The sequence below is a fragment of the Lithobates pipiens genome, unplaced genomic scaffold, assembly GCF_037356315.1.
Source record: "Lithobates pipiens isolate NorthernLeopardFrog02 unplaced genomic scaffold, aLitPip1_a1.2 Scaffold_13, whole genome shotgun sequence".
Taxonomy (NCBI): Eukaryota; Metazoa; Chordata; class Amphibia; order Anura; family Ranidae; genus Lithobates; species Lithobates pipiens.
In genome coordinates this window covers 246,797,343-246,858,217 of record NW_027507718.1, presented here as the reverse complement: position 1 = coordinate 246,858,217, position 60,875 = coordinate 246,797,343, and the positions used below count along the sequence as shown (strand labels likewise).

The 60,875-nt window shown below is 41.3% G+C and overlaps 1 protein-coding gene and 1 long non-coding RNA gene across 3 annotated transcripts; one reads left to right on the top strand and one right to left on the bottom strand.

Annotated features, from left to right (window-relative positions):
• Positions 1–1,687: 1,687 nt before the first annotated feature.
• Positions 1,688–56,917, bottom strand: YTHDC1 (YTH N6-methyladenosine RNA binding protein C1). Of its 2 annotated transcripts, XM_077476464.1 has the most exons (17): positions 56,579–56,917; positions 51,123–51,224; positions 48,047–48,369; positions 41,615–41,963; positions 33,130–33,219; positions 32,505–32,558; positions 24,788–24,882; positions 23,941–24,049; positions 23,722–23,839; positions 23,522–23,606; positions 15,672–15,838; positions 12,392–12,474; positions 5,906–5,942; positions 5,784–5,823; positions 4,282–4,344; positions 3,458–3,592; positions 1,688–2,757 (listed from the first exon to the last, which is right to left on the bottom strand). In XM_077476464.1, the coding sequence occupies exons 1-17, from the start codon at positions 56,607–56,609 to the stop codon at positions 2,545–2,547; spliced, it is 2,094 nt and encodes a 697-aa protein (XP_077332590.1). In that variant the 5' UTR covers positions 56,610–56,917; the 3' UTR covers positions 1,688–2,544. The 2 variants fall into 2 exon arrangements, with proteins under 2 accessions (XP_077332590.1, XP_077332591.1); XM_077476465.1 differs by lacking the exon at positions 33,130–33,219 and having other exon boundaries at positions 56,579–56,914.
• Positions 56,918–56,955: 38 nt separating this feature from the next.
• LOC143974756 (uncharacterized) lies at positions 56,956–59,740 on the top strand. Its single transcript, XR_013272276.1, has 2 exons — positions 56,956–58,044; positions 59,245–59,740. It is a non-coding gene; the product is annotated as an uncharacterized LOC143974756 (long non-coding RNA).
• Positions 59,741–60,875: the final 1,135 nt, after the last annotated feature.

Genomic DNA, 60,875 nt, shown 5'->3' with positions numbered 1-60,875 from the left:
TCTAGGGCATATATAAAATAAACGCAACCCCTGCTGACACAGCAAAATTATTTTCAGTAATAATCATGAAATTAAACAGAAAAACAGACTAAGAATTGTGGCATTCCCTAACATTGACGGTCAGCTGCATCCTTGCATAAGTGGTCAATGTAGGTGGAAGATCAGTTTGCCACTGTAAGGAAACAGAAACTAGTAACCCTAGTTTAGAAAGGCTGCTCTAATAGATATAACCATAGAGGTTGGGGACATACATGCACAATAGTAGTAGCCCTTTATTCATTTTGTACAACTCGTTAGCAATTCAAGCTGTTCTGAAGGCTATGACTTCCAATAGAATTTTAATGTGCAGAAATTAGCTTTTCCTTATCCAAGTATGAGGATTTTTTTTTCCAACTTGACACCATTTATAAATTAGCATTTTTCAGACCTGGTTCCCAAGCTTTTTGTGCCATTTCCTGTCCCATTATTTTACTTGAGTGCAAAAATGTATTGTGAATTATGTTGTCAATATTAGCAATATAACCACCTTAAAGTGGAACTGAGCGAACTGCCCCTTCAGTAGTGTGAAGAGCAAGTTTAGCAGAAATGATCTGCATGCCACAGTTGTTACACGTTTTATATAACTCACCGATTTGGATCCCACGACTACCATTTACCAAATTACATTCCCTCTCCAGGCATCTCATCTGGAAGCAATCAACCCAGAAACCTTACAACTACCAAAGGACTGGGCGGTCTTGTGATCCCAAATGCCAGAATTTATTTCATTGTGGCCAAACTTCAACATGGGGGGTTGGGGTACTTTAAATATGCAAGATTCGAATCAACAATTTCTTACCAGCTGTCTCCCACAATACCCGCTTATATACCTTCTAGAAGCTGAACAACTTCACTCACAATAATTCTTCCCACTTTTTCTTATTCATAAAGTTTGGATGGCTACCCAGGCAAATACGGAGCACAATGGGTTCATTCAGCCTGGGTTCACACTAGATGCAGTGATGCGAACTGGCTGTGGATTCCGCATCAAAACCACAACCCGTTTATGCAAACCGATTACAGAGTGTATGTTAATGACAACCCGAATTGGTTTGCAAAACGCAATGCAATTTGTGGAATTGGATCACATGGTGTGAAGACCCATGTAATCTGATTCTGGTGCAGACAAAAAAAGGGTCTTGCATGAGTTTGGTGTGAACGCGATGCAATTTGAGACATACAAATCCATGGCTCAAACTGCATGTAATTCACACATAAATGTGCTGCGATACTGCTGCAAATTACATGTGGTGTCCAACACCACATCAGTGTGAACCTGGGCTCAATATTACCCACTATGGAACAACCTGGCCTTTCCTGAGTGAGCCTAATAAATGGGGCTCGATACTTGAAGACAAGCTGGCATCCTCTTTTGCCTCATCCAATCTTAGCTCTGCTGTACAAAAGGAATGGCAAAGGTGATCCGAAGTTCAGGTACTTGCACTTGTATTTTAAGAGATAAACAAAGTGAAAAAAAAAACAACAAAAAAAAAAAAAACAACAAAAAAAAAAAACACATACAGATGTATTAATGAAAACAAAGCTGCATTATATCTCTGCCTGGTGTTCAGCTTAAACTACAGCAGTACAAAATAAAGAGCAATAGAGATGAGGACGCAAGGGATCCACTGGAGCAAAGATCCAAATGTAATATTTCCACAGTGGTTTTATTATAAAAAAAATGGCACAGTATAATGCATAATGGTATAAGACTACACAAAATAACATGTGGGGCAACAAAAGGAAGATTAGCCAAACAGCTTCTATCAAATGGCATATGAAACCACTGCAGTTACAAATTAAGTTACAAGTTATAAATTTAATACAAAAAATGAGAGAAAAGCCAACATGGTCATACAACCAACATACAGTCTCTACTCCGCATTTGAGAGTCTGAAAATCAGACATGAAAGATGGAGCACTAATCAAAAACCAAGTGAACAAAATTATTAAAAATGCAATAGAGTAAAAAGTATTGCTTTCATAATCTTGTAATGAGTGGGAAACATCAGATCCACTTGTATTATGTTCATTTAGTTTAGCCTTCAAAAAATTGCATACTTTATAGCAGCATTGTTTTCACAGAATCAACTGTAGGCAAGTTGGGGATGCAAAAGGGACAAAAAAACAAAACACTAAACGGCAGTTTGTAATGTGCCAATTACCTTTCATTACTTTTTAAATAAAGTGTTTATGGTTTTATGCACAGCTCAGTGAATATGGAGAGAAGAAACTTATTTTAAGAAAATATACAGAAACATTTACACAGGTATGTATAATTTTCCCTCTGAAAAGGATCCCTCCAATAGATCAATGTGCACTGTCTGCCATAAGCTTAATCCAGTTAATACAGTACGTGCACGAACATAGGATTAAAGCCAAAAAACTTGCTAATTGTAACTCTTTAAATTAAAATGCATTAACAGAAATGTTGCTACTTTGTAAACACACAAGAGACCAGGAAAAAAGCAAATATTCCATGTGCACATAACAAATTCGCTGAAATCATCTTCGGTATCTGCCTCTGTCTCCTCGATCTCTATCACGCATTCTCTCTCTGTCTCTGTCTCTATCACGTTCACGTCCTCTGTCTCTCCTGTTGTCCCGGGGCCTTTCTCGTTCACGTTCTCGCTCCCGCTCTCTAGGGCGGCTTCTTCGACCACTGACAACAGCCTGTGTACGTCTCAGAAAATCATCCACCCGCATGTCATAGTCATGCTGATAAAGAGTAAACAGTGGAAAATTAATTCTCACAATACAGTGGTACAGATAATGTTAGGAAAAGCAGTTAGAACTCAGTGATGCAGTAACAAATCTTGTGACCATTTCAGCAGGCTTTAAACACTGCAGAAATTAAACGTAAATATCAGACAGATATTTAAAGAACAAATGCAACCCTTTGAAATAGTTACATTTCAGCAGTGCTTTATATCCACAGACTACAGGTTATCTTGACAGTCCTTGGCATTCTTAAAAGTAATACGTACATGTATGTACTAGCATATATTATATAGAAAATTGCAAAACTTGTTTAAAAACTTAATGCAAGATCAAAAACATTTACATTTTTAGCTCTCAGTAAGTTAAAACGGTTTGAGAAAGGCTTTTTATATTCGCAGATACGTCACATTTGCCTCCCTGTGGAGATGACTACTCCGGAAGGAAATGTCTTCTTAAAAGAAACCTGTAGCAATTAAAAATTACAGCTGCTGAGGGACCGGAATACTGAAGCCATTGACAGCCAAGCAACTAATATTCTTCCAAGGAGGCCATCAGTAGCAAATCCAATATCTGCATCAGTTTCATGTGAAGAATAGATTGGGTGAAGGGCAGCATAAAGGCTCCCTATACAATAGGTGGCTAACATCTGTTAACTGCAATTCAAAAAATATATTTAACCTTAACACTGATAACTTACAACCCGTTTGTCCCGATATCGAGTGTCATGTTGACCTGGATGGTGACCTGAAAACTGTGGATGAGCTTGAGGAGGAGGAGCATGGTGCTGATAATATGGATGGTGAGGAGGCTGTTCCATGGCAGGGTATGGCGGCTAAGGAAGGAAAAAAAAAAACTGGTCAAGAAAAAATAAAATAAAAATAAAAGCACAATGAAAAGCTAATACACTGGGTACAAGACATGCGGGGGGGTGTAATTTGGCAGGTTCAGCAGCGATCTACTGATCAACTTCTGTACAACCAGCTTGATGTATCAAAACTACAGGCTATAGCTGGAAGCACTGATCAGTGTATTCTGATGGCAGGAAGCCTCTCCACAGCCAGACTACAACTGGTGAGGAATCCCCCCCCCCCCATTCAACCAGCAAAAAAAAAAAGACCAATTTATAGGCTGCTTTATAAACTAAATGAATGTTTAACACATAAGTAATAATTAGACATCTGTAGCTTCTGAGCTCAAGTGAGGTTTGCAAAGACCACATTATAAAGCAAATATCAAGTTGTGTACTGTATATGACATGAACACAAGCAGATGTGTAATCAACCTTGTTCCATTTAAAGCACCTCATTGAAGTATTAAATAGGAGGGCTAATAGCACAATCAGGCACATTATATCTCTCTCTTTATATGTCTATACAGCACAAGGTGTAACTGAAATACTTTATAAACTTTAAATTGTATTAAGGATACTGAGCCACAGTTGCTCTGCAGGGCTTGTGATTCTGTTTTGTGTACCAATTACTTAAAAGTTTTAATTATTCAAATAGCAAGAACTGTACAAACCATTCCTTGCCATGGAGCAGGTGGTCCCATGTTATGAAATTCTCTCACATAATCGTTGTAGGACTGTAAAAGGTAAAAAGGTTGCAAAGAAATTAAAATCACATTACTGAAAGTATGAAGACTTGCACAAAAAATGTTCCGAATAATCCTGTTGACAAAATTTAAAGCCCAACTCCAGAAACAGGGGGGGAAACACCACACTGCAAGATGTAAATGCTTGTTAGGTCTAGACATGAAGAAACAAGGTGTAATACAAACCTCATTCCTTGCTATAGCAGGCTCACTTTATCTGTGCAACAAGTCCGCCAAAGCATTTTTTCGAAGGCACTCGCATGATCTGACATGACACACTCATTGCACTCGCATGACAAGGGTCACGATTACCTCCTCACATTCAATGCAAGACTAATGGTTCTGCATCATACAGATTGATGCTGAGGGATCACCCAAAACCTGGGTGTCAGTGCTGCCAATTCCAAACTAATGTGATGGGGAGTTTAACAGGCACACATGAAAATCAAGAAGCAAGATTCACTCCATCCTGCTAGTCTTTGTTCCACAGGCTGGCATAACATTCTAAGGGAAGGGGTCTTAAGGAACAGGGTTCCACCAGACCTGTAAAACACTGCAGCCACCTCACACGTACACAGGTACCTAGGTGACCATCTTCAGAAGAGTCCAGTGCCAAAGGACATATTACGGCTGGCCCCGCTGCTCTTCAGCAGTCCCGGATATGGCTTGTTTTGTCAATTTAAAGGATCAGCTGATTCAAAAAAGCTGCAAAATGAGCACCCCGACACTGTAGCAACAGAAACTTGCTAGATAAAAGAATCTACATAAAATTTTGAGAAAAAAAAAAATATATGTTTTTCCTTCACTCAGGAGGCAAGACAACATCCATTCTAAAGACTAGCAAAAAAAAAACACTGAGGCAAGCGGCTATATGGGGCAGACCTTACAGCTTTGATTTGCCGTACATTTTCCTGAAGGCAACATAAGCCAGTGTACCTGAATACCTCATCCTGTGCCCCTTAAGAAACGGAAAAAAAAAAAAAAAAAAAACATTTAGCAGTTTCTAATGGGATCAGATTCAACAGTAGCTGAAGGGATCTTAAAAATATTGCCAACCACAGGATAAATCAGCCATTGGCAGCAACTCTCAAAAATTGAGAGTTTTTTTTTTTTTAAATCGCTGGTAAAGCCTCCTGAAATAATTACACTGCCTAACTGGTCCACCACCTTCCTTCTTGAGATTCCTAAGGGAATGATCTGCCTCTAACACACCTATTCAGCTAGCTACACACTACTAAAGATTATTAGGACTCCTGTATTCGTGCAAAGCAATAAGATGAAATCAATAATACTGTTCTTACAAGTTTAGCATTCAAAACCCATAAAAGTTATTTCTATACCACCACATTTTTTTAATCCACCAATCAATTGGACAGGGCCCAAAAAAGCAGAAAGTGGTAAACAGGAAAAACAAAATTTTAACAACTTACGCCATTTAAAAATACATCCCTGCGAACTCCTGTAAATCTTCTGTGAAGGAAGAAAAAAAATATAAATAAACCAGATTTTTTTGAGTGCAATTAAAAAACGAGCATACAAAAGCAAAGCCTACCTGTCTACTTCTGGGAAACGAGGATCCTTAACAAACCCTGTTTAGATAAAAATCATGACATTAGCAGTGATGGTGCATAGCGTTAGTTCATCATCCATGTCTATTTTAACTATGTCGTATCTCTCACTCCTGATTCTGCACCGTAGGAAGTATACAAGAATGTGTAGAAGTAGCAATGCAAAGTAGCCTATGTATTTGAAATGTTTTTTCCTGTACACGACCGCTCTTAGCATGGGTACACACTATAGCGAACACAGACATCGCATGCGATTCGCACCCACACTGCTGTGCCCATCACGTGCAAAGTCTGTGCAATGCAAGTTCAGCCATATAGATTTGCATTAAAAAAACAAAACAAAAAAAAAAAAAAGGTGCAGGGACTCCCACTGGAATCAGATCACATGCGATCGGATTCCGTGTCTCAATCCACAGTTCGCACTGTGAACCGATCTGGGGGTGTCATTAACATTGTATTTACACCTGCAGCGGTTCGCAGAGGGCAGTGTGAATTGCCTGCGGGAGAGATGCGATTTGGAAACCGGCCCTGGATTCACAATGGTCGGCAAGTGGTTTAAGGGATTGATTTTCTCCCTCTGTTCAGTTAGTGAGCTGGTCGATAATACACCTGTATTTGAATGCCCCACTCTGGATTAAGGAGCACAGTGGGCACTTTTAGATAGCAGCATTGACAATCTGCTAGATCTAAATACACAAATTTAAACCAAACTGCAGCTCACACTTTATAAGCAGTTATAGTAAACAATGTTTTCCTTTTGGGATAAAAGGTTTTATATAAATAAAATCTGATCATTGTAACCATTAATGTCAGTGGTAAACAGTTTGCATCTCTGTAAACTGCTACATTTTGAAGAAAGCTTGTTCTTTTGAAAAACAAAAAAACTTAAGAAAACAAATGCAGCCATGGAAGAATTGATAAGCTGCAAAGAAATAACAGTTTGCTTTGGGGTTTTATACTGCTTTTTTATTAAACAGCAGTTACACAAGAAATCAGATAGTGCCTCATAACTCAATGTAAATGCATAACACCCAGTACACAGAATTAGATCTACCGAAAGAAAATACGTGGACGCATTTGAATGCTCACAAACAACTTATTAAGGAATGAAGGAAGGAATTTGATGTATATAACCAAAACGTTTTTTGGCATTATAAATACAGAATGATAAAACCCTTTCCAAATATTTTTTTTTCTTTGTCATCTGTGAATCATTGAGGAAATTACCTTTAACTTCCTATCTGTGATGTAACAAGAAGTTAAATCTCCCAAAGACAGTTGTCCCCAGAACAGTAATTTCCAATAAAAGATTTCATGTCAACTCTTGTTCTGAGAACAACTTTACATTTTTGGATCTCCGCTTCCTTTATTGGCGACAATGGTCAGCAGGACAAAAAAAGTTGGCACATCTCCACAACTGGGACATAGACAGCAATGGAAATTTGACAGAGGGTTGACTGCTCCTCTACTCCATTCTATTTTTTCTCCTAGGAGGCACAGTTCAAACTTGTAAACAGTGTGGTGCTTCAGAGCAAAGTCAGATGAGCTAGTAGTTGACCCTGAATTTCTTAAAGCAGAACTTTACACATAACCAAATAAAATTGTGTACTTTAGCTAGGTACATTCCACATGCGATCAAAATTTGTGTGCTGTAAATTGCTGCCAGCATTTCTCCTGTTTTTTTTCTTGCTGGAGGCTGCCTTTTGTTGAAGACCTGAGCAGTCACTTCCTTACCAAGACCTCTCCCTCTCTCCTTAATCTCAAAAACCGTATGTTACTTTTGCCAATTAATGTGTCAATTTCTAGCCTTGATTTTATGTCTTGGCTCAGCTGCAGGGGAAGGCTGCAGTACCTGACAGTGCTCAGGTTCACAGATACTGATACCAAAAAGGTAGAAAGGTGAGAATATTAGGGAGTTAAGACAAGACAACATCCTTTTAAGGGTCAACGCTTGGCAGAAGACTGTGCCCTATCACTTCTGCTTTTCTTTTCTCCCTCCCCAGTGCGTCATTCCTGTGGCTTCCTTTCCCTTAGCAGTAAATCTTGAGGCCATCAGCTAATCAGCCTCTGGTGACTTACTGATGTTAGGCATAGTGCAGTGCCTAGAATACAGGACAACCGAGGCTGTACAGAGCTTAACCAGTTCCCGACCGGCGTACGACGATTTAAGTCGGCAGAATGGCACGGGCAGGCAAACTGGCATACAGGTAAGTCCAGTTGAAATTGCCACCCTGCCATCGCGTGCACGCCAGTCGGGACCCCCCCTGAATGCGGTCACGGGTCCCGCAGACTCGATCGCCGCAGGGATACCCACGATCGTCTCACAGGGAGGCTGAACGGGGAGATGCATCTGCCTAGTAACAAGTGACACTGATCTCTGCTCCCTGTGATTGCAGCAGAGATCAGTGTTCACTAACACACAGCCCAGACCGCCCCCCCCCCCCCAGTTAGTAACACGCCCCCTAGGACACACTTAACCCCTACACTGCCACCCCCTGGTTAACCCCTTCACTGCCAGTGTCATTTACACAGGAATCAGTGCATTTGTATAGCAGTGATTGCTGTATAAATGACAATGGTCCCAAAAATGTCCGATGTGTTCGCCATAATGTCGCAGTCACAATAAAAATCAATGATCACCGCCATTACTAGCAAAAAATAAAAAAAAATGATAAAAATGCCATAAAACTATGCCCTATTTTGTAAACGCTATAAATTTTGCGCAAACCAATCGCTCATTGTGATTTTTTTTTTTTTACCAAAAATACGTAGACTACATATCGGCCTAAACTTTTATATATTTATTATAGCAAAAAGTAAAAGATAATGCTTTTTTTCAAAATTGTCGCTTTTGTTTATAGCGCAAATAAAAACCGCAGGGGTGATCAAATACCACCAAAAGAAAGCTCTATTTGTGGGAAAAAAGGACATCAATTTTGTTTGGGAGTCACACTGCACGACCGCGCAATTGTCAGTTAAAGTGATGCAGTGCTGAATAGAAAAAAAGTGGTCTGGTCTTAAGCCAGCAAAATGGTCCGGTCTGAAAGTGGTTAATGAGACATTACTGGATTTTAAACTATATACTTTAAATGTTTTACATATGGTAGCTATGCCTGCAAAAGTTCCACTTTAAAGTGAAGAAAAACAGATAACTGCACAATGGGAAAGATAATCTCCATAGATATATCTATTGATGGATAATTACAAGAGGCTGAAAAACCAGTCAAATGCAGGCATTTATCCTAAAGTGGTTTTAAACCTCAGGCATGAAATCTGAACATAGCACATGCAGTATCTCACAAAAGTGAGTACACCCCTCTCATTTTTGTAAATATATTATATCTTTTCATGTGACAACACTGAAGAAATGATTTGCTGTCCCCTCAAAATAACACAGACATTGATGTCTAAACCGCTGGCAACAAAAGTATGCCACTAAGTGAAAATGTCCAAAGCGTCAATATTGTGTGACCATCATTTCTTTCCAGCACTGCTTTAACCCTCTTGGACATGGAGTTCACCAGAGCTTCACAGGTTTCCACTGGAGCCCTCTACCACTCCATGACATCACGGAGCTGGTGGATGTTAGAGACCTTGCGCTCCTCCGTCTTCCATTTGAGGATGCCCCTCAGATGCTCAATAGGGTTTAGGTCTGGAGCCAAGCTTGGCCAGTCCATCGCCCTTTACCCTCGGCTTCTTTAGCAAGGCAGTGGTCATCTTGGAGGTGCGTTTGGGGTCATTATGTTGCAATAGTGCCCTGCAGTTCGGTCTCCAAAGGGAGAGGCTCATGCTCGGCTTCAGTATGTCACAGTACAGGTTGGCATTCATGGTTCCCTCAATGAACTGTAGCTCGCCAGTGACTGCAGCACTCATATAGCCCCAGACCATGACACTCCCACCTTCATGCTTGACTGTAGGCAAGCCACACTTGTCTTAGTATTCCTCACCTGGTAACCGCCAAACACGCTTGACACCATCTGAACCAAATAAGTTTATCTTATTGTCATCAGACCACAGGACATGGTTCCAGTAATCCATGTCCTTAGTTTGCTTGTATTCAAACTGTTTAAGGGCTTTTTTGTGCATCGTCTTTAGAAGAGGCTTCAGTCTGGGAAGACAACCATGCTCACCAATTTGATGCAGTGTGCGGCATATGGTCTGAGCACCGACAGATTGAACCCCCCCGAAGCAATGCTGGCAGCACTCATCTTCCCAAAGATAACCCCTGGACACCAAGCACGAGGAATCAACTTCTTCTGTCGACCATGGCGAGGCCTGTTCGAGTGGAACCTGTCCTGTTAAACTGCTCTATGGTCTTGGTCACCGTGCTGCAGCTCAGTTTCAGGGCCTTGGCAATCTTCATATAGCCTAGGCCATCTTTATGTAGAGCAACAATTCTTTTTTTCATATCCTCAGAGTTCTTTACCATGAGGTGCCATGTTGAACTTCCACTGACCAGCATGAGAGATTGATTGTGATAACACCAAATATAACACACCTGCTCCCCATTCACACCTGAGACCTTGTAACATTAACGAGTCACGACACCGAAGGGAAAATGGCTAATTGAGCCCAATTTGGACATTTTCACTTAGTGTTGTCACATGAAAAGAAAAAATATTTACAAATATGTGAGGGGTGTACTCACTTTTGTGAGATACTGTATCTGTAGCATTTACTTGTCTCGCTCCAAAGCTGTCATTTCTCTCTGGTGCTTCATTACTCAGTTATCAGCATACCACTTCTGAGAAGTTTTCCCAATACATGTGATAAAATTTGTGTTGGGGAGGAGAGCTCAGCACACAACTTGTATTCAGATCACAGTTCTACTGTATGTGAGGGGAGGGGGTTCCTTTCATCCAATCAGCTCTCACAGTACGTCTCAGACCGGTGCAGTAAATTTAACACAGCATACAGAGTTCACAGGCAGCACCAACTGTCAAACATGGCCATTCAAGTTAATAGGGTGTCGTGTCGCAAACCAAACACTTGGTTCGTGGTTGTGGTGCATTAGCCTCATTATACGTTACCATTTCAGAAAGAAAAAAAAATCCACCATGGACTGCTTGCCAGAGTGTAAGCTAGTAGGAACCTAGCCTAAGGCTCGATTCACATCTATGCATGTTGCTTTTGAGCGTTTTTGCAGTGCTTTTTGCGGTGCTTGCCACGTTTTTCCGCGATTTTGCAGTTTTCTTTTTTTTACACTGTGGTTGCTTAGCAACCAGATATACACAGTGGGAAAAAAATGGAAAAAAACGCTAAAAGCAAATCGCGGCAAAAACGTGGTACTTGCGTTTTTGATGCAGGTCCATTGACTTCTATTACATGCAAAACGCTGCATTTTGCATGAAAAAAAGTCCCCGACCCTTTCCAAAAAAAAAAAAAAAAAGAAGCGAGATTCACTGGGTGTGTCCAGAGAAACTAATGCCACCACATCTTAGGACTTGTAAACTGCAATATATTATACTTTTTATTTATTTTTAGGAGTTGAAGGGCAGGGAGCATGTTCTAGCTAAGATAATCTCCTTTTGAATACCGAAGGGAGCTAGCCCTCTCACCTGAAGCCTATGAAATATGGCAGCACTCACAATGGTTCCCTGAAGCAAAGACTAGAGACTATAAGCCACGAAAGTGGTCCATCCAAAAGCACACAAGGTGAATTATTAGATTCTAGATTTACACCAGACTAAGGCCCAATACCTGGGAATGGAATTTTCAAAGATGAATCGTTTAAAGTGGTTATAAAATCTAAACATTTTATTTACCTTACGTTAAGGTAAAAAAAAAAAAAAAAAAAAATAATAATATATCTATAGGCAACATTATCCCCCTCACCCCCTTTTACTTACCTGAGCCCTCATTCAATCCAGCGCTGTACCTGTGTCTGCAGCGTCTCTCTCCTCTCACTTCCTGGCCCTTCAGGCTTTGCTGAGGCAATGAAAGGAAGCAGGGGGTGAGGTTTAGGAGTGTGCTCTCACAGAAAGTAGCTTCCTTTGGAGGCACTTGCAGGAGGGGAGGATCCAGGATCACCAGCAGGGGACCCACTAAGAGGAGGTTTGATGCTGCTCTATGCGATTCCACTGCACAGAGCAGGCAAGTATAAAACAGGATTCTTTTTATTTTTTTTGTTTAAATAAAGCACATACATATCATACATATCACTTAATTAGGCACAACACAAAACACATCACATCACGACAGAAACTTGGACACTGCCATGGAAAGCATGAATATCCGTAGCCAATTCAGATCCATCATTTGTTCTATTGCCATCTTTGCACACAAGATTAAGCCTTACCTTGTAACATTAGGGTGTCGAGTTAGTGCCCCATTGCAGGAATATCTGTACTTCTACACCTATTAGCCCAAGTGATGCGTGTGTTTATATGGAATCTTTTAATACTAACTTTCATTATAGAATCCCTATATTGAAAAGCAAAACAAAAATTCTAGTAGCAAAACATATTAACCTGGTCTCTGGTGAAACTCTTGTGGATAGTCAATTCTTGGTTTCTTTCGGTTGTTATGAATATCATATTCTTCTGGTCGACGCCTATACAAATTAAATGTTAGAATTAAACAGAAAACTTGTTGACATTTGTGTATGTACATACCTGAACAAAGCCAGTCTGTAGTAGCATCACCATAAAGCCAAAACACAAACAGGCCTGAGGTTGTAGGTTCAAAGTGGGGCTATTAGAGATAACTTCACCTCACCAAAACCACACATGCTCATACACAACACTGTACTTCAGTACAATACATCCTTACAATAACTGTTTCCATAATGTCTTGTATAACGTAAACACCAGCTGCCCCTTCCCACACCATTAGCAATCTAGGTATTTAATGCACTCGGGCAACAAGGTAAAGCCAACTGTATGTGGCTAAAGAGTAGCCAATGCTCCATAAAAATGTCACCGACACCAATACAAACTTCTTAAAGAAGAGTGGATTGTCAGCTCACTCCATGGCCTTGCAGCATAGTCCCCTTAAAGTGTATCCAAAAGCAGTTTTTTTTGTTTTGTAATGCAGTAAGGATTAGAAGTCCTCTGTTGGACTGCATTCACAACTGAGCATATCGTTTTCAGGCAGAAAGATGTGCGATTTTGCCACGATTTTGTACAGATCACCAATGTAAAAAGCAGAAAAACACATGTAATCCACCAAAAAAGAAGCTCATGTACTTTGAGCTTCAGGCGACAGAACGCTCAAATATTAACGGGCCATTTAAATTAATGGGATTTTGAAACTTTTGAGATGAGCGTTTTACAAGCTGAAAAACGCTCAGATGTGAATGCAGCCCCAATAATAAAAACCTGTTCATGTCCCAATTAAGGAAAATTACTCCATTTGTCCAAATGCCTATCAGGAATACGAAAAAAAAAAAAAAAAATCCCAAAATCTGAGTTGTCACCAGAACAGTAAGTCGCAGTCTTCCAATGAGGACAGTTAGGGTGACAAATTGAATTTCTTACTTTCTGTTAAGCATTAAGACAAAAAGAAACCAATGAGATACAGGCAGCAAAAAAGAAAATACATTGCAGGGGTTTTAAACTATTACCTACTCTACACAAAACAAAGTTTGGGCTTTAGACGGACTTTAGGGGATACATGTGCATATACATCCAACTTTAAAAAAAAATGTAGGCACTGGTCTCAGTTACATACAATATGGTGACATCCGTCTTAGGAGAGCATATTCTGTTGAAAGCAGCTGAACATGCAGTACATATCTCCATGGCAAAAGCTTGAATTCAATCTTGACTATATCTAAAAGTGTACTTCATTTTTTACACTTAATTCAAGGTTATATGCACTTGTTTAATGAAGCAAACCCACCACAAACACAGAACTACGCGCCCTGGGATCTACAACTATTTGCAGATCACAAATTCATCAAATGCCTATTTCTAACGGCATCCTTATATTCTCTTCCTGCAAGTTATAACTCTGCAAGCCTATTTACGGTTGATGAAAATCAAAATACCTGTGGCATGGGTTTGCATAATAAATGACCAGCATTGGAAGTTAAATCACCAAGAGCAATGTGCTTTGCACTTCTAAAACACTTTTACTTGTTACTAAAGCCCAACAGTTTCTAATTGGAACTGTTACAGCATAAAATGCTACTTTTTTTTAATGCCAATTAACAGCAATCAGTAATCTAATGCTTAAGGATAACCTGCTCAAACATGAGCATAATTAAAAGTCCTTTCTAAATATTTAATATAATGTTAATAAACCCCATTAAAATGCCTGGAGATGTTATTTTCCAAACAAGAATCATATCAGTTGCACATACAGCAAAAACCAACCAAATTATCAAAAAAATAAAATCTGGTGTAAAGAGGGAACATACCGCTTTCTTGTAGAGTGCATTTATGACCGGTATAAAATATAGCAACAGTTCATACAGTAGTCCACTAAGGATTTTAAGCTGTAACCCGCACATATACAAGGTGGACATGAGAAGGTGTAGTGCTGTTACAATACATTTTGCAGTCCATTGCAAAACTGGCGTAAAATAGGTCACTTGTTAAGGATCATTAGTGTAAAGGAAACCTCAACTTCGTTGAGTTCAGTCCATATAAAACGCAAAAAAAAAAAAAAAAAAATTGGAAAAAAAAAATATTTAAAATGAAAAAGAACTGAAATAGGGGGCTTTGTCAGGTTTCCGCCTACCTAATTGCGTCCTTTTAAGTTGAAATGAATTGGGACACTGGAGCTGGCTCTCTATCTGACACAAATACCCACAGGTGCACCCCTTCAAACCAACATATCCAGTCCTTAGAAGAAACCTGTTAGCATTACTTAATGCAATTAGCCTATACAAGGGAAAGGTGGTTGGCTGAAGGGCTTTTAAGCATCAGTTCTTTGAAAGCCTTCTCCAACTCTGAAACCAAGTTAACACCCTCTTTTTCCTGGAACATGACGTTAAGTTCTTAAAGCAGGGAGAAATAACCATGTCGATCCACTACATTTACAGTCCACAGGTATTGCCAGCATCTCTGGAAGGGATGTACAGACACAGCAACAGCCACACTTTCTGGTATGTTGCCGGGTCTCCAAGTGCAATTTGCTCCCCTTTCCATACCTAAAGCGGTTTCAGGAGCTCAGCAAGATGTATTCACTGTGGGGATATTTACAGAGCCCATTTTTCAATCTGCTTCTAAACACATCATGGTGAAGCCATATGGAAATAGTCCCAACAAGGCTCCTCTTGAAAACAAAGCAACTTTTTTTAAAGCTTTATCTCCCCAAGAGGAGGTGGCATCTTCTGCAACACCATTATTGATCCATTTTAAAAGTCCCATATCTGATAGGGGATATCCAGGGTTTTACCTGAAAGAAAAGGCTTTTCACAAGAAATTAAACATTCTTTCTGTAATAGGTTAATAGATTAAATTTCTCAATCATTATTCTGGCTACAATCTGCAAGGTTGCTGAATTGAAAAGATCTAGTTCTATACTAGTCTAAAGTTGCTCTTCAATGACTTTTTCCCTGTAGTGGTAACCTCCTCTGATGGTACTTCACAAACAGAATGCAAAGTGGGACTGGGGGCGTGGACTGTGGAAGGGGCGGAAGGAATGGGATCAAAATGAAATCCTCAATGAAGCCACAAACTCTTCCCTGCAGCTTGATGTGAGGATTTTTTTCTCTTCATCACTGGCATCGCAATGTGCTGTGGTGTCCGTCATGTTACTCCGGCACAAGTGCCTACTATCAGTCCAAAGAATGTTTCTAACCTTCCCACATCTCTTGTTGTCTCACGACGAGAAGGACGGCCTCGCGATTGGGGCTGTGATTGCATTCTTCTCTTGTGTCTCATTTTGTGAATGACTTGATACAAATCAATGCTTTCATCCGCTGGAAATAGAAGGCAAAGCTGGGTCCCACATTCTGGTTCAATCTCCTGAAAACAACCATCAGTTCAAGAAGTGAGAAAAGCAAAACACACAGATTCTATTCAGGCAGTTACCAATAGAAAAGACCAAAAACATATAAAGTTTTGTTAATATGAGAAAATATTTATATAAATGAGAGGGGGGGGAGAGAAGAGAGAGAAGAGAGAGAGGGGGAGAGAAGAGAGAGAGGGGGGGGGAGAGAGAGGAGAGAGAGAGAGAGAGAGAGAGAGAGAGAGAGAGAGAGAGAGCGAGAGCGAGCGCGCGCGAGAGAGAGAGAGAGCGAGCGCGAGAGCGACACACAATTTTTGCATATTGTAAGAAACTTACTCTCTGGTTTAAAAGGTGAAACCAATCAAGTGAACCTAAAAACACACCCAGACAACTAGCATTCTCTTTAGGTTATCAGTTGACACCCCCCCATGCTTCTGATGACATCCTTTATATATTATGAGTAACTGACCAGAAACAAGTGGGGAGAGATGTTCTATTCTACTTGTTGAAAATTAGAATCCTGGTAGTTAAGGCTGCCAGCTCATACACACACCCAGCAGAGTAGAAAGGGGAATATCCCCGATTATTTCGAATGGAGGTTTGAAATAACAAGAACCAAATTCAAATTCCACAGAGCCCCGCGTGAGATCAAGTCATAATCAAAGAGTGGTAACTTTGTTTCTGGAACAAAACTGCAACTGCCAGGATCCAATGGTAAATCAGAATCAAATGTTTATCCATGCCCAATTGCAGAAAGACCAGGATTCATCCCAAGGTGAATTCTCTTAGATGAAAGCTTCGTTTCTCGCATCAAGAAAAAATGCCTTCTATGTGCGATGAAAGACCTTGCTTTCAGCAACGTGTGAATCACCAGATCAGAGATGCCCATGTTCCAGGTACACAGTTAAAGCTAGTGACCATGAAACAGGTTAGTAAACCAGTGCCTGGAACAGAAGAGCCATATGATCTGACATGGACCAGTCTGGGGCTAAGAGGATCACCAAAATGCCGATACCATCTCAATCCTGCTCTAGCCAAGGAATACGTTTTCAGGGAAAGAAAGTTGTAAATCAGCCTGTAATAATCCTACAGATAGCAGAACCACCAGAAGCCAGGCGGTCCACATTCGGCTCCTATATCTGTGGGAAAGGTTCTTGAACACTAGCGTAGTGACAATTTCTTGGGGCCCAGGCCTGCCAAATCTTCATGCCAGGGAAACAAAAGGACAGACAAGACAGGAACTTGAGGGTTCTTCCCTGACAATTGATGGGGCACCACTGTTATGGAATTATCAGACTGAACCCTGATTGTGTGACCATCCAGTCAGGGTGTACAGCATCGTGAGGGTCTCCAAAGATCAGTAGGAAAAACTTCACTAGCAATAGAACTGAATTGCCTGATCCACCAGACCAGAGACAACCTGGTCCTCAATGTCAGTCTGTCCAAAGGCTGAACCGACTTGTCCCATGATGAAAGGTTGTTGCGTTGTAGGGGTCTGTATTGGAACTGAACATGAATGCCTCAAGAGAAGCTACCATCAGTCCCAGAGTCTAATGACTCCTGGACTGAAGAATCTTATTGTGAGAGTTGAGACTTTAAAGTTTCTCTTGGAGAAGAAAAACTGACTTGAGTTGGGTCTAAGATGAGATCCAGATACTCCCTGCTAATGATGCACCAGTTCCAATGGTACAGAATCAAGTTGAACCTGTACATGGTTTCAGATGTCTGTGCCATTTTGTCAGTCAGAACTTGTGCTGACTGTTCACTCAAACAGGGGGCTGGTCCAGATAACCCACAATGGGGATACTCTGAGTGTAGCAAGGCAAGCACAGGGGCCACATTAAAAAGGTGCAGAAAAAAAGGGTATATAGCATGGTCACAAATGGGAAGTGGTGAGTGCCCAGTGCAAAGTATTCCTGGGAAAAATGCAAGCATCCTTTATGTCTACAAAGGCTATTGCCAGCCCTGGTTGATTTCATGCAGAATTTCTGGGCCAGAATAAAACCTTTGGGACCTTGAGGTCCAAGATCAGGCAGATACCATCTCTTGGTTTGGGAACTGTTGGGAACAGAACACATGTAGCTGTTCTGCCACAGGTACACAGGAACCCCCCCCAAAATCGCTGCATGGAGATCCGTTAACCACTTAAGGACCGGGCCTCTGAGATTTGTCGTTTACAAGTTAAAAAAAAAATTTTGCTAGAAAATTACTTTGAACCCTCAAAACATAATATTTTTTTTCTAACGCCCTAGAGAATAAAATGGTGGTTGTTGCAATACTTTCTCACACCGTATTTGCGCAGCGGTCTTACAAGCGCACGTTTTTGGAAAAAATACACTTTTTTGAATAAAAAAAACTGTGAAATTTTGCCTTTTTATATTGTGAAAGATAATGTTACGCCGAGTACCGTATATACTCGAGTATAGGCCGACCCGAATATAAGCCGAGGCCCCCAATTTACCCCCAAAAAAACTGGCAAACTTATTGACTCGTGTATAAGCCGAGGGTGAGACATGCCTGTCCATCCCTGTGTGTGTGTCCGTCCATCCCTGTGTGTCCGTCCATCCCTGTGTGTCCGTCCATCCCTGTGTGTCCGTCCATCCCTGTGTGTCCGTCCATCCATCCCTGTGTGTGTGTGTGTCCATCCATCCCTGTGTGTGTGTGTCTCCATCCATCCATCCCTGTGTGTGTGTGTCTCCATCCATCCATCCCTGTGTGTGTGTGTCTCCATCCATCCATCCATCCCTGTGTGTGTCTCCATCCATGTGTGTGTGTGTCTCCATCCGTGTGTGTGTGTGTGTGTGTGTGTGTGTGTGTGTCCAGCCTACCTTTGTCCCGAGCCTCCGTCCCGTGCCTTGCCTCCTTGCCTCCGTCCCGTGCCTTGCCTCCTTGCATCCGTCCCGTGTTGTGCCTTGCCTTGCCCCCGTCCCGTCCCGTGCCGTGCCTTGCCTTGCCTCCGTCCCGTGCCCTCTTCGTCGGCGGCCATTGTAAAGTTCAAAAGCTGCGCCGCCGCCTTCGCCTGTGATAGGCGGAACACTGAATTTCCCAGCAGCCTGTGTTCCGCCTATCACAGACGTCGTATCATCCTCGTCCGTAGTACGAGGATGATACGATGTCCGTGATAGGCGGAACACAGGCTGCTGGGAAATTCAGTGTTCCGCCTATCACAGGCGAAGGCGGAGCCGGAGGCGCGGCTTTTGAATAGAATGGCCGCTGTCTGTCTGCTCGACACGCTGATCGAGCGGGCAGACAGCGATGACTCGAGTATAAGCCGAGGGGGGCACTTTCAGCCTCAAAAAAGAGGCTGAAAATCTCGGCTTATACTCGAGTATATACGGTAAATCGATAACCAACATGTCATGCTTTAAAATTGTGCCTGGAACAGCGATAAACTATTACCCTTAAAAACATCCACAGGTGACGTTTAAAAAATTCAACAGGTTGCTTGTTTTGATTTAGAGGTGGTCTAGGGCTAGAATTATTGCTCTCGCTTTACCAATCGTGATGATACCTCAGGTGTGGTTTGAAAACCATTTTCGTATACGTTCGCTTTTTTTTTTTCTTATTTTACTTTTTTTTTTTTTTTTTTTTTTTTACACTTTTCCTTTTTATTTATTTATTTTTAAAACAAAGTCACGTTTATTCCTATTACAAGGAATGTAAACATCACTTGTAATAGAAAAAAAGCATGACAGGACCTCTTAACTATGAGATCTGGGGTCGAAAAGACCTCAGATCTCATATTTACACTAAAATGCAATAAAATAAATAAATCAAAATGGTCATTAAAAAAATGGCCCTTTAAGAGCTGTGGGCGGAAGTGTCATTTTGATCTCGGTTCCGCTCTGCATTGTTAAGGCAGGTGGGGGCCATTTTCCCCCTCACTCATCTCCATACCTAAACAGGACTCGATCTCCTCTACTGCGGCCGACCGCTCCGGTAAGAGGCGGGAGGGGTGACCCACTCCTGCCACCGATAAAAGTAATCTTGTGGTGAATCCGCCACAGAGATCACTTTTATCTTGTAGCGGACCGCCGCTGAAAAAGGATACCGGGGTTATGGCAGCTAGGTGCTGCCATAAAGATATCCTCCTTCAAACAGCCGACGTAAAACTGCAGCGGGCGGTGCGCAAGTGGTTAATTTGTGCATTAACAGGGGAACGTTTGAAGACATGACCCAAGGTGGGGACCGAGAATGAATTCCAGCCCCTAGAAACTAACCTGTACCCAGGCATCTGAGCAGCTAGCTGTCCAGATGTCCACAAAAGGCTAACAGACATCCTTCCCACTTTAGAACATGGGGGTGCCCTTTCAGGCTGAAGGAGGCCAATCTATTGACTTAGGGAACATGGAATCAAAATTGCATTCTGGCCTGCATTGAAATTTTCCAAGGATAAAACTGAAGGAAGCCACACAACCGTGCTATAGAAGACACTGATGATGGCAATAAACTCAAGCAGAGGGCAAAATTACAGGTTGTGTTAGGCCCTTCAGGGGGTGCATTGCAGTCACAAGTGGATCGTGAGCTGAAGGCACCTTGCACAGCAGAACCATACCCTGTGAGAGTTAGATATGTTGCGCCACAAAGAAAGGACATTAACAAAAGGGACAAATCTAGGCCTTGAATACTGACAAACCAGATTTGGGGAAGGTGTTTTTTTGGTTCAAGAAGCTGGACCAGGTCACTGCAGATAGTAGCAGGGACAAAAGATAATACAAGACCAGCAGCAGGAAGGTGCTTCCTCAACAATGAATGGGCTGGAAAGAGCAGAGAAAGAATATGCACACACCACCCAAGTCAATGTCAGTGCTTTGGTGTAAAACTAAAAAGCAAGGTTTAAAAAAAAAAAAAAATGCACACAGCAGCCCTAGTAACAAGCTAGCTCCGAGGCCCACACGGCCTACTCACCAAGTGAGTCTTCAGCAACAGGGTCACATCTGCCACAGCTCTGGAGATGGACAGCACTGTCATAATATGCTTTGGTCTGGAAAGCACCACAATGCAGAGCCCAGTGCCTGAAGGTCACTTTCCAAACAAATATTGCAATTGTCCAATTCAGTGGGATCCGGGTACAACTAAAACCATTGCAGAGGATACAGCAATTGTGAAAGTTGCATACAGGGATCAGCTCAAGTTGTGCAGCTTGTGGATGAATCTATATTTAGGAAAAAAACAGCTAGGAAAGTTAGGTCCCTAGCCACCCCTAAATACTTACCCCAAGACCGTTCTTGATCCAGCACTGCTCACTCTCTCCCCTCTCCCAAAGGACATTGAGGCAGCAGCAGAGCCACTCCTGTGAGGAAGGAATGGGTGCGGGTCTCGTGTGTGTCAATAGAGACACACAGCCTGGCTTGGGAACAAGCTCACATGCCCTCATAGCCAGTGGCAAGAAAAAAAAAAAAGGTTTGAGCAATGCTCTGTGCAAAGCCATTGCAAAGCAGGTAAGCATACCATCTTTAAATATTTAGAAAAAAACTCAAACCTTTACAACCACTTTAATGACGGAAGTCATAAGATCAACCTACCACCTTAGAAAGTAGACATTTCGAATTTGATAACTAGAGACACTAGGGAGTCAATGTAAAGCACTACATAGACACTCTGGTTACCTGGCCCTAGGATTTTGACCACTTTACTGGTACTGAATGTACTTAAACACATTTACTACAGCATTGTTGAATGCGTCACTAAAAGCAATTTAGAGCCCACAACAATAAGCTTCACCTGACCTATATAAGCCCTAATTATATATAGGTGAAAGCGGTTTAGGGTGTTTTCTTATAAATTCTAGTGGCGTGCTCATAGCTATAGCTTATAACAGTTGTCCTCTGGGCTAGTCCTACGCCTCCCTCCTGGATACTTCTTGTGAAGGTTTTCTAATATTATTCCTATGCTCTGTACACTGTTCTGCTGCTCAAAAGGATGAAACTATCCTTTTGAAATGCAACACTTTACTAAAAAGAAGGAGCAAATGGTCTAAAAAAAAAAACAAATGTTAATATTGAACCATCGTGCAGAGGAATAGCAATTTAAAGAAAGGTTTCCCATCTCACCCTCTTCACTGAGAGGCTCTAATGTAGATTAGTCGTTCTTAATGTAACCAGATACCATCACAAATTTCGCAACTGGCACGACTACACACTACCGAGGACATTCATGGGTTCCTGTCTCCATTACTGTCCTTTGGAAGCTTCCACACAATGCTCATCTGCCCTGGGTCTGGGACTCTGCTTCTCCGGCAAACTGATGTCTCCTTTATTACTCCCTCTGTCTGTCATCAATAATTCACTCTTCCCACCTGGCTGAGACTAACCTAGCCCGTTCACCTGGTGGTACACACATGGATTTACTAAAATTTGCCATTTTCTAAAAACTCCCTCCTTTATTACCTGAGCCTCCTTCCAGGAACATTATGAAACTTCAAACTTTGAATATGATCACCATCTATGACTTAAAACACTGGTTGTTGACCCTACGCAAGCTAGATTTTCTGTACACCAAATCTGCATTTGAACACACCTGCTTGATTTCCCTAGGGGCACCCAGACCTATCACGATTAGAAGTTTAACTTTGAATAAACGGGGAGCCCCTTCCTCTTGTATAGGAAACTAGGAGCAGGATCTTTTGGGGTCTATGGATTTGGAAGACTAGCGTAAGGCCTAGTCACGTACAGTTAAATATCCTTTAATACTTAATTTTTTTTTTTAATCCACATACTGTAGTGCCTTTTTGGTGGTACTGGGTACCAGCCGAATGTTAATTGAAAAGATATCAAGCATTCCTAATGATACACAGTCAAACTTTTTGAAAATTTGGGAACCATGGCATAATTATGCTTGATCACCCCTGAATCTGGATAGACAGTTATAGCTTTCTTGCCAGATCTCTTGACCCGTGTCTGTGGGAATTGGGCTCTGCCCCCTTCACTCAACTCTTACGTCCTTCATTCCTTTCCCTTTTTTTTTTTTAACACTCTTGGATATATTATGCGTATTTCTTGGCAAATGGTTTAGGGGTATCAATGTTAATCCCATTTGGTTGTTCACCATAGTAGCTTGTACTACAAAATACTTTGACATGTGCTTTAACTTGTTATTTGTATCCTTGTTAATTGCTTGCACCCCTATTTGGGCTAAAAGTCTCTCTTTACCTTTTTCTATACCAAAACAAAAAAAGAATTGAACCGAAAAGGTAAAAAGAAAAAATATCCTTTAAAGAAGAATAAAGGACTGCAGCAAACACCACTCCAACTTCATTCACTTAGCAAAATGAATATTCATCACTGGTTTAGGAATCAAATCACTTTCTACGGTGTTTCTGCAACATTTACTGGTGGGTTTTTAGAGGAAACTTGCTACTAGAATCTACCTTTATGAAATTATGTGAAGCACAGCATTATTAAGATATAAATAGGATCCTCTATATCAAGGACTAGCTGAGAGTGACATCATGGACTTAGAATTAATGTGTGCTGCATTTGTCTTGGGTACTACAATGGAGCAATCCCTTCACTATGCTAATTGATTTTTTATTTTTTTTTAAAAGGGATTACAGGTCGTTGGCTTTTAGAATTGAAACTATCAGGAGCCGCAGCCTTTGTGAGCCAATGTCAGTACAATATACCACCTAAAAAGAAAGCAACAGCGGAGAAAAGTGGAAACTTCAAGACTTCAGCTGGAACAAAAGAAATCAATCTAACCTGACCATCACGTCCAATCTTCACTGGCTTCATTTCATTCCATGCATTATTAAGATGAGCAGATTTAGTAAATGGAAGTTCTCGCCTATTCAAAGAGAAGTAGAAGGAAAATGGTTACCATTAAACAGTTTAAAAAAAAAAATACACAGTGATGGAGAGTTTGTATTCGAATTTTGGTGTCCAACACCAAATCAGCTTACCTGCAAATCCAATCTATCTTGAATACTCCACCAAGCATCTTTGCATTCATTCCTGCTGGAAGGACCCAGTGTATGGGTGATCCACCATGATGAGATTCCGATGACAGTCGTGCAAATCCTAAAAAAAAAAAAAAAAAAAAAAAAAAAAAAAAAAGTTATTTGCTATAGGAGGAAGAAAATAAATTAAAAAAAGGGTACGGAGTAAAATTATCCCCTTACCCTGAAATTTTCCACTTTCTCTAACCGAGAACACCAAAATGACACTCCGCGCAGATCTAAAAGCAGTGTTGAGCTTTTTCTCATTTACTGGTAAAGTTGACCAAACACCCTGTATAAGAAAAGAGAATGTGTATGAAAATAGAATGTGAAAACATTAAATACAATATATTAAAACCAAAAGTTACCTTTAGTAAGATGCTAGAATTACTAAAGCCTGTTATTCCCTTGCAATTAGTTCTTCTGGGCGAAATAGGGAAACTATGAAAACTACCTTCTGAATATACATTTTAGATTATTGCAATAAGGTTGGGGGCTTGTTTAAACAATGTACAGAAACATGCGATTTATTGTACACGATCAATAAAAGGATTGCGCAAGGAAAATGCACACAGTAGAGCTATGCAGAGTGGAAAAGTACAATATCTATGCATTATTTTTTTTTTACAATGCACATGGATGCATGTTAAATGCACAATCACAATGTAGGTGAAATGTGACGACACAGGAAATTGATAAAAATCCCATAAAGGAAAAAGAAATGTAAAAAAAAAAATCAGCGGATCTCAAAATGCACATAAAAATACATGTAAAGATGTATCAATGCACAATATTTTCACAATAGTGTATGTACATTATGGTACAGAGCCCTGAGACAGAAAGGCGCAGGGAAATTTAGTATTGCGCACCTTAGTAAATTATCCCACCCACTGTGCATCACCTATCCAGTCAAACAAAATAGCTTACCATTTTCTCTTTATACCACTGCATAATGCCGAATGTAATATTTCCCACAGAAAGGTTAATTTAAAACAGAGGGTTAAAGAATGGCAACAGCCACTTATCTTACCTTTGCTTTAGCCAAGGATACATTTTCATGATTGTTGCTCTTTATGAGGAAAAAACGTGCATCCTGCAGAATGTATCGAATTTTGTTGATTCGTTCTGAAAAAATAAAAAAAGGACAAGTGTGAAGACTCTTTTGCAAAATCAATCCGTATCAGTTCTTCTACGTACACTTGCACAGATTTTGAAGGAACTCAGCAGGTAGGTTGTTTCAAATATCTTGGAGAACTAACCACAGATCTTATTGTGGATGTGTAGGCTGCCTCAAACCCTTCTGTCTCCATGTAATCCCAGACAGTCATAATGTTGAGATCAGAGCTCTGTGGGGACCAAACCATCACTTTCAGGACTCCTTGTTCTTCACACTGAACATAGTTCTTAAAAGACTTTGGCTGTATGTTTGGAGTCATTGCCTTGCTGCAGAATACATTTTGGGCCAATCACATGCCTCTGCGATGGTATGACATGATGGATAAGTATCTGCCTATATTTCTCAGCATTAAGGACATTGATCCTTAAGGACTTCAACTCCATTTGCAGGGATGCAGCTCCAAAACGTGCAAGGAACGCCTTACTGTTGCCTGCAGACACTCAATATTTTACTGCTCTCCAGCCCTTCAGCATACAAAGTGCCTCCTCCTACAGCCAAATATTTCACATTTTGACTCATCAGAACAGAGCACCTTCTGCCATTTTTCCACACCCTAGGTTCCTGTGTTTTGATGCACAATTGTCACTTAATCTTGTTTCCATGAGGGGGGTAGGGTTGTTTGGCCACAATTCTTCCATGAAGACCGCTTCTGGACAGATTTTGCCAGACAGTAGATGGGTGTACATGGGTCCCAGTAATTTCCACCAGTTCTGCACTAATGGCACTGCTGCACATCTTCCAACGTCAAATGGAACTAAACATGTGAATCATTCTGCTGCATTAGATTTACTTCGGCAACACTGCATCTACAGGTCCTCAATGTTGTCTGTTTCTTTGTGCCTCTTCAAAGAGCTTGAACAGCACATCTTGAAACACCGGTCTACTTTGAAATCTTTTCCTGGGAGAGACTTTGCTTGTGCGGTATAACTACCTTGTGTCGTGTTGCTGTGTGTAGTCCTGTCATGGTGTATGACCTGTGACATGAAATGGTCTTCCACAATCTCACCTTAGTACTTGAGTTTGGCTGTTCCTCACTCAGTTTGAGGCCTCCTACAAAGCTGTCAACCAGTTTAAAACCAGGCCTATTTTTCAGACTTGTTGTTTACAAGTTTAAAAAAAAAGTTTTTTGTTAGCAAATCACTTAAAACCCCCAAACTTTTTTCTAACATCCCAAAAAAAAAAAAAAAAAAAAAAAAAAAAAAAGGGAGGTCGTTGCAATACTTTGTCACACCGTATTTGTGTAGCAACCCTTTTTTTGGGAATACACTTTTTGAATTAAAAAATAAAAAACAGTAAAGTTAACTAATATATATATATATATATATATATATATATATATATATATATATATATATACACACACATACACACACACACACACACACACTTTAAAATCTCCATATGTAAAAATAAAAAAATTCTACAGGTTGGATGTTTTGAGTTACAGAGGGGGTCTATGGCTAGAATTATTGCTCTAACAATCATGGCGATACCTCATGTATGGTTTTCATATGCGGGCGCTACCCACGTATGTGTTTGCTTCTGCATGCGAGCTCGTCGGGACACGCTACTTTTTAAAGAACAGTATAAAAAGTAAAAATTGCGTCACATTCCTATTACAAGGAATCTATTATATCTCTTGTAATAGAAAAAAAGCATGACAGGACCTTTCAAATATGAGATGTGGGGTCGAAAAGACCTTAGATCTCATATTTACATTAAAAATGCAATAAAAAAAAATATAAAAAATAAAAATAAAAAAAAAAGTTCTCTTTAAAGAGCTATGGGTAGAAGTTACATTTTGACGTCACTTCCGCCCTACAATTATATGGAGCCGAGTGGGGGCCATCTTCCTCTCAGCTCCATGCCAAGCAGGGGAGAGGATGTGATCGCCTCTGCCAGCGGCTCCGGTAAACGGCTGAGGGCACCGAAGAGCGATGGGCCCCTCCTGCCACCGATAAAATTCATTGCGTGGCGAATCTGCCGCAGAGACCTTTATCTGAAAGCAGACTGCCCTCTGAAGAGGAGGATATTGGGGTTACGGCAGCTGGCTACTGCCATAACGATATTCCTCTTCAAACAGCCGACGTATAATGACAGCGGGCAGTCCATAAGTGGGTAAATGACTGTTTAACCTAAATATGAAATCTATGATTAGCACCTGCTTGGTATAATTGATCACACACCTGACCCTAATCCTACAAAATCCTTGACTTTGTGCAAATGTAGAAAGTGTGCAAGTGTAAGAATTAATGCTGGTTTGAAGCCAGAAATGGTAATCACACAAAAGGGGCAATTTTAGTTTTTTTCCTTGTCAAAAGAATCAATGACATGAATAATAACAGTATATAGTATATTAATAACATAAGAAAGCTTATTAATAAACTGAATATAAAGATATGTATGTAATAATTATACAAACATTTGATTATTCGGAAATATTTAGATTTGATAGAATAAGATGTTTTAAAAGAGAGATAAAGTATGAAAGTGAAGAAAGAAAGGGAAAAAAAAAAAAAAAAAAAAAAAGGAAGTCGTCCACAGGGTCAAAACCAAAAAAACAGCTCATGTTACATTCTGCAATTTTAGTTTTTTTATAACCCCATTATGTTACTAAACATCTTAGACCTGGTTCACATCTGTGTATTTTGGTGGTTTTTGCAGAAACGCACTACAGTTCATTTAAATGGTTTCCTATGAGAGAAGTTCACATCTATGCTTTTTTCAGCTGCTGCTTATTTGGAAAGGGCCAGGGACTTTTTAAAACGCAAAACTGTGCTTTTTTGGTTCAAAATACTGCAATACAATCGGCACAAAAAAATGCAAATTGCAGAAAAATCACGTGCACAAAAAGAAAAAATGCAGAAACTCGGTCCACGCCTATGCAGTTTGCTTTTGATCCAAGACCCCCTACACACTGAGGGCGTTTTGCAGTAGCTATAACGTTAAAAATAGCGTCTGCAATCTGCCCTCAAACAGTTGCTCCATTGTCTCCAGTGTGAAAGCCCGAGGGCTTTCACACTAGAGCGGTGCACTGGCAGGGTGTCAGGAAAAGTCCTGCCAGCAGCTTCTATGGAGCGGTGAAGGAGCGGTGCGTTTACTGCCCCTCCACCTCTGCTCCCCATTGAAAATCAATGGGGCAGCGCGGCTATAGCGCCGGCAAAATGGCGCATTGCGGGTGGTTTTAACCCTTTCTTGGCCGCTAGCGCGTGTTAAAAGCACCCCGTTAGCGGCCGAAATGTGCCACAACTTATATTAAGGCGTAGCACAGTGTGAAAGGGGTCTTATGCTGGCCACATGGATCAATTTTAAGACGAAAAATATTTGTACATTCGCTGAAATTGTCACTTGTTAACATGGTTTTTAAAATGAATGTAATTTCTGAACGATAACCACATACATGGTCTGAAAATTCCTTTGACCAAGAAGTTTCCAAATTTTCCCTTTGGTTGAAAATGAATGTCGATGTGACCCCAATGATTAGAAAAATCGAACAAACGTTCTTAAAATTACATTTTTTTTTTTTTTTGAAGGAAGACCTAGATCAAAATTTTTTTATTTAAAAAAACAAACTGAGTCTGATATTTACCAGATTCACCCTTTAATGGTATATATCCTCTAATAGCATATACAGTACATCTCCTTTAATAGTATATACTGTGTCTCGCTTCTGTCTTATTCCCAGAGTGGATTATATAGTTGGTTATTTCTATTTACCAGTGCATAGATATTTAAGAATAAATTGCCTTTTTTTAAACTTTACATATTAACTAAATCATACATCACACTTTAAGGTTATTAACCGATTAATCGAAACAATAAAATCGGCCAAATAATAGATTATGAAAATGATTGTTCGTTGCAGCCCTAATTCTGGCTAAAATGAGAATCACTATTTTTTTTTCTTAGAAGTTTTAAGTTTGTGAAAAGGCAAGTGGGAGACTCCCAAAATGTATTGGAGGAAGAAGGTGGTCTGGTCTGATGAGACTAAAATCAAACTTTTTAGCCAAAGAAAACACTATGTCTGGCGCAAACCCAACACATCACCCAAAGAACACCATCCCCACCGTGAAACAAGGTGGTGGCGGCATTATGCTGTGGGGATGTTTTTCAGCAGTCGGGACTGGAAGACTGGATGAGGGAAAAGATGGATGGTGCTAAATACAGGAATATTTTTTAGCAAAACCTGTAGCACCCTGTGTGAGATTTGAGGCTAGGACGGAGGTTCAACGTCCAGCAGAATAATTTTAAGGGGAAACATGTAAACGTGTTGGAATGGCCTAGTAAAAGCCCAGACCTCAATCAAATAGAAAATCTGTGGTCAGACTTAAAGATTGCCGCTTACAAGCACAAACCATCCAACTTGAAGGAGCTGGAGCAGTTTTGCAAGAAGAATGGGCAAAAATCCCAGTGGTAAGATGTGGCAAGCTCATAGAAAAACTTATCCAAAGCAACTTGGAGCTGTGATAGCTACAAAAGGTGGCATTTCAAAGTATTGACTTTAGGAGGGTGAAGTTATGCACATTAACTTTTTCTGTTATTTTGTCCTATTTGTTGTTTGTTTCACAAAAATAAAAAATAAAAAAAATAAAACCATCTTCTTTAGAAGAACCCTTTTGACAGGTAATGACTTAAAATGTTGTGCAGGTAGACAATTGTGGGGGGAAACATATAAAAAAAATATATAGCCTAATACAGGTTCACCATTTGTTTTTGTACCCCAACAACATACAAACTAAATGTACAAAAAAAAAAAAAAAAAAAAGAAGAAGAAGAACAGATGCTGAAAGAGGGATTTGAGCACAATGAATTAATGCACACTACCAGTGCTCATTATGAAAACATTGAAACTACTCGATTCTAATGCAAAACTTAATCAACATTCCACGAATCATCCTTATCAAATAATCTTGAACTATGAAGCACTTTACAGAACTACCGATGTTTAGATATTCGCCAGACTAGCATAACAAAAAAATATTACTCAAATCAGTCGGCTATATGTACACTGCTGCTGGTAAACAGATGTTTAGGAGTAGTTGGGCGCTTTTTTTTTCAGCTGCCCCTGAACTCTCCTCAGCGTTATCTTATCAGTACATGTACACAGGGTCATTTATAGTCATTTCTAGGCAGTTGCGTTTAGAAGCATTTTTTGGAAAGCAAAAAAAAAATAAAAAATGTATTCAGGATGGATGTTCAGAAGCACTTGAAATGCCAAATGCCTGTAACAGCTTGTAAACGCAGTACCACGTGTTTCATTTACAGGCGTTTTTAATTTTTGATAATTTGCTAAAAATAAAACCTGTGTGGCAAAACAGACGTTTTTAAACGTCACTTACTATCTGTCAAGTTAAATCGTTCAGGAGGTTTTAAAAACATCCTGTGTACATTGAGCCTTACAAAGCACTTTTAACTAAAGATCTTGGATCTAAAATTATACAACTGTTGCAACAATGCTGCCATACACTGCTAAAAAAAAAAAAAAAAAAAAAAAAACACAATGGCTCCACAAGAGGGATTCCTCCCTTCAACACTGACTGTGTTGATTGGGGGAATAAAGCGATTTTCTTTACAGCAAAAAAGTAAATCACTCCATTTATAGCCGGCTTTACTTACTGTCATAAAGACACAACAGAAAGCAATTTCCAAGTGAGGGATAAAAAGTAACACATTTAACGTTTTTTTTTGCGCATTCAAGTCTGCAGAGGGGGGAATAAAAAAAACATAACACCCCCCCCCCCCCCCCACATACACACACACACACTGAACTAATCCACCCTCCTTATTGCTCTAATGTAAGCTAAACTAGAATCTTCTCACCCAGCTGGTTATTATTATTCGAGATTCTAAAGCTAACATGCAAGTGTATGAGAGCTCAACCAGTGCTAAAGATTTCCACCTGGAATATGTAAAAAGAGGAACCACTGACTAGCATTACTTCGGTAACCAAACATCTGAAAGGGGGGCTTCCAAGTTAGTTTTGTTTAGAGGGCTGTGGTTAAGTGCACTTATGTTGAAGTCATATTGCTTAGCTCAGGGCTCGACAAAACCCGGGCGCCCGGTCGCATTTGCGACTAGAATTCCAGACCTGGCGCCTGGGGCAGCACAGCTGGGGGTATGCTGTCTCCGTGGCCCCCCCCCGGCGCGATTGCGTCGGGCCGCGCCGCCGCCGGCCGGTAATTTAGCCCCCGGCTTTGAGGCCTTCTACGATCCTATGGTTCCTTCTGTAATCTGGCGCCCTCTTGTGGTGGCCGTTGGAATTACAACCAGCAATGCTAATGGATGTAATGCTAATTTTCCCTGTCTGCCAGCCTATCTTTCTTCCCTTTACTCAGAACCCCTAAAAATTATATATATATTTTATTCTAACACCCTAGAGAATAAAATGGTGGTCGTTGCAATACTGTTTGTCACACCGTATTTGCACAGCGGACTTACAAGCGCACTTTTTTGGGGAAAATGTATTTAATAAAAAAAAAAAAAATAAGACAGTAAAGTTAGCCCAATTTTTTTTAATATTGTGAAAGATAATGTTGCGTCGAGTAAATCGATACCAAACATGCCATGCTTCAAAATTGCGCCCGCTCATCGAATGGCGACAAACTTTTACCCTTTAAAATCTCCATAGGCGACATTTAAAAAATTCTACAGGTTGCACTTTTTAAGTTACAGAGGAGGTCTGGGGCTAGAATTATTGCTCTCACTCTACCGATCGCAGCGATACCTCACATGTGTGGTTTGAACACCGCTTTCATATATGCGTTCGCTTCTGCACGCAAGCTTGGCGGGACAGGGCGCGTTTAAAATATTTTTTTTTTATTTTAACTTTTATTTTTATTTTTTTCACTGTTCTTTGAAAAAAAAAAAACAAAATGTGTGTCACTTTTGTTCCTATTACAAGGAATGTAAAAATCCCTTGTAATAGAAAAAAGCATGACAGGTCCTCTTGTATATGAGATCTGGGGTCAGAGAGACCTCACATCTCATATTTACACTAAAATGCAATTTAAAAAAAAAAATTGTCATTTGAAAAAAAAAAAAAAAAATGTCCCTCTAAGAGCTATGGGGGGCAATGACTTGGAGACAGGTGGGGGGCTTGGGGCTATCTTCCCCTCACTTGTCTCCATGTCAGGCCAGGGACAGGTCCGGATCGCCATCACGGACCCGGCTCCTAACTTTTTTAGCTGGCTCCTAGATTCCAAGCAAATTTGTCAACCCCTGGCTTAGCTACACTGTGCCTATCCCCCATTGATTCTGTACTGGATAGACTGCTATAGCCATTTTCCTATTAGGTTATGACTCAATGCATCTGTATGTGGGTTTCTGGGTACGCCTCATGGTATGGTACACTGTTGTTCTTTCAGATTGCCAGTATGCTATATTCGGTCAGTAACATTAATATTGCATGTACATAAATATATGCTGATGGTATCACGCCAAATAATTGTGTGCTTTGGATGACTGTTACACTCAAACTTTTTTTTTTAAATCAAGAAGAAAGTCATATTGCATAATACAGACAAATTTTGGAGGGGGAAAGAGAAAAAAAAAAAAAAAAAGTAATAGATACCTTTTCGAACATCACGAACGGAAGAGGGTAATTTTTCATGCTTCTTTGCTGAACCTGCATTTAGTCAAAGTACATGCATTCAGATTGTGTATTTAGACAGAAAATACATTTTCAATAAAACCTTTTGTTTTCTATCAGACAAAATGTACAAGATCAGGCTTCTTAGAATTGCTACATTCACAAGTTGAGCAAAACGATGCAGAAAAAAATGATCAGTCTAAGCTGGCTGAGTCAATGTTTAACATGCTAAAAAACAAAACAAACAAAAAAAATATATATGAATTCCCTAATAAATTTCATATGCTATGTCATTAGTGCAATGGATTTTTTTCTATAGAACACTGCAAGGTACCAAGTGGCACTCAAGATGCATAACAAAAACATTCTTTGTCAAAAGCATACAGTAAACAAGCCTTCCCAATCGAAATTCTTAAACGACCCTAGAGATTATTTCTTGTTACAGTAGAACAAATGGCAGTGAAGTCAAGGTAATTCACTCGCGCGCCCACCCTCCATTTTTGACTGCAGTTGCATATGCCAGTAGTAAGCGTCACACGCTCACCTTAAGATTAAATTCCCTTGTGTGGAAGAAATCAGAACAAGTGTCTAAGAAAGGAAAGAATACCTGCATAAGAGTCTGATGCAGAACTTCCACTTCTATCAAACACAATTGGAGAAATACCTCTAGCCCTTTTCCTTTCCTCCTTTTTCTCATCTAGAAAATATGTGAAAAAATAATGTAAGAGTGGCAGGGGGTCTCTGAGTGCTCCAACAGAAACTCTAAACTGGCTGGTTTTCTAACCATCCATCAAAAAGGCAACACAAAAGAGTTCATAATCAGAATCCAGATTCCTAAGATCTAGCAACTACACTGCTGAAATACATGTCACACGGCTTGCACCATACACAATTCGACTAACGCACACAAGAAATAGCAAAATAGAGACTTCAAATATATCATGTATAAAGCAAACTGAAAATTTTAGGCAAGACAGTCTCTAATCAGCTAAATAGTGCAAAAATAGAACTTAAAATAAATTCTCAAAAACGTATCAAACATTAAAATGAAAATAAAACCAATTTCTAGAACAAATCATTAAAATGTTTTGTTAAAAATATATATATATATATATATCTCTCTCTCAAATAAGCCAAAAAGGTACCAGAGACCCCAAAACCTTATGCAGCTACACCAATTCGCACATACATGCAACAATCGATGCGCTGAGGTATCAGCAGCAGCGGCATAAGATGGAAAAAAAAAAAAGGTTTTCGAAATCCAATGTGAAAAATTAAACTCCCAAAGCTAATTTCACCCATTTCCATCTAGATTGGCCCTTGTGTATTGCTCTTTTAAAGACCATGTAATTGTAGGCAAGAGCTGCATAACTTGTAAGGTGCTTCAACTTGCGAGGTGGTGCACAATTCAGCTCGGTTCACACTGCAGTGACTTGGGGTCAGACGTGCGAGACCCCAAGTTGCATGACATGTGCCCATAGACTTTAACGGAAGTGGCCTCCAAGCCTGATCTTCATCTTAATTCATGTGATTTGGATACGACATTACAGGAAGATTACACAGGCATTCCCATGAAGTCGCAGCAGTGTGAACCGAGCCCAACCAAAACCAGTTCAGCATTAGCTGAAATAACCACAAATCACATACATACACACATATATACATATTTTTTTTTTTTTCAAAAAAAACAAAACATAATATTTCTTAATAAAATGTATTCTGCTACATGTCTTTGGTAAAACAAAAAAAAACCCCCCCACACACACACACACACACACACCCCCCAATAAGTGCACATGGTTTGTGTGAAAGATATAGTGTCTACAAACTACCTATAATTATATACTTTATTTTTGCTTTTAACTACTAATGGCAGTTATCAGCAACTTATAAAAAGGGACTGCGATAGTGTGGCAGGCAATCTAACTGGGAACTGACTAATTACCACTGGCTGGGAAGGGGTTAACATCTAGGCCGATCAAGGGGTTAAATGTGTCGCTAACAATTGTTAATGTGTGCTGCTTTTTACTAATGATCCGTTTATCCCAAGGTCCTGAGTTTCACACAAAAAAATAAATAAACTGTGCCCACCCCAACTATATTATATCGGTTGACTGGAGAAACGTCAAGAAGCAACCCACTTGCGTGTACAAAATCACCTAGCCTCAAACCAAGCAAAATAAGGTTTTCAAAGACCCGTGAAAAACCTTGAAGTCTCCTTCCAAACCTTGTTAAAGCCATCAACTATAAAAGGAGGATGAAAGCTATGACTTTGCAAGAGGTTCCTGCCAACATGTTCACAAAAGTGTACCAAATTCTCTGGGGCCAGGTTGGCTGATCAGAATTACCAGAAACATTAATATGATAGGCATGGCTTTTAAGAGTACTTTTTTTGGCTATGGTTGACCAAGTTCTTGTACAATCCCATCTTACCATGTATAGCCATCAATAAAGATGTAATAAAAAAAATAAAAAAAATAAAATTGCTTTCTACTTGAAAGCTGTGAAGCAGACAGAGAAGCAGTTGAGTGGAAAGGCATAGATTGAAGAGAACACGTCCCACGATTTCACTACAGCATCAAACATGAACGCTCAAGGATCCTTGTCCTGGAGACAAACAGGTTTAGCTTTGCATTCAACCTGGAAGACACAAGATTCACATTCGGGGTACCCAATCGGCAGAGCTCTTTAAACACTTTTTGGAGAACAGCCTATACCCCTGGGGACAGTTGCCCATTTTCTAAGCCTGGAAATGTGGAAGACGGACAGTGTAGGAATATAGAGTTACTCCCAAGACAGGATGAAGTCCATTTCCTCCTGGGCCACCCAACTTATTGCGCCTCCTTAAAATGGTTGTAAACCCTTACAACCAACTTTGACCTACAGGTAAGCCTAGATTAAGGCTTACCTGTAGGTCCAAGAAATATCTCCTAAACCTACACGGTTTAGAAGATATTTGCCGAAAGACAGGCACCGCTGTCTACGGCGCACTGAGCGCGCCGTGGTCAACGGCGATATGCCGCGAGCGGCGGCTCCCATGTGCATGCGCGTGAGTGACGTCATCGCAACTTCGCCGAATGACAGCGGCGGAGCTGGAGACCCACCGAGAAGATGGATGCGCCGAACTAGAGGCGACAGCGGTGACTTCACTGGCTCCTGTGTCAGGTAAGTGACGCATAATGGACTACTATGCGATGCATAGTAGTCCATTATGCTTTACCTTTACAGGGAATGAAAGAGGAAGTAAACTCATCAGGATTTACTTCCTCTTTCATTTATGCATGCCACTGCCGTGGTGCTGTCCAATTACACACTTCCAAGGAGGCCCAATGACCAATGTAGCAGAGCAAGATGAATAGGCCTCAATTCCAAAATGTTGATGAGCAATGACCTCACCAAATCCGCTGGATCAAGAGACTGCAGAAACCACCCCAGCTTAGCAGACTGGCATCTGTCATCAGAACCTTCCAAGGCAAACATTTTCTATCTCCAGCATCCGTAAGGAGATTCACCAGTCCATAAACAGTCTTGTGTCTGTTGGAGCAAGTTGAAAACTGGGCAAAGGGCACTGCCACAAAGGGATTTGACAGTATATTAAGCAGGTTCACCTGAGTTTTCAGAACAAGACATTTGGATCACTCTCCCCTGGGTGGTATCCAGGGTAAGACCCATACAATCTAACCTCAGGGCTGAGATTAAAGTATAACTAAGGGCAAAACTTTTTGGATAGAGTGCAGAGGGATTAGAACACTCATCATCAGCTTTTATTGCTGTCTGTGCCCCCATTAAGGAGATTCACCCTCTCTATTTGTCCTGTTTACCATTATCAGTTGAAAGTAAAATAAAATCCCAAATCTTGGGTTGTCCCAAGTAAGATGGGAAATCTTCCAATACAGACACTAGTTCTGGTGACCTGGGTGTCCAAGGAATTCCCTTAATTTGCAGTGATTTTCTCACTTCCTGCTTGGCTATGTGATGGGAAGTAAAAGGAAAATCACCTGACCAGACAACTCTCCCTTACCCTATCTAAAATGTAAAAAATTGCCTATAGTTCTACTGTAAGGCAGTTCTGTAAATTCAAAACCCATTCAAAGTGCTTACCATGAGAAACACATCACTCTCCCAAAGTGAAGAAATGGACTGCACCTTGAGAAGTCAGCCAAGTATTTTATAAACAGGGATACCCTGGAAATAAAAGACAATAGCAAAAAACTGAAGACTTGCCCAAAGATGGATACACACTCTACAACTTATGTTTGATTGCCTTTAGATTTAGATTTATCTTCAGCTATGTCGTGTAAGGCAGGGCTCGACAAACCCCGGGCGCCAGGTCGCATTTGCGACTACAATTTGTGTCCTGGCGCCTGGGGTGACACAGCTAGGGTATCCTGTCTCAGTGTGGACCCCGACCCCGCCATGCGATCGCATAGGGCCGCGCAGGCCAGTAATTGAGGCCGCGGCTTTGCGGACTTCTGAAGTCCTTCTGTAATCTGGCGCAATCTTGTGGTGGCTGTTGATATTACAACACATCCCATGCCTGTTTTCACTGCCCGCCCATGTCCTTCCCAAAGTGGAGAAGAGAAGTGATTGCCAGTCATCTGGCGCCTTTTGCCCAACAGTGAGTGTGGTGGCTGGCTTAAATAGCTTCATATAGCCTTTTTTTTCATAATAGCTTTTATTTTTTTTAAAGTAAAAAAACTGTTACATTTTAATTAAGGAAAAAAAAAAAAAAAAAAAAACGTATTTGTAATCTCCCTGCTCGGCCCCTTTCACGCAGGCTGTCTTATCAGGTTCACCTGTCAGTTTTTCAGGCGGACCTATTAGGACCCTTAACGGGGATATGGCAGTAAATAAGCGGGAATATGGCGGAAATAAAAACAGTCATATTCTTTAGTTAACCATCATTAAACACTTGGTGTCACATCAGAATATATTCACTACCTACACAAATTAAATGATTATATATGTTTGGTTCTAGTTGTTGTCTCTGTTAAATTAAAGATTGGTTAATTTTTATATTGAAAATAAAGCTTTGGTCGGTTGTGAAAAAAAAATAAACCTGGCTCCTAACTTTTTTTAGCTGGCTCCTAGATTCCAAACAAATTTGTCAACCCCTGGTGTAAGGGCCTGTCTGACTGCATACAAAAATAAAAGCGTTTAGGTTTGACCTCATATTATATGGTTTTGGTAAATCTAAAATGAAATTGTATAGTGTGCATCCAGCTTAAGGGGGGGGGGGGGGGGGGGGGGTGCTTACGCCAGGGAAAGAACTTCCTGTCTATTTTTACCAGTATCAAATCACCTCAAGGTGGTAGTATTACCTGCCATAATGGAGATGGTGATCCAGCGTGAACTGAAATGTGTGATACAGAAAGATACATTTAACCTATATTATGCATTTCAAGTACTTGTAAAAGCCATGAGAATGTTGTCATTTTGGATATGTCAGCAAACCTAGCACAATCAAAGTTGTCACTCAAGGGACACCATTGCCCTTCAAGTCTTTCCCTGGCAGCTATATGAAAATATTATATAGAAAGGTCAGGGCAGAGATGCTGGGTCAGCACAGACATTCCCAGAGGAGAGATGCGACATAAATGAAGGCAGGGGGCCTGTGCTGGAGAACCGACCTGGAGTAAGAACATACCCAAACCCATTCCTCTGCACCAGACTCCCTGTTCCTGATGCTCAGAGTATCACTTATGTGTACACACATTCCATATCAATTAAAACACAATCATTTTTTCCTTGATAATTCTCTAAAAATAATTGAAGTGTATCTGTGGTAATGCAGATTCCTACAAACATCCGCGCATGGCCTCGCTAGGGGAAAAAAAAAAAAAATTCTAATTCGCCCAACATAAAATATAAATGCACAATGTGATTTGTTTGCACAATGTACTCAATCTACAAAGGCAACATCTTCAGAAATGAATGTACCCACAACTAAGACTGCAGGTAAACTACTTTTTTTTCTTTTTATAAAACAGCAGAAAATCGAATACAGGATCTTCCAGCATTTTTCCTTCAACGTTGCTTTACACTGTTGCCACCTGTGAGTGCTGGAAATCCATTGTGACCTGTCTTGTGCAGACTGAATACAACCTTATAATTGGGATTTAGTTTGTGTTGCACACAGCAACTACACTGATGTAATTCTAGCAATGCAATGCAGAAATGCTGGTCATACAACAAGCAATTTTACCAAGCATGGTACTTATGTGATTTTAATGGTATGTGTTGGAAACAAATGGTTTTACATATACTGGCTTAGAACAGACCAGAAATGCCAAGTCCCAATCTGATGCCGATTCCAGTTTAAATAGTCAAAGCTATTTTGGCTTTACTTCTCCAATGGCTGCAGATTATTCTGCACTCCTGTGACCAACTAGTTTTTAGCAGACGACGGGCTAAAGCCTGTTGTCGGCTGATGTCAGAAAGTCAGTCCAGGCTGAAAAAAATCTCAGCCATATGGTCAGGATCCACCCAGATCCCTGGGCCAGCAGTTGGTTCGGCCTCTTAGCGATCTGCTGAAAGCCTGAGCCAGCTGCTCCCACTCCCTCCACAGCCCAGAGCTCCAGTGAGGGCTGGCTGAAGAACAAGATCTGAACAACCAGTGATCTTTGATTACTCAGCTCTTGGTCTTAGAGGTGGCAGGGAACACATGCAGCTGGGACTAGTGCTGCAGCCATCTAGGGGAGTATGACTTTTTAAGCTACATCTCTCTTAAGGGACACAAGATGTACCTATTATATAGCATCAGTATTCCAAGAATAACATTTGCCATCACCTTCCTTATTTTCAGTGAACGCTCTTAAAATCTACCTGTTGTATGTAATCCCATTTCCATATTTTAATCATAAAAAGTGAATTAAAACACTATACTGTATAATATATCACATTATCTTTACGCTTTAAATTTTTACTAATGATGCAAGACTACTGCATCTTAATGCCATACACAAATATAAAAGAAATAGGCAGTACTCCTTACTAAACCTTCCTTCTGCGCAATGACTTAAGGTGGCCATAGATGGATCAAAATTTGGCCACTTTATTGGGGACTAGCTGGATTTTGATCAGTACGTGGCCATCGGAAGTTCAGAAGTGGATCAATTTCAAGTTGAGGAACTTGTCAGCCAACAGCTGCAGCAGAGTCCCACTGTCAGAACATAATGTCCCAATGGAGGGGATTCCATCATCCACCTTGCTGCTTGAATAAAATCTATAGCCAGCTTTATTTCCAATTACAGTAGTTTGCGCACACGGGAGGGATTTACTGTTGAATCATACTGCGTGTAATAGACACATGAGGAACTACTACCCAAGCATAAATGACATGCCGGACGGGCATCACCACAATCAGGGAACATTTGTTTTTCTTTCAGTGTCCAAAAATAAAAACGTCAACGGAAAATCACTTTTTACTTTTAGTTAAACCTTACAAGCGGAATTCCAGTTCCCAAAAAATTTTTTTTTTAATGCAGTGCATTTGTTCAAACATGTACATTAACAATAGCAACATGTCATATGTGTTGCAATTTTATTTTCTTCTAAAATAGTTTTGTACCTACTGATCTCAAAAGCAGGTCGGTTCCGTTTAAGAGCTACAGGCATCTGAAGGCCCCCCCATCTTCATTTCCGGGATTTCCTCACAATTTCACGCATGCACAGTAATGCCGCTACGAGGCTCTCCAACTTCCTGACAGGCTATAGTAGCAATGTCGGCATTGGCAGAAGTTCCCGCCCCATTGCTATAGCAACCTGTCCAGACACATTTGTCATTGACTGTCTAAATAATGCGAGATTTTGTCAGTAGGGCATTCGCAAGGACTCCTGGGATACATGACACCATTATCTCAGGAGCCCTTGTGAATCACCTAGTGACATAATCGCCTAGGCAGGGAAATGCCAGAACTGCGGGTGTAACCTTAAATTAAAAAAGGTATTTACATGCCAGAAAAACAAAAAACACAAACAAACACGATTTCCATTAGTATAAGCATGATCAATGGGTATGCAAGTGACATCAAGTATAAACAAAATGGGTGGAACTCTGCTATAAATTAAAACTCCACACAATACTTTCCCTCCAGTTTTGGATAAAATGATGACGGTATATGAATGCTGTCATGGTTCTCTTGAATTTCCTCTCTATTGGCCCCAACCATTGGATCAGAAAATGAGAAATCCAAATTTTACAACTACCTCTAGAACAGTAGTAGAAAGAACGCCTTCTTAAGGACTACCATCAAAAGTGATTATTTTTTCCCTTACTTGGGAAGATATCCAGTCACTTCCTTAAGAGTCTCTGGGTCAGGAGCCAGTTGTATCTTAATTGAAGTGTGCCCCTGCCTGTAGTGCTGCTTACTAAATATTCTACATTTGCATTCTTTTTTCAAATGGTGGAAATAGTTATATCAATGGAGCCTGCAACCTACATTCCTGGTGGTGTGAACCAGGAACCACGGCCTACGGAGGACATGTATGTGAATGAAGTCCGCCTAGATAAAACAAATTTCCAAATACTTAAAAAACACAAGCTGTAATTACAGCGTGTGGTCTTCCCAATTTACTGAGAAGGGACAGACAGGTCATTATAAAGGCTATTAGGTTTTTAAACTTTACTAAACCCCCAAAGCACAAATACTGCCAGACAAAACAGTGGTTTAGAACTCCAATCGTTACCTTCTCTAAAAAGTAAGCAATATCTTCACTCACAAAAACGTAATTTGCATCATAGTAATACTCCCCATCCTTACAAGGTTTTTTTTTTTTTTTTAAGTTTTATATTGCAGTTTTGGCCCATCCCCTTCCTCAATTTTCATCATAATTACATCAACCCCCTCCAGGAGACTCCTGGTATATCTATGCACAATATCACAGGTCTTCTTTAGGTGACTTCTATCATTTATTAAAAAGGGGGGAAAAAAATACATTAAGAATCTATGCACAGGAAGACTCTCTAGCAAAAGTCTACTTTTTATCAAGCTGAAAACTGCACAGTAGACCAAAAACATGACTTTAGCCATTTATACAAATATAAAGCAACTAAAATACCACAAGGAATGGAAAACCTATGCACATATTACCTGAAATGTCAGAGCCAGAACCAGAACGAATGGAGTCTCCATCTGAGAATGAGGCAGAGTCAGATTCTGAGTCGCTGGCCTCACTACGGGTATCATAATCATTTCCTTCTCGTTGGTCTCTTTCGTGTTCTTGTTCATACTCTTCCTCCTCTTCCTCACCTTCTTCCTCTTCAGCTTCCTCCCCTTCATCCTCCTCTTCTTCCATTCCTTCATTCTCACTATTGTTTCCTTGTTCTTCATCAGAAGAATCGCTGCTACCACTGTCCCTCTCTGAACCATATTCATCAGAGTTCGCATCGGATGAACGACTGGACCTGCTTGGTCGCCTGCTTGAATCAGGTCTTATTTTCTAATAGTAAAATAAATGAAAAAAAAAAAAAAAAAAAAAAAAACACAAATGAAACCTATATCCACCAATAAAAATAAAAATATATAATCATCTCAGCCTGGGGGGGGGGGATAAACATACATAAAAGGCTACAATATAAAACATTTCTTCTCATCATATTGGTAAGGCATGTGCAAACAGACGTTATATACAAAATTTACACAAAAACGTAAGTGGCATAAAGGTGAGAAAACGATTTAGCACAGCCAAGGTTCCCATGGTGGACCATTTGATTATCAAATGTACACCTCTACACTATCATGAATTAGTAATATGCCTGCTCCAGCTCCTAGCATTACTTCTGAGAATAAAGCCATAGGGGGAATTATGCCAGGTAGCAAAGCTAAATGTACAAGATAACAACAGACAATTATCTAGGGCTCTGTGGAACAAGAAACCAGATTTTACATATCAGCAATCCTCGCAGTGAAGTTGGGGGGGGGGGGCAAGTTTATCTTGTCATGAAGAGAGAAAAAAAAAAAAAAAACTGACCATTTCTAACCAACCCTCTGCACCCCACTGTACATAAAAACCGTGAGCCTACCTTGCTGGTGTAGTAGCCCATACACTAATGCACAGCTCTGGAGTAACCATGAAAATGCTTGCAATGGCAAGCCCAACCACATGACCACACTGACGGATAAGAAATACCTTTCTTCTGAACATCTTACCAGAAGAAGCCACTTCAGATGTGCTCACTTGTCAGCATGGTCATGTGGCTGTGCTATCTGAAGACCACTTGCCATTGCAAGCATTATGACAGACACTCACTCGAGGGCTGTGTATTGCAGTATATAGTGTAGGCTACACTGGAGCCAGACAAGAGGGGCAGAATTGGCCAAATTGATCATTGGTAGAAGGGGGTTCTGGGCTTCCCCACCACCTTGTCCTTGAGGGGAGTAGAGAGGGGAAATGCTTTTTATTTTTTTTTAGAAGCACTGAGAGAACCAGATTTAGATCCCATGGAGTCAAAGGGGAATGTGCAGCAGGACTCTTCTGCAATTAAAAGAATAAGATTCAATTTTCAGATTAAAAAAGGAGTTGTGTAGCGGTCTTGAATTCCCAAGATTATATGGAGATTGACACTACTGCTCACTGTTTTTTGTGCATCGGGCAGCACACACACCAAAGGAAGCTTTAGAACCTTTTCAGACAAAGTGTGGCACATTTACCATGCATCTAACTGCATTTGGGGTGCCATTAACAATTAAGGGCAATGCAAGCACGATTCCCATTCCTGTGTGTTGTCACCAGTTCAGGAAATGCCAAGTGTAAATTCAACCTTATAGCGTCATAGATTTTGAATTTTAAATTATTCATATTAAAATTGATCCTTCATTATCCAGCGTAGGTAGCCCTTATACTTCATCTATCTAGGTATAGTGGTTACCCACAGGAATTGCAGAAGTTCCTTGTAATGTTTATGGAATTATCCCTGAATCACATGTTCTCTCTGTTCAACGGGGCCCTCTACCTGCCAAGATGCTATGGGGACAAGTTTCCCCCTCTACTCAACCTGTATATGGGCTAGTGGGAGGAGCGCCAGGGGTACAGATTTGGTATCATGTGTTACATTTCTTAAACCATGTTCTGGCAAACCTACTATAAAAGCATCCATTTGCCATCCTCCCTTGAGTCCATCTATTATGGTAAATAAATAAATTGGAGCCTGGCAAAATTGCTCCAGTGATTGGAGAGCAAGAACAAATGATACCCAACCTAAAATTTGGTTATCAGTAGTTGGAGTGGAGTGAATACTTGTTACAATAAGGTGTATAGGGGAAGAGTTTTCTATAAAACAATTAAATTTTAATTCAGGTTATTTGGTCAGTGTCCCATGTGCCTCATTGAGTACATGAGCTGCAGTTGCAATGTTAATCCCTTCCGACCATCTAATGTGTAAATATTTTCTAGAAGTAAACAATGGTAATATGTTGTCATTTCTATTGAAAGTTTCTCCTGGGGAGGAAACAAACTGTCTTAAAAACTGTGTCTAGGACCAGACCGACATTTTCTGAAGGTTGGAGAGTCTGAGGAGTCAGGGCCACGTTGTCCACCAGTACCCTATGCCAACTGGAGTAAAAGGTGGTCATCCAGTATAGTACTAAAGCCAGAACCCTGGTGAAGACTTGAAATACAGAAGACCGGCCAAATGTCAGGGCACAAAGCGAAAACGCAAGCATCCAAAGCAAACGTAGGAATTATTGATGTTCTGGAAAGACCATTGCATGTAGATATGCATCCATGACCCCGAGGACCAGAATGCCTCCCTGCTAGAGGGAGGCCTGACAAACCTGGTGGATCTCATGTGGAATTTCTGGGTCAGAACTAAAAACAAACATTTAGGACTGCAAGACTCAATTTGGGCCAGAATATGACTCACTTCAGCCCAAGTGTCCTTCTCATGTTCATTAATCAGAGACTCATAAGGAAATGAGCCAGGAAGGTTCCAACAGGCCAAACCCATTGTAGTTCAAGGTTGAAGGCATGAGATCTAAATGACCAAAGGATCAACTTCTAAAGAGATCAAATCTCTTCTAATGGCTTTAAGCCAGTGAGTATTTAACAGATCAAGGTCACGGCTAAAATAAGTTGCAGAGCAGAACCTGCCTGAGAGGTCAAGGTTCTAGGGAAGGCCCCCAGTTAAAAAGGTGACAGATGCAACCTCTAGATATAGTAGTGGCTTTGATAAAAACAGATCCACAGACAGAACAGCAAAAAATATTTTAACAAGTTCTCTTCAAAAAGGATACAAGACTGATAAGACACTTGAAAAGGTATACCCAACTTGTTAGAATGTTTCTAGCCCCCATAAAGAAAGACCAAGGACACCTGGTGCACAAGGAAGGTCTTTAGTCGTATTAAAAAGGTTCTAAACCAGCCTAGACTCAAAATTTTAAAATGTCTGCAAGTTTGGGAGCGATGTAAAAGAATGCAACTAATCAAAGACAGGTTCTTCCATCAAGGACCAAGGAGCCTCTGCATTGCTTCTCAGTGGCCGATTTTGCTTGGAGGCCAATGACAGATAAGGGAAAGATGGGGGTGGGCTGTGCACTTGATACATCTGTGATTAGAGTTAAACGTCTGATATACAGGCTATAAAATCATGAATGGCTGCAGTAAAATCATCCCAGGAGAGAGCAGAGGAAGAGTCCGTGCTTGACAGAGCCAAGGTAAACACAAAAGGCAGCACAAACTCCAGCAGAGTGCAAAATTTCAGGTTAGCATTGTTAGGTAGCACTGAAGCTACAAGAGGAGGGGTACTTTGTTCAGCAGAACAGCCCGGTATTTTCCAGAAACCGTTCTGCTCTCTTCTGAAAAGGGAAAAAAAAAAGAGCCAACTTACCAGCTACCCTCTGGCGCAGTGTGGGAGGAGCAGACTCTCTGGGGGAAAAAAAATAAAATAAATAAAAAGGGTATGGTGGGGTAGGCAGCATGGCCTCTCAGGACAATACCATAAGAGACCCTAGCTCCTACTAGATGTTCACTTGCCAGAGGAAAGAAAAAAAAAAAAACTGATGTGCTGTGGGGAGAAGCCTCCTTTTAAAATGTGGTGGAGTTTGTATTTCCTATTTCCTAGTGGGTGGAGCCACTCTCTCATGTGCTGTTCTGAAAGGCGATAAGGGAAAAAATGGCATTCATAGATTTCTTGAAGCATATTGTTGATAAATATTTTGTGGAGGGGCTACTCCAACTTAGTCTGAAGGAGGGCCACCATATTTCCCCTGACCATTCACCTGTACAAGATTAATCTTACACCTTTCCACACACTCTGGACAGGAAGCTTTATTGTCCTTATTCAGAGAATTATTCCAAGCCTCACTCTCGGCGTTCATCACAACGTTGTCCATCGTTCGATAACGATCTGGAATCAGAGGCTGAACTGAGATCTTTACCATGATCTGACTGGAAGCAGACTAAATCCCCAGTCTCCTCCTAGGGCCATAATCAGTGGGTAGGAGACTTGCCCCCACTTCCCTCCAAAAGCCTCTGTCTCAGTTGGGTCTATCACACTTATGTACTCACAAGTCCAGCTGCTTGGAAGCAGTTGTAGGGACAGGGGGCAAAGTTGACCAAATCACTATAGGAGGGAGGAACAGACCAAGGGTGTGACTACCATGTGCTCTTTGCAAGCAGGAGCGGCAGCAGGAAGGTATTCCATCGACTCCTAATGAAGGAAAAGAGCCCAAAAGGTGCTTCCTGAATGGTGAATCGAAGAAATGTACTAACCTATTCTGCAGTGAAACCAATGGAAAGAATGAAATGCAAAGGTGCTCACAAGTCAAACAATGTAGTAGCTCCCGCTGATTAGCCCAAACAGCCTACTTACAAAAGTGAGTATTAAAGCAGAACACCGGGCAAAACATTTTTTCCATGTCCTTGTTGCTGATCTACTACCTTCACCAAGTTTTACATCCATGTTCTTTTGAGCTCTGTAGTTCCTCCGTTACAGGCTGCTGAACTGGCTGAAAAAAAAATGCTATTTTGCCTGCTGACATCCTGTAAGACCGTTGGCTTCTATACTTCTAAGCTCAGCCAGCATTCTGACATGGCACCTTTTAGTCCTCTGAAAGAACAGGGAGGGAGCAGACATGTTGTGGGCGGAAGGGATCTCACCCAGGTCTGTGCCACCTATGGAGGAGGCGTCATCTCTCCTCCCTGCCAGAAATCCACCCCTCCACTGTCTCCGCCTCACTAACCGCACTGAGGCAATGCTATGGGTCTGGAAAACATTCAAGACTAACCTTTACCAATATGCAATGTCTGGAAAGCATCACAAGGGGAACCCAGTGTCCAAAGGATACATTCCAGGCTACCCTTGGAACACTTCAATTGAGGTCTGGGTATGGCTCTCCAAAATCAGACTAAGAAAAGGCCGATCCGGGCAGCCAAGCTGAAAAGACCAGCTCACACAGCAGTGTAGCAGAAATTTTTGAACAAAGAAAAGAAAAAATTCTAATAGTAAAAAAGCTAGAAAAAAAAAATAAAAAATTTGCATCACTAAGTACTTTCAGACCGCACATACTGTGGCAGGGCAACCCAGCGGCATGAAACAATGTACCTGTCCGCAACTTCCGGGCCTGGGGCGCATGCACTGCCGGCAGCTGCTGGCCACCCAAAAAAGTTCAGAAGAATGACAAAACGGGGGAGGAGGAGGCGAGAGGAAGGGGGGGGGGGGGGGGGGGTGAGCGAGAAGAGATCTCATGTTCCTGCTAATTAGGAACACAGATGTCTCTCACTGCAGTCAGTCCATCCCTCACACAGTAAGAAAACACACCCAGGGAACAAACACTTAAACCTTTGATTGTTGATGTTAACTCCTTCCCTGCCAGTGTCATACAGTAACAGTGAATTTATTTACCACTGATCCCTGTATTGGTGTCACTGGTCCCCAAAGAGTGTCACTTAGTGTAAAAAAACAAAAAAAAAAAAAATTGCTGATCGCCGCCAGTACTAGTAAAAATGCCATAAAAATATCCCAGTTTGTAGACATGATAACTTGCGACCAATATATGCCAATTGGGATTTTTTTTTTTTTTACCAAAAATATGTAGCAGAATACAAATTGGCCTAAACTGATGAAGAAATTCGATTTTTTACAAATTTTTTATAGGTTATGTTTTATAGCAGAAAGTAAAAAATATTATCAAATACCACTAAGAGAAAACTCCATTTGTGGGGAGAAAAAATAAAATAAAACACATCAATTTTGTTTGGGCCCAACGTCGCACAACCACACAATCGTCAAAGTAACACAGTGGCAAAAATAGCCTGGTCATCAAGGGTTTACCCCCTTCCAGGGCTGATGTGGTTAAACCTTTGGTGCATTTATTCAACGCAAATATTTTTTCTGTAATAGGAGGTCTCTAGTTTTAAGGACAACCATATTTAGAAATTTACACGTTTTGACAAGCAATAGAATTGCACAAGATTTTAGGTAGGACAAAAATTTACCGTAAAGTCTAAAATTATGGGTTACACAACATGTAGGCTGTAGCAAGTAATCATTACTAAGAACAAAACAATTAAGAGCCATTCGTTACCTCAGATGACAGAACGGGGCTGGCAGATTTGGGTCTCCTGTCAGATTCTCTTTTCCTTGTGTTGTTTTTTTCCTGTGACCCTTTATATCCTTCCCGTCCAGAGCTGCCAGAGGGATGAACTCTCCGATCACTTTCAGGCCTTCTGCTCCTGTCATGTCTAGAGAAGTCATCATTCTTGTATTCCGATACCGGCTTTCCTTTGGTGCTAACAACTCTCTTTGTGCCACTGGAAAGCCTTTGTGGGGGAGGCCTTGCGATGTGGGAGGATTGTTTTTGCCTTTTAGTTTCAGGAATTTCCATTCGATCACTCTTTCTTTTGGACCCTGGGGGGAAAAAAAAAAATGCAACGTTTAAATATAGTCCACTTCTTAGAGCATGTCTCAAATTATACCAGTATTTAAGCCCCTATTACACTTATTCGACCTGAAGGTGCCACGACGAAGCAATGACTGTGTAATCTTGAGGTCTATGGACCTCAAGTTGCATCAAAGTCAGACCAAAGAAGTGCAGGTACTACTTTGAAGTCACACAGATAAGAATGCCACCCTTTGGAACCCATGGGGTAGGACTTGTCCTGCAACTTGGAACTGCAAAGTTGCATGACAAGTCGCACAAGTGTGAAAGGGGCCTTAGTGTATAACTTGAAGTATGTTTGCATACACCATCCCCCTAAACCCGAACAGTCCCCTTTTTGACTGTGTCGCAGTTTTTCGTATCGTAGGGGTGGTAGTTATTTGCTCAACCCAAATAACCCGGTTTTATGTCAGGTTAGTGTTGGTATAAAAGCAAGATGCAGCCAGGCATTTCAACAGCAAAGGACAACAACAGCTGTTGATAGTTTTCTTACGTGCAATTTCTCTTTAAAATAAAAGTAGAAATCCTTTTAAAAGCAGTGTTCCGGCCACCGCTGCAAATATTAAAAGCCAGCAGCTACACATACTGCAGCTGCTGACTTAATAGGACACTTACCTGTCCTGAAGTCTAGCGATGTCGGCACCGCAGCTGGTGTTTCCACATCGGGTGCATGCCGCCGCCATTTTGGAAAAGGGTACCCAGCAGTGTAGCCTTATGGTTTCACGCCAGGAACCCTACTGCGCATGCGCAAGGCTCCACTCCTCTCTAATGTCCTGGCAGCAGTGGGAGGAGGAGGGAGCCGAGCGATGACGTTATGAAAGATGCCAAATGTGGCACCTGATAAATACTTTTTTTCAATCAGCAGAGTAGTCTTGTGACTTCTATCAGTGTGCTGTGAAAGCCTGTAGGAGGGGGGATTTCATTTCTCCCACAATTGTCTTATGAGGATGCAGGACCCCTGAACCTCTGTCTGGATAGTGCAGATCACATGTATCCTCGGTACTCTGTAAATATCAGTTTATTTTTTGGAGTTAGTGGAAGGAGGGGAGAATCAGAGAAGACAGGATCGATTAGCCTTTTTACTCAATGCAAAGGATTAACCCCTTGGGTTCCACAGTGAGTATAACAAGGATGCTTTACTGCATATACAGACTGATTTTACCCTTGTGGGTTTAGCAATACTTTAATTGAAGTTAGAAGTGGATTTGCTACCATGCATTGTTGCATCTGATTTGGCACTCTCCAGTTTTAGTAAATCAAGCCCACTGTTTTGTCAGGGTGACAGTCTCGCATACGGGAAGTTAACGGATGAAAAATGGACATCAATGCATCTCTATAAAAAAAAAAAAAAAAAGTGGATGTAAATGGATCATCCATTTACCTCTGCATCTGTCAAAATCTGCTGTTTTAAACAGATCCAAGGCCTATTTTTGTACCATTAAGAAAACAGAACAGATGAAAAACTGGTAAAAAAAAAAAAAAAAAAAAAAAAAACGGTCCTTTTTTATATTGGAAATGGATGTAGAAAAATAAACCCCAGACAAAAAGTGGCAGATGTCAAAAGAACACATTTGACACCAACTGCCATTCGATCCGAGCCTGTCCGCCAAAAACAGCTAGCTGGTGGTCCTATTCCCCCATCTGTCCGGCAGATCAGATGGAAATGAACAGGTGGTCCGTTTCCATCCAATGGCCCCATAGAGGAGAGCAGGAACATCTCTGCAGAGCAGACACGGACCTCTCATCCACCTGCTCCATGTCAGTGGATTCCGCTTAGCGGAGACCCCTTTGTGAAAGGGGCCTTAAGCTGGCCATACACTGAAAAAAAAAAATTTCTATCAGTGTGTGTTTGTCCCCACTCGACAGACATCAAATTGTTTTATCAACTTTTGTACAAAGGACATGCTGAAAAACCTGTCAATCAGTATCTGCAGCTACTGAACAGTGTATTCTGACAGCGGTGGGTCCCTCTGTTTAAAATAGAATGTCCCAGGAGGAGGGGGAGGTTACTCCATTCAGCCCGTTTGGGTGGATGAAGGAAAAATAAATTTTTTCCCTGATTCAGCCAGCTGACTGATAAAAAACAAACACCCACAAGCACTGCATAGGGACCATATAAATAGCTATGGATAACATCAAATTGTTACATGGAGACTTTAAATATTGTTCAAATAAAAGATCTAGTATTCATTTAAAAACAGACCTTTAATAAAAAAAAGACTCTTTGGTACAGTAGACAATCAGACCAACTGGCCAATGCACTGTGCGATGCTCACACAAAGAACTATGCATAACCAACTTTCAGGCTGGGCTCACACTTAGTGCAGATGTAGCACACAGCAGGGGTCCGATGCGTCCCTGTTCTCCATTTCAGGGATGAATCCAGTCCACATTTTTGCCTGCAGTTGGACTTGAAGCACAGGACTCCTGTGCAATCCACTCCATGGCCACCACAAAGACACGTGAACCGGCGCCATTGTGAGCTGTGCACGCTTTGTCATGCGAATTGGAGGCAGGGAAACCCACCCCCAATTTGCACTAGTGTGAACCCAGCCTCACTGAAAGCTCAAGCTTACACTCTGCTATTGATATCTCCTCACACACAGTGCTGTGAAACATGAACATTTACCATACACAAGTACTGGAATTTTCAGTGGGTTCTAGAGGCCATCAGCATGGCATACAGGAGTATAGGCAAATAAGATAAAAACTGTATAGATACCTTTCTTTTCATTAACATCCTGCTCACTTTCAGGGTTGTACAGTTCATCGTCTTGATCAGGAGCCTCAGTTAAAATGTCATCCAAAACATTGACTTCACCATCTACAAAAAACAAGAGACATTGGATTAAAAAAAACAAAAAACAAACACCTTACAATGACCATGCCCAAACCAGTCTTTACTTACACATTTTTTTTTTTCCTTTTTTTATTTTTTTTTAAATACAGGGACAGAATGCAGACATGACACACCAATAAACATTGCACAGATAAGTTATATAATTCAATATATCTTCAGCGATTCAAAGTACACACAAAGAGCACTATATTTTGCACAATACAAAAAGGTAAAAATGCAAGATATTATGGGTATAACAGACCAAGTGTACTTTCGTCCCCGTGGAGAGGTAATTTCCCCCCATCTGCACCAGCAGCTCCTCCTTCCCCCCCCCACTTCCTTCTAGGACTTGTGAGTGTCCCAGAAGACGATGCCATTCCGAAAGTGCTGCGCAACTGGCGCATGAAGGCTCCACTATCGGTTTCCCTTAGTGGCAATGGAGGCACCTGCACCCGAGCCAATGGACGAATCGGCTTCAGTGCCAACATCGCGGGATCCCTGGACAGGCAAGTGTCCTTGTATTAAACATCAGCAGCTACTGTATTATATCCTACTTACAGTAAATATGTCTCTTCTCCCCTGCAATACAGGGATTTGTGTGTACACACACACACACATATATATATATATATATCCCCGTTCTGGCACACGTGCCAGCGATCGCGGGTGGCCAGCGGACATCGTGGCCGAGCACCTCAGGTCCTCCGCTGTGCAGTGGGTGTGTGCCTGCTACAGCTCTTAAAGGGGCCCGACGTGCCAGTTTGTCGATTCACGGGAACGAGCCGACCTATGACAGCGACTAGTCAGCAAGTGGAATGGACCTTTCCAAACCCACCACAATTGTACCCAGAGTTCAGCTTTATTGTGGTTCTCGAGCCATCTCTGTAAAAATCTAAAGTCTGCAGCTACAATCTAAAATTTGAACTTTTCACTGGTAAAAGAACAGAGGGAAAATCTTCCAATGGGGACACTTGTTCCTGTGATAACTAAGAGTGGATTTCCCTTATTTTAAAAGGGAAAGGGAAATATAAAAAGGGCCAAATTTATACAGCATCAGAACCTAGATTGGTCTTATTAACATGGACACCATTTCCTACACAGCCTTCTCATTGATATAGCTGGAGCTACGTCCCACCGGCAGCCTGTTACTGGTGGGAGCAGCAGCTGTACAGATGCAGATGCTCATCCTAATTTGACAGGCATACCTGTGAGCAGCCCTGAACGCAGACAGGTTGCATTCACACTGTACAGGCTAAAGAGCAAATGTAAATGAAGCCTAACCCTGTAAAAAAGTTAGTCATCTATTACAACAAAGCTGTGGCTTTTCCAGTATCCTACTAATAAAAAAACATGAATAAACAAGGGCTAAAGCATGGTACTAATATGTTTTATCACATGTTTTAGGTCTCTTGGACACGGGTGAAAATAAGCCACATTTTTACTGCTCTGAGCACAGGTACACTGCCATCTTTGGAACAATGCACGCAGCTGCGTAAAGATCAGTAATACAACAATGGGCTCAAAGTTCAAAAAATTTTACATTTAAAGTACAGTAATTTACGCATAAAAGTGTAAATACTACAAAGCTGACAACTAGAAGAGGATGAGGAATCATATCATGCATACGTTTTAATATAGGTCTTTACAGAACATTTTACCCAGGATCTTTCTTCCAGCAAGTATCAGTAAATGACTACATCTATGGCCAAAAGACCGTAGCCACAATTATTTGCTAGTTTCCAGTGATCAACTGAAAACAACTCAAAATGTACGTCATCCTGTCTCTTCCAGGATAGAGGCGAGCGTTATGTCACTCCAGCAAACGCTGTGTTCACAGGATGCAGAGGATTGTGGCTCCCTGTACCTGACTGCTTTGATCAGCCGGGGGGATTATGATCATAATGTCAACAAAGCTGTTAGGAAAGAATTTAATTCATAACCGCTGTGTGCCCTATTGCAGAGATGGGCCAAACACCCCTCTGTTCGGTTTGCAGCAGAACTCCCAAACAGGGAACCCCATTAAAGTCTATGAGCGCCAAATAGGAAAAATCAAAAGTGCCCATTTTGAAGGCTTATATGCAAGTAATTGTCTATTAAAGGGTTACGGGGTTTGGGCATTGCCCTGGGGGAAATGTATCAATGCTAAAAAAATAAAAAAACAATCGTTATTTCAGGAGCAGTAATTTAATGCTGTTTAAAGTGCAACAAAAAAAATAAAATATTCCTTTAAATATAGTGCCTGGGGGGTTCCCCTAGTCTGCTTGTAAGTTTGCGCATCTGTAGCATATACAGAACATGCTGCAGCAAAAATGAAAAAAAAATTAAATAAAAAATGAAGTCCAATCCTATTTAAAATGATTCACGGTTGCAATTGCCGGCACCTGGCGTGGGGTGCTTTGAAACGTTATGTCCACATTCTGACATCACTTCCAATGAGACTGAGTGTGTGCCACTATCCACCGGGACCCACTGAGTAACCACAGTATTATACGGTTATATGGCTATTGATCTTTCTATAAGTGTGAGTAGCTATTGGGATGATTTTAATTATATATACCATTCAATGCATCTTCTGTTGCACTTTCTTTGGCGCACCTTGCTTTTCTCCCATTGTTATTCCAGAGGAGCTGCCACCAATGCTGCATACATATACTTCCTGGACTTTATAGACTTTTGTTTTATCAGCGTTTCGGTACCCTCTTGTGCGCCATTCTGTTTTTGGCTTGCATGACAAAGCAATTGCTAATTAAAGTAGCAGTGCTGAATAGCAAAAAAATTGCTTGTCACGAAGGGGGTAAAACCTTCCAGATGGCAAGTGATTAACAGTGTCCAGCATAAGTGCACCCCAACAAAGAAAACATTTCTGACCATAGACTGATAGAGGAGTGTTATACCGAAAAGTGTGCGACAAAGGTTTAGGTCAGATTTAACAAAATAAAGCAAGCTACTAAGGCCCCTTTCAGACTATGTCCGTATTTCATCTATCCGTTTTTAGGTGAAATACGGGCATACATGCATGCCTATGGGATAGCGGGTGTCAGCGGATGAACATTCGCTGACACCCGATATCATTCGTCTCCGCTATGGTCTGTTTCTGCAGACGGAGGAAAATCCTATTTTTCTATCCATCTGCAGAGCGGATCGGATGAACACGGACAGACGGTCCGTGCTCATCCGATCCCCCATAGAGGAGAGCAGAGATCTGACAGGGTGGTCCCTGCAGTGTGCCGGGACCGCCCTGTTATCCGCCGGCTCAGAGGATAAACAGAGTGATCCCCGCTGAGCAAGCGGATGTTCACGGGCAGATCATCACGGATCTTTCCCGTGTGAAAGGGGCCTAAAACCAAGAGGATTAGAAGGCTATACACAACTGGACTGATACAATAACCAAAAGGGAAGACACAGAGATAGAAAATTATGTGCGACTTCGGCCCCTTTTACACTGGGAAGGTTTTCAGGCACTTTAGCGCTAGAATTAGCCTCTGCTAAGAGCCTTAAATCCGCCTCCTATTCATTCAAGTGTGACTTTTTCACACTGGGGCGGTGCGCTTGCGGGATGTTACGAAAAGTCCTGCAAGCAGCTTCTTTGAGGCAGGTTGGGAGAGCTGTATTTAGCGCTCCCAAAACACCCACACTCCACTGGAATTAATAAGCAGCGAGTCTGAATCACCTGAAAAGCACTTACGAAGCGCCGCAACATGGCAGTTTTTAACTTTTTGGGGGCTAAAATCACCCCGCTAGCAGCCAAAAAGCGTTGCTAAAACGAGCGGCGTATGCCCCCCTTGGTCATTTTTACCTATAGGTAAGCCTATAATAAGGCTTACCTGTAGGTAAAATGAATATCTGCTAAACCATTGCAATTTAGGAGATATTCACCCTGCATGCAGCCACTGCTGTCAGCGGCGCATGGGCTTTGAAGGTCCGGCAGATTGTGTGCTGCAACTTTATCACGGCTCTGGCCACTCACAGCGCCAGAGCCCACAAACCTGGAAGAAATGCAGAGGGACCAGGTCAGCTCCCTCAGCGGTGACTGGGCACTTCATAATATGCTAGTATGCAATGCATGCTAGCACATTATGCTATTGTTTTGTAGGGTTTTTTCCCTCCCCCTGCGGTTTACTACTGCTTTAAATTGGTATTAAACCCCAAAATAAAAATATATTGCAGCTTAACAATCATTAGATGTGGTGGCCCCATTCATTTTCTTTTCCAGAGGGGGGAGGGTTAGATGTACTAGCAGACTTTGATAAACTAAGAAATTAAAATTGAAGGCAAACTCCAGCTCATACTTTATAATAAGTTAAACTTTTTTTTCTTTTGGGATAAATGTTTTACGTGATTACATAGAAGCTGGTCATTGTAAGCACTTCCGTCAGTACTTAATCATTTGTCTCCCCCCCCCCTGATAAATCTGCAGGAGCTTGTTCTTTTTAAAAACCGACCTACCGGCCAGATCACAAGATGAAAATAATGAAAAAATAAATATAGAAAATTGATACAGCCATCACATCTAACTAGTAAGCTACAATATATGTTTGCTTTTGGGTTTAATAAAGCTTTAAGCTGGTCATACATCATACAATCTCCTTTAGATCTGCCATCACCTATGTAGTACAAAAACCTGCCTGATTGGATACCAACTTAATTGGATTGCTTAAAGCGGGAGTAAACCCGCTGACTTTTTTTTTCTCCAGACCTGCAAGGGAAAAGGCATAATGAGCTAGTATGCACAGCATACTATCTCATTATGAAATACTTAGAACGAGGCCCCAACATCTCACCCGATCCACGCAGAGGGAGCTGACATGTTCCCTCTGCGTGTCTTCCGGGTATTGCTGCTCCGACGTTGTGAGCGTTTGGAGCCGCGATATCATCGCTACCGCGCACGCGCTCAGGAGATTTCTTTCCGGCAGGGTCCGGCGTCTGCCGGAAATCCGCTGTGTTAATGCGCCGCTACAGTCAGCGGCTCATTGCGAGGGGGAATCTCTCCTAAACCGTACAGGTTTAGATTATTTTTTTACCTACAGGTAAGCCTTATTATAGTCTTACCTGTAGGTAAAAAGTAAAAAAAAAAAAAAAAAAAAAAAAAAAAAAAACGACTATACAATCGCTTTACGTGGATGTGTAGGGGGCCCCGTGGGGGAACATTACAGCGGATGTGTAGGGGTCCCCCGTGGGGGGCATTACAGCGGATGTGTAGGGGGCCCCGTGTGGGGCAATACATTGGATGTGTAGGGGTCCCATGGAGGACAGTGGCCGGGCCCGGCCCCCTTCCACAAAGGCCGCATTCATTCATCTCCCTCTCTATGATCCACACACACACACACGTGTCCGCTCACCTTTGCTCGGCTCTCCTCTCTCTGCTTCCATCCTCCGTGCTTTGTTCCGCCGTCTACTCCGGTGCGGGAGCACTCTGCTGTCCTTGCCGCTGGCGGATGTCAGAGTGTCCCCCCCGCCCCGCCGGGCGCCCCGCTCTCCTGCCGTGGCGAAGCGAATCCCGAGGAGGGCGACCAGTCCCGAGACCACAAAGTGAGCGGCAACGCTCACCTACACCTGTCTACACTTCCCGCACCTTGCCAGCCTGCCGCTCGACCCTGAACAGGTGACCCAGCACTCTTCTCTTTCTTCCCCCTCACCCTATTCTACGAACAAAATGGCGGAGCTCAGCTTCAGCCTCCTGCGACAACAACACCCTGCTCCCGGCGTGCACTGCTCCAACACGCCCCCCCCCCCCCCGGTGACGCCATCAGACCCCGCCTTTCAGCGTGAGGTAAACACAAAGGAAGGTGTGTGTGGTAAATATTTACAGGAAGGTGCCTGGAGGCAGTGCAGTGTTTGTATGCTGGTACTCTGAGGATTCATACAGCTGAAACATCCAATATCCACATAAATCTATAGACCATCTGCCAAGGGTTTATATCAGTCAATGTTCACATCTTGGCGTAGCGGAAACTTGGGCGTTTCTGTGCATAGGGCAGCCCACTCAGTTTAATAAGGCCCTGTTCACACCTGAGCGTTTTTCAGCTTGTAAAAGGCTCATCTGTGAGGCTAAAGGCTCGTACACACAAGCGGGTTGTTGGCCAACAGAACGTCAGACTTTTGTCCGAAGAGTGTGTGCCGTGAACTTGTCTTGCATATAAAACGCTACACAATTGTGGACCAACAAACATGAACATAGTGACATATTAGACTTACTACGAGCCGATAAAGAGGAAGTTCAATTGCCAGGCATCACCCTTTGGGCTTATTTTGCTAATTTCATGTTAGTAGAAGTTTGGTGAGTGGTTATTCGCGTTTTTTCCATTTGTGCTTTTCAGTGCATGCTTTTCAGTTAGTTTCTGAACAGCCTTTCGGCAACCAGCCATGTTGCGGAATCGGAGGAGAGAACGTGTTATTATTGGGCTTGGAGTTATTGCTTTGACCAAAGTGTAGTCCAGAAACAGGAGGAGGAGAAGTTCATGGACCAAAAATTGGTTGCTTGATCACGACCAATTATGCCATATGCCTTTGCTGCGGGAGCTTCAGGAGAATAATCCGGATGATTTTCAGAATTATTTCCGGGTGACAGACCCCTGCTTTCACCATTTGGCATTTTATGACAACCTATGTTAAGAAGCAGGACACATGCATGAGGCTTGCCATAACTCCAGAGCAAAGGCTCATAGCCACCTTGCGCTACGTGGCAATGGGGAGAAGTCTCCAGGACCTCAAGTTTACCACTAGGATCTCCCCCAAGGCTCTAGGACTCATTATTCCAGACACCTGCTCAGCCATTATTCACGTACTGCAGAAGGACTATATTTGGGTAAGTTTTTACCTTTAAGATCACATTCTATGTATTAATGTTTGCTAATGTATTGTTAATATTATCAATATTGTAATATGCTGTGAATGTCCTCTTTGTCCTCATGCATGCTGTAAGCTTTTCCTGCTCCTTTGTTGGCCTGCATGCATATTTTCCTTAACTAACCTCCGCAGCATGGTATCCTGGGCCCATACACACCTAGCCTCGTAACCTTACCCTAAATAACCCCTAAAATGTGTACAAATGTTATTGTTGTCCTCAAATTCAGGCAGAGTGCAAGAGACTTTTTTTGGGGCACAAACTCATTTGGAACCCCCCCCCCAAAAAAAATGCAAAGTTACAGATACAAATACTCTATCTGCTGACTTTGCCAAACCCATACACACTATCCCTCTTTTGTGTTTACATTTCTGTCTAAATTCACCTAACCATGTAGTGCAAGGGCCTGCCTGATTACCTACAAATTGTAATGCAGACAGTTTTTTCCTTCTATTATATTTTCAGAATGTCAAAATGTGCTGCAATTTGGACAGTGTGGATCCATATGTTTAGGTCATTACATTTCTTACCTGGCCACTGGACTGCCAATAGTGTAAGTAAGGAGGGGCTGGTTGAAGTATCCCTGATTATTTGTGCAAACAGCTCTCATTTGCCCCCCCCCCCTAAAATTTTGCTAATGGGCTACCAGAGGGGGAGATGAATCAGATAAGTTGACCTTGCCCCTTTGTCTTTAAATACTCATTTAAGTTTTCTCCTTATGTTGGCTAAGCATGTTTGTGTCAAATCTGCTTGCCATGTTATGTGCAGAAGTAGTCTTTTTTTTTTTCTTTTTTTAATCCAGTTTCCTTCCAACCCACAGCAATGGCAGGATGTTGCAGCCCAGTTCCACCATCAGTGGGATTTTCCCAATTGTGGTGGTGCGATTGCTGGCAAGCATGTCCGAATTGTCCCACCACCCAACTCTGACTCATTATTTTAATTATAAGGGTTTTTGCAGCATAATCATGCTAGCTGCAATGTCTGCCAACTATGAGTTTTTGTATCTGGATGTTGGGAAGAATGGCCACAACTCTGATGGAGGAGTGATTATGCAGACAGAGGTCTATAAGCGGCTCCTGAATGGCACCTTAAAAACTTGCCACCTGCTAAGGACAATGTTTAGGGCCTTGATTTTTTATTTTTTTTTCCTTTCTGTTGCAGATCAGGTGTTTTCTCTGGGGGAACATCTGATGAAGCCATTTCCTTTGAGGAACTTCACCCCGGAGCAGAGAATCTTCAATTACAGGCTCTCTCGTGCCAGCAGGGTGGTCGAAAATGCCTTTGGCATCCTATCGAGTCGTTTCGGGGTGTTTTTGACTCCAATCAACCTGACACTCTGCAAGATCAACCATGTGGTCCTGTGCTGTTGTATTTTACATAATGTTTTAAGGAGTAATGTGACTAGCTACCTTGCCTCACTGCCAAGTGACGTAAACCCTGCAGTGGCAGGCCCAGCTGAAGAGGCTGCAGCTCGGCTGTCTGTGGGCATGCTGTCGGCTCTAGAAAATGCCCCTGCTGGATTGCCCTCACACATTGTCAGGTCTATGGCAGAAATACCTAGATTATTTTGTGGGTAGAGGAGCAGTGGCTTGGCAGCAAATTGTAGCTGATTATGCCTAATATAATTTTGAGATCATAAACTCACATTTCATTTGAACTACTGTTGTCTGTGTTTTTTATCTGTCTAATATGTTCAGAAATGTACTTTATTTTGGCCACTTACCCCAATAGTGCAAATGTACCTTATTTTCTACATGGGGTGACAATATCTTCTAACTATTATGGTGTGTTGTGGGTCGGCTACACACACACACACACAATGTTTTTGTTCTTAATGATTCTAATGCATGAAGTTCAAAAACATTATGGCTTTTCAACTCTTATAATTTAGGGGAGGACTAAAAATTGCAGGAGTTGACCACAATCTAGAGCACATTGTCACTGTAACTACAACTTAACAAACACACCTGTATTGAGCTTTGAAATAATAAGCTACGTATTGTTTAGTAAAAAAAAAAAATATATATATACACACACACACACACACACATTCACGTGTGCGTTTTAAAACAAACCAACATCTTGGTGTATAACATGTATGTTTTGCATTATTTTCCCTTTTTTGGGGCTAAACAGGCATGTTCAAAAACATTAGATACACATCCAAAACTCAGGAACTTACAAAGTTAGATTTTGGTAAAGTGAAGGCCAAATGAGACATTAGTATCCCAAGACTGTGGGGATGTTGCCTTCCTCATATGGGGTGATATCACCCCTTTAAAAGCCAAAATTTGAAGCCACATACACGTAGAGGCATAACACCTTCAAATTTTGGCTTTGCTATTCTTGAAAACACAGATTACAATTCACATTACTTAGGGCAGTGTTTCCCAACTCTCCTTCTCAAAATGTAAACCCAGGTCATGTTTTCTATATTTTTTGAATTTGGCACAGGTGATGTCATTTTCAATGTTAGTAATTCACATAGTCATTTTTAGACTGAGGAAAATACAGAAAACAGGACCTGGTGGTGCACCTAGAGGACTAGAGTGGAGAAACACTGAGTTCAGACACTAAACTTTCTCATTTAAAAGTCAGAAAAACATGGTAAATATTAAAAGTGCAAACAGGAGCCAACAAGTGGAACAAGAAACTTCCGAACAGGCAAGAGGAAATTAGAATTTGGCAAGCATGTCTACAAATTCTCTGATTCTTCACTGTAAATCAGTGGCAGCCTCCTTCATTTGCTCCAGATCCTTCAAACAATGCAACATATCTGCACTCATTCGGCC

Excerpts from the sequence above, each read along its gene's own strand:
- YTHDC1 (XM_077476464.1), bottom strand. The coding sequence starts at position 56,609 with ATGGAAGCAGAGAGAGGAGAGCCGAGCAAAG. Across the intron at positions 48,370-51,122 it reads GGATGTTAATGAAAAGAAAG|GGTCCAAAAGAAAGAGTGAT; the intron begins GTATCTATACAG and ends TTTTCCCCCCAG. Across the intron at positions 5,824-5,905 it reads CGTTTCCCAGAAGTAGACAG|AAGATTTACAGGAGTTCGCA; the intron begins GTAGGCTTTGCT and ends CTTCCTTCACAG.